Here is a 51518-nt window from a genome sequence, read left to right on the forward strand (position 1 = left end):
CCGGCAGGTTCGTCAGTTGAGATCGAAGAGTTTTTCTTCTGTTCGTGTTCAGTGGAGAGGTCAGCCTGCTGAGGCATCGACCTGGGAGTCCGAGTCCGATATACGGAGCCGTTATCCCCATCTTTTCCCCGACTCAGGTACTTCCTTCTTCGGTTTGTTCGAGGATGAACGGTTATTTTAGAGGTGGAGGATGTGATGACCCAAAAGGTCATCACTTGTTTTTAAATTAAATTTTGCATTTTGAGGCCTGAAAAACCACTTTCAACATCACCTCGAATTGCGTGCGCAGTTCGCGCGCGTAGCCGGAAAGTCTATATTTGAAAATCTGTGAAAAATGATAAATTTTGACAATAAAATGAATTAGTTTGAATTCGGTCAAAGTTTTGGGTAAACTGACCCGGACCCGTGATTTGACGGTCCCGGAGGGTCCATAGAAAAATATGAGACTTGGGCGTATGCCCGGAATCGAATTCCGAGGTCCCAAGCCTGAGAAATTAATTTTTGAAAGAAATTGTTTTCTGAAAAATATAAAGGTTTTTGAAAGTGAAATGTTATGTGAAACCCGTGGTATCAGGCCCGTATTATGGTTTCGGAGCCCGCTACAGGTTCGATATGATTTATATGTGTTGTCGGTAAAGTTTGGTAAGAAACAGAATCCATTTGACGTGATTTGAACCTTAAATGCAAAATTTGATGTTTAAGAAGTTTTGAGAAATTTCATTGATCTTGACGTTTAATTCGATGTTCATGACGTTATTTTGGTGATTTGATTACACGAATAAGTCCGTAGGATATTTTTGAGGTTGTGTGAATGTTTGGTTTGGAGCTCCGAGGGCTCGGGTGAGTTTTGGATAGGCCACGTAGTGTATTTTGGACTTAGAAAATTGCAGATTTTTCAGCTGTGCATAGCCAGGCCTGCAGGCTTCGCATTTGCGAAGCCTGGCTCGCAAATGCGAGCAGCTTATCGCAATTGCGAAGGAAGCCCAGGCCAGCTCCATCTCGCAAATGCGAGGAAACCCATCGCAAATGCGATGCCCCTTTTCCCAGCCTGTAGTCGCAAATGCGACGCCCCTCTCGTAATTCCCAACTCGCAAATGCGAGAGTCCTTTCGCAATTCCCAAGCTAGCAGAGTGCGAACCCCTGTTCGCAATTCCCACATCTGAGACCTGCAACTTTTATACTTAGACGAATGTTAACCCATTTTCACATCTTTTCAAAACACAAACTCCATAGGGCAATTTTTCAAGAACAACTCTTCTTCCAAATCGATCGTAAGTTAATTTTAATTCATTTCCTTAAATCATTAGCATCTTTTAACATAATTTCAACTCAAAATCAATAATTTTCATGGGGGAAATTGGGTGTTTTGGGAAGAACCTAGGTTTTTCAAAATTGGAGATGTGGACCTCGATTTGAGGTCCGATTTCAAAACAAATTATATATTTGAGTTTGTGGGGGAATGGGTAGTCGGGTTTTGGTTCGAACCTCGGTTTTTGACCATGTGGGCCCGGGGGCAATTTTTGACTTTTTGGGTAAAACTTTAGAAAACTCATCTTCATGCATTAGAATTGATTCATTTAGCATTTATTGATGTAATTAAGTAACTTGTGACTAGATACAAGCGAATTTGTGATTGAATCAAGGGGTAATGCTATAATTGAAACGTGAATTGTGTTCGTGGCATCGAGGTTAGTGTTTGGTCTAACCTTAGCTTGAGGGATTAGGAGTCGAGTCCTATTTGTTATGTGGTAATTGTTGAGTACGACGTATAGGCATGGTGACGAGTATCAATGCGTTGGTGTCTAGCATGCCCGTGAGTCTCTTAATGTGATTTTTATGACTTTGTGGCATTATTCATATCTTGGTGATGATTTTTAATTGTTGGGCAAAGTTCGTGGAAGTAATTATGATGTTTGATCATTGAGGAGCGTTGGCTCAAGTTGTATAACAAATTGTGAAAGTATGAGTGGTAATTGAGACCTTTGGAGAATTAGCTCGAGTTGTGAAGTGAATTGTGAAACGAAGGTGAGAAAGAGAAAAGAATTGTTATATTGACTCCCTTGCCGGGATGTTGTTATTGTTGTTTTGAGGTTGTCCCTTGCCGGGACTTGTTGTTGAATTATTGTTCCCTTGTCGGGATTTTTAGTGCAAATTTCATTCATTTCCTTGCCTATTTGTTTGTGATTGTTGTTTGGGTGAGGAAGAGAGTTAAAGCACGAAGGGTGATGCCGTGCATTGTTTTGGTAAGAGAGTGTTAAAGCACGAAGGGTGATGTCGTGCCTTATTTTGTGAGGAAATAGTGTAAAGCACGAAGGGTGATGTCGTGCCGACGATGTACCATTCCGTGCCGATTATATTGATTATATGGCGAGGACGAGAGTAAAACCACGAAGGGTGATGCCGTGCATTTATTATTTTCTAGCTCTTTGTTGATATTCGAGATATATTATTTTCTTCCATCTACCTGCAATCTTTCTATACTGGATTGGTATCTCCCCCGCAGCATGCTTCCGCTCCCATACCTGACTGTTTATTTCTGTATTTCTTTTCCGTTGTATATAGTTGAAGGCACAGGTTTATTTGGTAGTCTGGTCCTAGCCTCGTCACTACCTCGCCGAGGTTAGGCTAGGCACTTACGAGCACATGGGGTCGGTTGTGCTGATACTACACTCTGCACTCTTTTGTGCAGATCCCAGTGCTGTTGACTTTGGACCGTAGATTGAGTGGTTACCTTTAGCCCACGCGGAGATCCAAGGTAGATCTGCAGGCGTCCGCAGGCCCTGGCGTCTCCTCTATCACTTATTTCCTGTTTCATCTCTTTGATTCTGAGACAGTATATCTTTTATTTTCAGACTTTGTATTTAGCACTCTTAGATCGTCTGTGACACTGTGACACCAGTTCTGGGTGGTTAAGGATTAATCGGTTGTAATAGCTACATGTTCAGATATTTTATTGCTTTCTTCCGCTTATTCTAAATTTTCTGTTGTTTACACGTTATTGCTTTATAATTGTTAAAAGAAAATAATTGGATAATGAAGTAATTAGTTCAAAGAATTGGCTTGCCTAGCTCACATTAGTAGGCGCCATCACGACTCCCGAGGGTGAAAAATGCGGATCGTGACACCTCGGCTAAAAACGAAAGCTAAAACTAGTTAAATTGTGCTTATAAAATATAAAAGATCCTTACACAATCTTTTTCTCTGATATATAAGTTAAATTATTTGTGAAGTACTAGTTGATATTAACTAAAGCTCACGAGAATACATAATTTAAATCTAAATATAAGCGGTAGAAGCTTCTAATTTTAATTGCTTACTCGGGAATATATTAGTAAAAAAGGTATAGAAATAGTACACTGTCACAGGAGAGCATTAAGCAAGTTCAGTTGTAGAAACCTCAATAATCGATCGATAGAACCTTGACATTATCTGGTGCAGGAGAAACCTCAGTTTAAGCACATTCCTATCATCAACTCGTACAAGGAGGAGATGTAGACACGAGTATATGAACACTGTATCACTATGTCCCTCGCTTAGCCACTACAAAAAATTTGGCAAATTGTGGCAGTTTATTTATGGGGGTCATAAAAAACTCCCACTATACATTTGTTTTGTGGCGTTTGAACCAACCCCCACAAAATAGTTCTTATTGTGACGGCTTAAATGTGGGGGTTATAGAAGACCCCTACTATATATTTAATTCGCGGCATTTGTTACAACCTCCTCAATTTTTTTTCTTATTATGGCAATTTTTTTGTGAAGGTTTTTGATAACCTCCACAAATATATCAATTTCAACTGTTTGAGAAATTGTTGCAATTCGATACAAATTAATGATTTGGCGCATTCAAATTTTTAGTTATTTTTTTCACCTTATTTCTTTAAAATTTAATAAAATTACGTATTTTAGTTAAAACAACTGCGAATTAATGCAATTTACATCCATATCTATATCTTCTAGTTTGTATTCTTTTTCTCCTCACTTTCTTCAACTGCAAAAAGAAGATATGAGGTCTTCCATGATCTCTCTATGTCTTTCTCGCTAGTTTTTCATTTATTGTCTTTGTACATTGCTATAATTCGTCTCTTTATCTTTAGCAAAAAATAAATAGACATCTATTTAATTTCTTCCTCATAGGTTTTATATTTATAGATTATACGAAATTTCGACCCATAAATACTAAACATAATTTCTAACCACGTGAGTATCGTGAACCTTTAGATGCAAAAAAAGAATGTGACCGGCATTGGACCACGACATTGGTAACAAAAGAATAATGCAAAATGAGCCATCACAAAAGTTGAGGTGTGGCTCAACAAAAGCAAGAAATGAACGGTGATTCAAGCTAGTCTCACCGTCACAAATGATACTTGTCTCCAAAGAAGAAGACAAATATATAGAGAATTGAATAAATCAGGTACTCACCGAGTCTCACTGAACAAAATGTAGGGTCAACAAGGCCAAATATAAACGAAAAAATATGCTTTAGGTTAAGCATAAATAATATTTGCATTCATAGGTAACGGCTACACATGAGATAAACAACAGTTGCAGGAGAGACATCCAGGTATTTTAATTATCTACATAAACATTTAATTTTTTTTTGTTTGAGATAATTTAAATTTTAAAGGGGTATAGATAATTGCAATACTTAGCATGCGAATTTTCTTTATTTTCATCATAGCAGGCGTTCTACGTTCAAATAGTACTTTCAAAGGCGGGTGTGTAAGACAAGCCATTTTACTACGGGACGATGTGTAAGCCCCATATATCTTTAATTTTTTTAATTTAAAAATTACGCATAAATAGAAAGTCTATTAAACTTTAAGAAATTTAAAAAGAAAATAAAGAACTCATAGAAAAAATATCTAGTATGTTTTTACAAATATAAATAATACAATAGTGTTAAAGTTGCTGTGAGATACAACTATAATGTCTTAATTTTTAAACAATTAGAAAATTATAATTTCTTTAAAAATATATAAATATATGTTTTACCTCCCTAAAAGTAATTAATCAAGAAAGTTCATCAATACTATACTTTAAAAGATTACTCCTTCATGTATATACAAAATTACTTTCAAAGAGCAAAACAATATAAGCCTAATAGTTTAAGACATGAAGACCAATAACAATAAGATACAAATTTTGATTATCTAATTTAGAAGAAATAGTCTAATGATATTCACATTCAGAATATTCTCAATTAGTAAATTTGACTCATGCAAACTTTTAGTTATTTTTTCCACCTTATTTCTTTAAAATTTAATCAAATTACGTATTTTAGTTAAAACAACTGCGAATTAATGAATTTACATCAATACCTATACCTTCTAGTTTGTAATCTTTTTCTCCTCACTTTCTTCAACTGCAAAAAAAAAGATATGAGGTCTTCCATGATCTCTCTATGTCTTACTCGCTAGTTTTTTATTTATTGTCTTTGTACATTTCTATAATTCATCTCTTTATCTTTAGCAAAAAATAAATAGACATCTATTTCATTTCTTCCTCATAGGTTTTTTATTTATAGATTATTCGAAATGTCGACCCATAAATACTAAACATAATTTCTAACCACATGAGTATCGTGAACCTTTAGGTGCAAAAAAAGAATGTGACCGGCGTTGGACCACGACATTGGGTAACAAAAGAATAATGCAAAATGAGTCATCACAAAAGTTGAGGTGTGTCTCAACAAAAGCAAGGAATGAACGCTGATTCAAGCTAGTCTCACCGTCACAAGTGACACTACAACATTATGCATTTATAGCTATGGAATCTTAGCTATGAATTTAAATATCATGGCTAATACCTAGCAATAGCCACAGAAATTAAAATTCTATGGCTATTTCCAAAATCGTAAAATTTCCTAGCTATGAATATTAAATTGGCAAAGCTAATTCCTCATATTTGCTATAATTGCTAACATTCATGGCAAAAACTACTTAAATAGCTATAAATTCATTGCTACAATAAAATTTCATAGCTAATTATAAGTTTTTGCCACACGACAAAAGTTACTGTAGTAATAGTAACCTTTTAGCTACAATAAATAATTTGAAACAAAATATTGTATCTAAATGAATATTTTTGCTACAAGTTAAAAGAAATTTGTTGCGGTAGTTAAATGATATAGCCACGAATTTATTGCTATGGTGAAATTTCGTGGCTAATCATTAGTTTTTTGCTACAAATTGAAACTTATTATAACAATAGTAACCTTTTAGCCATAATAAATTATCTAAAACAAAATACCGTAACTAAATGAATATTTTTGCCTCGAGTTAAGAAGGATTGTGGCAATATAAGTTAAATTAGCCACAGATTTATTGTTAAGATGGAATTTCGTGGCTAATCATTAGTTTTTGCCCCGAAATGAAACTTACTGTAGCAAAAGTAATTTTATAGCCACAATAAATTATTTGAAATAAAATGTTACTAAATAATACTTTTGCTTCAAGTTCTAACAAAATATGGTAATTATTAGTTTAATAGCTAATATTATGTCACGATCCAAAACCCGACCTGTCGTGATGGCGCCTATCGCGAAACTAGGCCAGCCTCAACTCAACAATCAACACGATAATAATAAGTTTGAAAATATTTACGGAAGCTTTTAACATTTAAAGAATTATTTGAAACATAAGAAATTTCCAAGAATAAATACAATCCAGCCCGATACCGGGGTATCAGTGAGTGCATGAGCGTCTAAGAAAAATACATAGTCTATTATAATGTCTAAGGGAACAACAGAAATACAACTAGAAGGTAAGGTGGAGAGCCAAGGCCTGCGAGCGTCGTGCAGATACTTCAATAATCTCCTAAGTCAGAAGCCTCGATCAACCACTGTCACTGGATTCAAAGTGCCCGAATCTGCACACGAGGTGCATGGGGTAACGTGAATACACCAACTCAGTAAGTAACAAGTCCAACCTTTGGACTGATAGGTAGTGACGAACTCAAACTCATCAAAGGTAACAGAAATAGTGTACAAAAACGTAGGCATGCTTTCAGTTAAATAACAGTAAAACAGAGCAGGTATATACAGGGTAAGGATGTGTAACTCTACTACGTCTACATGCCAATGCACATGTTGTATGAATGCACCATGCTGAGTGCCTCATGTGCCCACGATCTCAAATGATCGTCCACTCAGTACTATATATGTCTCATACGGCCCAGGCAAGATCCATCCCGGAATATATATATCTCTGACAGCAGTCACTCAGTACTGAGGAAGGCCATTCCAGCCTATGGAGAAGATCCATCTCCATATAATAACAATAACAACCTCACAACCACTCGGTATTGTATATGGCTCACGAGGCCTAGGGAAGATCCATCCCGGAATATATACACATCACTAACAACAGTCATCCAGTACCGAGGAAGGCCATTCCAGCCTATGGAGAAGATCCATCTCCAGATAATAAGTACTTCGGACAATATCCATCCCTCAATAATATCATCTGTGCTCACTGGGGGTGTGCAGACTCCAGAGGGGCTCCTTGCCCAAGCGTTATAACAAGCCAACGGCATTTGCGTCACCTCAATAGTAATCATAGAACACATAGTTTGGGGTTTCGAACCTTCAGAACTAAGTTTGGAAGCGTTACTTACCTCAAACCAAGCCAAAACTCTAGCCCGTGATGCCCTTGCCTCTCGATTTAGCCTCCAAATGCTCCGTCTCTGACCAAAATCAGTATATTATCATCAATATACGCTAAAGGAATGAAACCCATACGAAAATTATCAATTTAGACCAAAAATCCCGAATTTGCTCAAACCCGGCCCCCGCCCCCCGGCCCCATGTCTCGGAATCCGATAATAATTACAAAACTAGAAAGCCCATTCGCTCACGAGTCTACCCATATCAAATTCACTAAAATCCGACATCAAATGGCCATCCAAATCCTCAAAATCAGCTTTTCTAATTATCTTCCATTTTCCCCAATTTTCACCCCAAATTTTCAAATTAAATGATAAAAATCAAGACTTAATCATGGAATTTAACCAAATTTGAGTAAAGAACACTTACCCCAATCAATCCTCTGAAAATTCCCTCCAAAATCGCCTTCTCCCGAGCTCTCTAATGAAATTCGAAGTTATGGACTAAAACCCTCAATTTTGAACTTAATGTTTCTGCCCATGTGTTTTCTTCTTTGCGAACGCGGCAGCTCCCTCACGTTCGCGAAGCACAAGCTTCCTTAGACCAAATTCCCTTCTTTGCGAACGCGTTGGACCACTCGCGAACGCGAAGATCATCCAGCTCGACCCTACGCGACACGGAAAACCCATCGCGAACGCGTAGGCTTAATTGCCTGAACTCCACATGACCGTAGACTCTATGCGAACGCGAGGCCCAGGTCGCGAACGCGTAGCCTTGAACTCCCACACCTTCGCGAACACGGGACCTACATCGCGAACGCGAAGCGCAACTAGGTTGCCCCTCTCATTAACCCTTCGCGAACAGGAGAGTTCTCTCGCGAACGCAAAGAAGGATTCCTCTGCAACAAAATACCAGAAAATCTGCCAACTTCCAAAATCAAGAATTGGTCCGTTAACCACCCGAAACTCACCCGAGGCCCTCGGAACCTCAATCAAACATGCCAACACATCCCATAACATCAGTCAAAAAAAATTATTAACGACTAAAAATTATTTAAAAAAAAACATTAAAAATTGTTTATAACATTAAAAATTATTTTCAAAAAAAAAACTTACATGCTATATTGGCATGTTATTGTATAGAATAACGATTATAGGGAAGTCTGATTGTGTATTATAATTTAAACTATCATATAAATGTTGTTTATACATCCCCTAGTGAAAATTTACTGGGTGTTGTTGTTGTATATTGCATAATTATATCTTATTATGTTTATAAGTTATAGTTTTAATCAAATAATATATAATTAGATGTATTAAATTGAAAAAAAACAATATAACTAATATTAAGACAATTTTTAATTACCTAGTTTTTCTTCACTAATTTTTAGGAGGGTAAACGTGATTTAGAATATGTTTTCCCTCCAAACTTTTTCCTCTAAGTTTTTGCCAAAATAAAATTTTAATTTAGAGAGATTAGAGAAGAACGAAAACCCTTTTCCTACATATCAAAAGAAAGCCAAAAATCAGGGTAAGGCACTCTCTCTAGCTGCTTCAGCCGCATCGTCATATACAATCTTCTGCAGTTTTAGTACCCAATGTGCAATTCACTTCTACCAACAAGGTGTATGAAATCTATACGGATGCGATCTACGCTCCTCGCAGTCCAAAACCTAACTAGTCAAAGGTGAGGAACTCTTCAAAATTTTCATCTTTTGTGTAATAGAAATTTTGCATTTTTGTTCGTCACATGTGTGGTGGATTATTTGATGGTGTATTGGCCTAGGTGTTACTGGGGTTTCTATTACTTTTTATTTTTCCGTAAAAGTTGTAGGTTCCTTCAAATACTCTACAATTTATGCATTTCTGTCTTGATGTACACATTGATTTGATGATATAATACTTGGTAATTTCCGGTATTTATGTTTTCACTTTTGTTTCAGTTTCCTCTTTTTTATTTTTTTTATTTTTTATTTTGTGCTCTTTATGTGATGGGTATTCTGCAACTCTGTCTTATTATTACACTGGTTATTTTTCTGATTTGTTGGTATAATAATTTGAGGATTTTGGATATTTTGTCATTATTTGCTTTCATTTTATTGATGGTGGATTGTATGCAAAATTAAGAAAACTTTGGGTCAAAAATTTGTGAAAACTAGTTCCCAGAATTTTCTTGAGAAGCCAATAAATCAAATGAAAAAGTAAATAATGAATTTCACCGGCTATTTGTGTAAAGATCCCTTTCAAAATCTTGGGCTTAGAATTAGAGGGTTATTATGGATCCAGCTTTCGTGAAATACTCAGGTTATTAATTATTTATGAAAGATAAAATAGAGGTTCCGTTAAACTAAGGGCATGAATGAGCAAGTATTGGACGGAATGGGCATATATGTGCCAAACTATTAACAACGAGTATATCTGTCCTAATTCGCATAGTCCACTAGCATATATAATCCTTTTCCATAGTATAATTTAAATCTAAATATAAGCGGTAGAAGCTTCTAATTTTAATTGCTTACTCGGGAATATATTAGTAAAAATGGTATAGAAATAAATAGCACACTGTCACAGGAGAGCATTAAGCAAGTTCAGTTGTAGAAACCTCTATAATCGATCGATAGAACCTTGACATTATCTGGTGCAGGAGAAACCTCATTTTAAACACATTCCCACCATCAACTCGTACAAGGAGGACATGTAGACACAAGTATATGAACACTGTATCACTATATCCCTCGCTTAGCGCTGATTTGTCATAAAATAGTAATGGGTGAAATTAACATATACCCACTAATTGTTGGGCTGCAAATTGGCATATAGAAGATTGTCACGAAATTTTAATTACAACTTTAATGCACTGATGATGACATTATAGTTTTGAATCCAATTTTGTTACTGTCATTAATTCAAACAAAGGGTAAGAGGGCCAGTTTGAACTTTGAAGTTGATAGATTTTCTTAATTAATTCTAGACACTTTTATTCATATGGCTAATAATTGAGGAAAATGAAATGACGTAGAAATAGTTACCCACAGTGAGTTAATATAATGCATACATGCATGTGACGAGAAAAGAAAAAAAAACATTGGCAACAAACTAATGTAACAGTTATATCGATTAGGGTTAAATAAGTCGCCCAAATCGACGTATAAGAACACTTATTAAAATATTTTAAATTTTTTTTGTCATTTGATTTATTAGATATAGAAAGTTTTATTGGTTTCTTTAGTAATTAAATAAATTTTTAAAAAAATAAAGATTCGTTAGAGTTGAACGATTTGGTTATGACCCATTAATTAGCTCATCTTGACCCAACTTATTTTAACTAATGTAACCTTGTGAAAATAGCACGGGCTATCCAGTTTTCGGATTGATAATTAAAAAATAGCCAGTGTTTGCAAAGTCATTGAAAAATAGCCTCTATTTTGCTGCAACACGGAAAGTTCCAGCATAATATACTGGAGATTGGTGCACCTGTGTATGAACTTCCATCAGATTATCCTGGAACTCCAACACACGAAAAGTTCCAGCATAATATACTGGAGATTGCAGCGTCTGTGTATGAACTTACAGCATATTATGCTGGACCAGTATATTATGCTGGAATATTTTTCGGATTTTGAACAGTGTTTTCATTCAAATTTGTCTTTACATGAAAAATGGCTAAATTTCGATTAACTGTGGCTATTTTTTAATTTCACCCGGTAACTTTCAGACAAGTTAATAACATGCTTATTTATAAATTTAGCCCATTTTAAACTGCCAAAATCCAGCACAACTTGCCCATTTCACATCGTGCACCGGAATAAAATGAAAAAAAGACGATTCTTGACGTTTTCTGGGCAGTTGGGCATAATAGCTTTCAACATTATTGAGGTTTACAAAAGGAAGTCATGAACTGCATTAAATATTGTTGGCCCAAGTAAAGGTGAGTTTTGAAGACTCACAAATGAACTCAGACATAGACCAGGTCCATCCTAGTGAAGCACAGATATGGTTAACTCAAGCATGTGAGATGCACGCGAAGGAGATAAACCTAACTTACCAGAAGTGATATCTCCTGATCCTGATCGAAAAGGTTGCATAAGGAGAAAGACTCCTTACTCAAAGAGAACACGGTTTAAGAGAAGGATAGAGTTAAAGGTTGAGATCAACTAGAACTCTCCCACCAAGGAAGAGTAGCATCAGAATTCTAGTCAATCTCTATTTACTAACTCCATAAATATCAGTGTTGATCTCTTTTACAGGTAACACACATAAACAGAAGTTAAACGTGAATTGAGAGCAAAATAGCAAGGCAATTTTGCAAGCAATTTATGTGTGATTCAAGCGTGCAAACCTGAAGCCACTTGAACCAGATAGAAGAACTAGTTCCAAGTGTCTGTCTTTTATTCTAGTTCAATTGTAGTAGGTGTTTTCATATTGTACCTTTCAGCTTTATCTAGAAGAAATTGTATTAGGTATTCAGAGTTTTCAAGTTAGAGTTAACTTGAAGTTGTCGCAACAGTTGAGGTTTTGTGCTACAACGGGACTAGATCATGGCACAGATCATAAATTTCTCTGCCCCTAGGACTCCACAACAAAATGGAGTAGTTGAAAGAAAGAACAGGACACTTGAAGATATGGCTAGGACTATGCTTCTTTCTAGTAAACTGTCCCATAGCTTCTGGGCAGAACTTGTAAACACTGCATGTTACATTACTAATAGGTGCATGACTAGACCTCATGTAGAGAAGACTCCCTATGAGTTATTTAAAGGGAGAAAACCAAATATATCCCATCTTAGGGCATTTGAATGCAAGTGCTTTGTGCACAACAATGGAAAGGACTCCCTAGGTAAGTTTGATCCTAGAAGTGATGAGGGAGTATTCTTGGGATATTCTTCACATAGAAAAGCTTATAAAGTATACAATAAAAGAATATGTGTGTAGAAGAAAGTGTGTATGTAGTCTTTGATGAAACTAACATTCTTTCTGAGAGACGGGAACATAAAGATGAAGCTATTGGGCTGGTAAAAGGCTTAAGTGAAGTCACAGCCCAAGCTGAAGCTGCACCAGAAGAAGGAACAGGTGATGGAACAGGTTCTTCCATCCAGGGCAACCTGACAGGGGGACTGAACAAAGAATAACTCAATCCAACTCCCAAATAGAACCTGTCCATGAGCCTGTTCCTCAGCAACAAAACATAGGAGAAACATCAAGCAGAAACCAGTTGGTTGTGAAACCTTACAAGTATCAAAGTTCTCATCCCATTGAGAACATAATTACTCACCCAACTTCTGGATTCAAAACTAGATCTCAATTAAAGAATCTGTGTGCTTTTGATGCTTTCCTATCTCTTATTGAACCTAAAAATATTGCTGAGGATTTGCAGGATGCAGACTGGGTAAGTGCAATGCAAGATGAACTCAATCAGTTTGAAAGGATTCAAGTTTGGCATCTGGTTTCAAGACCCAAGGACAGACAGTGATTGGCACTAAATCGGTCTTCAGAAACAAACTTGATGAAGATGGAACTGTTACAAGGAACAAGGCAAGGTTGGTGGTTCAAGGCCATAGTCAAGACCTTTGCTCTAATTGCAAGATTGGAAGCAATAAGACTCCTCATAGCCTTTGCTGCACACATGAAATTTACTCTTCACTAGATGGATGTCAAGAGTGCTTTCCTAAATGGCTACTTAAAGGAAGAAATATTTGTCAAACAACCTCCAGGGTTTGAAAGCAAGGAGTGTCTGGATCATGTATACAAACTTGACAAGGCACTCTATGGACTCAAGCAGGTTCCTAGAGCATCGTATGAACGACTATCCAAAATTCCTGCTTGAACATGGCTACAAGAGAGGTAAAATTGATAGTACTCTATTCTTGAGGGAAAAAAGTAAGGATCTTCTAGTGGTACAAATATATGTTGATGACATAATTTTGGGGCAATCACTGAAAAACTTAGTAAGGAATTTGCTAAATTAATGGGGAGTGAATTTGAAATGAGTATGATGGGTGAGCTTAATTTCTTCTTAGGCTTATAAATTAAATAAAACGCAAATGGAACCATGATCCATCAGCAGAAATATGCAAAAGAGTTAATTAAGAAGTATAAAATGAAAGAATCAAAGGAAATAGACACTCCTATTGCAACAGCCACAAAATTGGACATAGATGAACTTGGTTCATCTGTTGATCAGAAGTTGTATAGGGGTAGGATTGGTTCACTTTTGTATCTTACTGCTAGTAGACTTGACATTGTTTTCAGTGTAGGGCTTTGTGCTCGATTTCAAGCAAATCCAAAGGAATTCCACTTGACTGCTGTCAAGAGAATATTAAGATACTTGAAAGGCACTATTGACCTTTGTCTTTGGTATCCAAAAGGTAGTAACTTTAACCTAGTGGGATATGCTGATGCTGACTATGCAGGTTTCCTTGTGGATAGGAAGAGCACCTCAGGTATGGCACACTTCCTTGGTTCATGTCTTGTGTCATGGGCTACTAAAAAGAAAAATTCAGTGGCCTTATCTACTGCTGAAGCTGAGTATATTGATGCTGCTTCCTATTGTGCTCAATTGCTGTGGATCAAACAACAGTTAATGGATTTTGGTATTGAAGTTGGTTGCATCCCTATTTTCTGTGATAACACTAGTGCTATTAGTATGACTAAGAACCCGGTTCGTCATAAGAGAACTAAGCACATAGATGTTAGACACCATTTTTTGAGGGACAACTATGAGAAAGGACTGCTCACTATGGAATTTTGTGCTACTGATAAACAGATTACTAACATCTTTACAAAAGCACTGAGTAGAGAAAGCTTTGAAAGGAACAAGTTAGAACTAGGGATGATTAAGATCACCTAATGGAACCAGTTCAGAATGCTCAATGGAAAAAAAATGATTTTTTTTGGTTAGAAAATCTAGAACTTGTGTAAATATCTAGATTAATCTTTGCTCAGTCTCATACTGTAAATAGTACACTCCAGTGACATGTATTGATATGACTCACTAATCTCTAACAAAATTTTCTCTATTTTGGTAAATATAGGCATGATCAACAGGATTCTTAGTGAAGGACCTGGTTCATCAGTACTGGTTCATCTGAATAACGAGGTATGTTTTCTACACTCTGCATAATTAGAAATATTAATATTTAATCCATGATCAGAGTCCTACCTATGTTCAAAAACTTCAGAAAAACCTATCCTTTTGAGTTTGGACCAGTTCTGTCCCTATAAAACTCCTCACTGTATTAAAATGCCTAGATTCTAGGGAAGATTAACCGCTTTTTCAACCTGAAAGTTCAAAGTCATTGGACTTCTAATTGACTACAAAAAACCGCCGTTAGACATTAATTAACCCTATCTCTTTAAAAACCATCATTATCATCACTGCCACTCTCATAATTCTCAAAACCGTCAATTTTCTTTCTCTCTCTACTCTTCTCTCTTCCAAAACTCAATTCAAAAATTCTCTTCCAAATTAACGAAGATGACCAACCCCCAATATAACCCAGGCACTCCTCCACAACCTACCCCCTCCGAATCCTCCACCACCCCCTCAACCCAGCACAACCCCCCCAACCTAGGAGAAGGCGAGTGAAGATGCTTGCTCGCAAACCTGTGGCTACAGGTGCTCTTTCAAAGAAACTAAATGCAAAATTAAAGGCTAGTCAAGCCCAAGACTCTGAAAATTCTGATGATTCTTTCAAGTTTGCGAGTGAGGGGGAAGGAACTGGGTCTTTTGATTCTGAGAAGGCGTAAAATCCCCCTTCTGAGGTACGTTCTGTTCTAGTTGAAAATGTGGACAATCATTTTGTTTTGGTTGGGTCTGTTATGAATGTGGAAACGCCTAAGTCAAGAAGGAGAGGAGGTAAAAAAAAGTGAAAAAGAAAAGGAGAGTGAGCGTGTGAGTAGTGATGTGAGAGGAAAAGGGAAAGAATTGGCTAATTCTTCATCCACTTCTGAAATGGTTAGACCAGCTATTTGTGGGGCTAAGCACAAAAAGGTGGTAGAGAGTAGCAAGAAAATAGGGGAAAGTGGCTCAGGGGAGGCTGCTGAAGGGCTGGTCAATCTCAGTTCACATGCAGATGAACCCGGTTCATCTATTAAGGAGACCCTAGCAGACCTTCTGAAGAAAGTGGGTGCAAGTTATAACCCCAAGAAAAGGAGAACCCCAATACCAAAAGCTCCCAGCACTGCAATAACTACCAAGAAAAGAAAGGCTACTTCTCCAACAACTGCTTAGATTCCTCTACCAAAAGGAAGGGCCACAAGGAGTAAGTTGAAGTAGAGTGAGGATGAGTTACAAAAGGCTATGGCAGAAAGCAAGAAGAAAAGAATGGACAAAGGGAAAGCTTAGATTGCAGAGCCTGTTGAGGCTGTTGATATAGATGAGATGGACCTGGTCCATCAGGATGAACATGTGACTATGGAGGTGCAGACCCCTAAGGCCAAGAAGACCAAGACCTCTTCCAAGAAGCCCTCATCTGTTTCCAAGACTGTTGAACCTTCTTTGGCTAAAAGGATGAGGTTTGCTGTGAAAGCCAAGCAAGTTAGAATCACTGAGGAGGAGGATTGGAGTGGTGAAGAAGAGAGTGAATCTGATAATGAACAAGACAAGCTGGCCATATTTGGCAAACGAACCATTTTGAAGGGTAGACTTTTCAAAGATTTGGAGGAACCAAGGATGGTTCGATTAGTTGATGCTTTAGCTGTTCAGGGATGGAACGACATGGTCCTTCAGTTGGATGGCAGGCTGGCAAGGAATGATATTATTGAGTTCATGGCCAATGCAGAGGTCAAGGATGGCAGAGTTACCGGCCAGGTGAAAGGGGTTCAATGTGTCTTTTGATACTAAAAGGCTGGGTGAAATCCTTGACATTCCCTCTGAAGGGTATGATGACTACACAAGGCAGAGATGTCCAAGCCTGGACTCCCTTCCTACTGCCCTTGCCATCACTAGGAAGTTCTGTGATAGCACAGAAGTGAATGAGGCCGAGGTCGTGTTATAAAAGTGAAATGAAGCCATGCCACAAAGTCCTGTTTGAATTTGTCAACAAGTGTTTGCTACCTAGGCAGGAAAGAAGACACATTGCTAATTACATGGATTTGGTGTTGATGGAGTGTCTTGAAAGTGGAAGGCAGATCAACTGGCTTGCATTTATGATCAAGCTGCTTGATAGGGTTATCAATGGCTCCAAAGCCCATGCCACTCCTTAAGGTGCCACTGAAGAAGTGGGAGATGGCCACAAGCAAAGACCATTTTGGAATTAACACTCTGATTACTTGTGATTAGGAGGTCAATGCCATTCCTAATTAACCTGGTTCATCTAAAAAGACACCTATCAATAGCAAGGTCAGAGCTCTATTGCAAGAGAGTGGGGCAAAGGATGCTGAGATAGCTAGGCTAAAGGCTCGTTTAGCAGAGGTTGAATCTGAGAGAGTTGCTCTCAAAACTGAGCTCACAAAGGAAAAGGAGAAAAATGATGGCATTCTTCAAGACATGTTGCACCTTCTCCAAGCCAAGACTCAACCCTCTAGTTCTTCTAAGCCTTAATTTCTTTAGCCTTCATTTCCTGAACCTTGTCTAGACCTTTCAGTGACCCAGATTAGGGATTTTTCTTGTTTTGCTCATGTTTTGACTGTTTTTGTTTCTTTTTGTGGATTGTGGCAGAATCATATCTCTATCAATGAAGTTTGCTGCTTTTGCTCTTGTTGACTGTTTATCTTTCCTTGATAGTTTGAATATGTTTGGCTGGTTACTGATGATTAATCCGTGATCGCACTTGCAGTTGCCCCAGTGGCCATGAGTAATTTTTAAAATTCTGGGGATAACACTTTGTTTATGCAACTTTTCGATGATGCCAAAAGGGGAAAAAGATATTGTGCTTTATATTCTGAATAAGTGATGTTTATAACCTAATGAACATGGTCCTTGATCATAAGTAACAAAATTTTTGACTTTGCATTGATGATTGTGCCAAGTTCTGACACGGCCTAAGTGAGTGAAAGGCACAGAGTTTGTCATCCTCAAAAAGGGGGAATTTGTTGGCCCAAGTAAAGATGAGTTTTGAAGACTGACAAAGGAACTCAGACATGGACCATGTCCATCCTAGTGAAGCACAAATATGATTAACTCAAGTATGTGAGATGCACGTGAAGGAGATAAATCTAACTTACCAGAAGTGATATCTCCTGATCCTGATCGAAAAGGTTGCATATTGGATAAGTAGAAAGACTCCTTACTCAAAGAGAACACGGTTTAAGAGAAGGATAGAGTTAGAGGTTGAGATCAACTAGAACTCTTCCACCAAGGAAGAGTAGCATCAGAATTAGTCAATCTCTATTTACTAAATCCATAAATATCAGTGTTGTTCTTTTTTACAGGTAACGCATATAAACAGAAGTTAAACATGAATTGAGAGCAAAATAGCAAGGTAATTTTGCAAGCAATTTATGTGTGATTCAAGCGTGCAAACCTGAAACTACTTGAACCAGATAGAAGAACCAGTTCCAAGTATCTGTCTTTTATTCTAGTTTAATTGTAGTAGGTGTTTTCATATTGTACCTTTCAGCTTTATCTAGAAGCAATTGTATTAGGTACTCAGATTTTTCAAGTTAGAGTTAACTTGAAGTTGTCGCAACAGTTGAGGCTGTGTGCTACAACGGGATTAGAGTTAATCCTAGGTTTACAAAAGAGTTTTTGTAAATGCAGTTTTTGGCTCAGTGATTTTAGTGGAGAGTTTGGGAAAATTCTACTGGAAAGTAGGTCGTGGTTTTTTTCACCTTTTGAGCCAGGTGTTTTCCACGTAAAATCTTTGTGTTCTTTAATTTCTGTACTTATTATTCCGCAACAGTAGTAGTTGGAACACATAGAAGAACCAGGTCCTTCCATAAATAACTTAAGCGAAAAATTGGACACCACACAAATCACAACCCCCCCCCCCCCCTCTTGTGTGGTGTTGAAGTATAAAACATCAAATATTTTTTTTCACATTTCCAGTAAGGCATTTATTCACTCCTATATTATTGTTATTAAAAAATCTTCAGGTATATATACTTAATACTTGTATATAATTATGAAAATAGAATTGTTTTTTCTTTGTATGTACAAAATTTATCCAAAATGTGTACGTATTCAAAGAACACATGCATTTCACTACTTTTTTTCCATTACCCGAGTAGCTTCTCAAGTTAAAGAAAAGATACGACAAATTAAATATAAAGAGTTCTTTAAACTAATTAACATTTCGTTAGAGTTTTGGTAGTGTTGGGTTTTGGATGTGTTTAATTAATATATTAAATACTTAAAAGAGGGTGAATGGGAAATGGAGGGAAATAAAATTTTTGAGTGAAATTTTAAGTTCCCCCCTCCCCCCCCCCCCCCCTGGCAAATGGGCATTGTCCCATATTGGAAGAGGAAGAGGTTTTTTATGGGTATATAAGCAATTGCTCTTCTTCTAGCTCTTAAAGAGTTGAGAAGAAGGCAAGCCTCGCGCCGTCGTCGTCGTCGCTCGCTCGGCTCGGCTTCGGCTTCGGCTTCGGTCAAATGATCGATTGATTGATTAACTTTTTGGACCAAATTTATTTGTTAATAGTAAAATATTAACAGAAATGTTATTAAATATTTGTTTTAGTAACAAAATATTAATATTAGATATTAATATTAAATCCAATCCATTTTTTTGTTTTGGTAACAGAAAAGTAACTACCCTCTTCAATTTTCCCTCTTTATTTTCCCTCTTTATTATTGAGTAAATGGCCATTTATGTAATGGCATTTATGCTGTGGGCGTTTTGCATAAACAGCGATTCTGAAGAGTTGCACCTCTTCAGATTTCAGCCTAACTTTGGCTATAAATACAACACTATTCTGCTCAGAATTTCACTACGATTTTCTGAGTTTCTTCTCCTTCTTCTGCATACTTTTAGCATCAAACAAAGCAAAAAGTAAGTGTGATTTGCTACCGAACTTTGTGTTCGCTGAAACACTGGGGTTTGAAGTACCACTACACCAGTGTGTAATTCGTTCTATCCTGGGAGGAAATAATCCATAACCTTAGGTACTAGGAGGGGATTAAATTCCTTAAGGAAACACTGTGAATTCAGTGGGCTCGAATTGGTTTTATGTCATTTCTGTTTATGTTCATTTCTGTTTATACTCATTTATATTTCCAGAATTATTTTACAAATACAGTCTACTAACAGGTAGTACCTCATGGTATTTGCCAACAAAGCAATATAGACAGATATTTTAGGAACTACGTTTGAGCGCAAATATTGCATGCGAAGCTCTAATGCTCTAAGTAGCTTGTAAATATTTTTATTTACTTTAAGTATCCAGCTAACCAAAAAAATATTTGTTTAACCTAAAAAGAAAAAAAAAATAACATTTCAAGAATATTGTGCATATCGTAGGAGCAAGGAATTGCATGCCAATATATAATGCACATAAAAGTTGTAATTTATAAGTTGTGTATTAAAACATGCACTTTACCTTCATTTAAATTATCGTTTGTTGTCGCTATAAAGGAGAATTGCCTTTTGAGAAGGGTGAAATGGATCACAAATCACAAAGAAAAAGGAAATTTTGCCATTTGAGAAGTGGAAAATGGATTTTGGCGTTCATATATATATATATATAAAAAGAAACTGTCATTTGGGAAGAGGAAATTCGAACATTGAATGACTATAGAAAAGGAAACTAATATTTGAATAAGACAATGCATTAAATTGTTGAAGAAAATGAAATTGATAAGAGAAAACTCGAACATGGTTATAGACAGAAATTAAACTATGATTTGCGAAGAGGAAATTCGAATATGAACATGACTAGAAAAGGAAACTAACACTTGAATGAGACAATATGAAATTGAAATTGAGAAGAGGAAACTCGAATACATAGGGGGAAAAAAACTACGATTTGCGACGAGGAAATTCGAATATGAATGACTAGAAAATGAAACTAATTAATTTTTGAATGAGACAAGGCATTAAATTGTTGAAGAAATTGAAAATGAGAAGAGGAGACACGAACATGGTTCAATTAGGTTAACTTATTTTCATTCTAGATGATGGAAAAGATTTGTTTTCCCTATGATTGCAAAAGGAAAGAAAGAAAATGATAGCCGGTGCACAAGGTATCCAGCGTTCATAAAGGGTCGGGAGAAGGGTCGCAACCCAAGCGATGTGATGTAGATAGCCTACCCTAATGCAAGCATTAGTGGCTGGTTTCACTGCTTGAACCCGTGACGTATAGATCACATCTAGACACCTTTATTGTTACTGCAAAAAGAAAGAAAAAATAATTACAAAAATGATCCTTATATTTTGAGATAGGTTTAAGGTGGTGTCTTACTTTTTCATTCTGGATTATTTCTTTCCCTATGATTGCGAAAAAGAAAGAAAGACAAGGATAACTGGTGCACAAGGCATCCCGCGTTCAAGAAGGGTCGCACTCAAAATGGTTTGACGTAGAGAGCTTACTCTAATGTAAACATTAATGACTGTTTTCACAACTCGAACCCGTGACATATAGGTTACACTGAGATAACTTTTCCGTTATTTCAAAAAGCAAGAGAAAATAACAAAAAATGGGCCCTTATATTTTGACATAGGTTTAAGGTGGTCTCTTAAATATATTTCTTAGCAGTTTTGATCATCTATGTTTGGTTAAAGTGAGCACTTCTAATCTTCATTAAATGTTTAACAAACTCTAGTTACTATAACCTCTTGATCAAAAGCCTCGAGCTTGATCAACGTCACTTAAGGCGTGGCACAAATTGATTTTTTAAGATAAGATGACATTTAATGAACCTTGGGCTAATAAAGCTGGCTCGTTATTTGCAGTCCAACTAGATGGACTAGCCTAATGAAATTGGTCTTTTATTTAATTAAATTTATTTACACTTAACTAAATTTATTAATTGAATTATATTGGTTATAATATTTATTTCGACTAATATATCTTACAATTTAAGATGTAATTCAATCTCTTAATGAATCTAAATCAAATAAAGTTTAACTATACAATCTTTTTTTATAATTGGTGTATATAATCTATAAAAATAATATAAATGAAATTTGAGAATAGTAGGTTCAACTGTGCTCCTCACTATTACTTTGAGTGCCCGTCTGAATTACTAAAGAACTTGGTTCTTTACCATGTTCCTTAAGCGTAAAGTAAATAAGCAATACAATAAACATAGTGATTTTTTACGTGAAAAATCACCCGGCTCAAAAGGTACAAAAACCACGACCTACCACGTAGGGTTTTCAACTCCAACTCCACTGGAACACTGAGCCAAAAATGTATCAATTACAGGACTGTAACTCAATACTCTCCGGTACTCCTACTACTCTTATTTGATCACATGTTACTCTAACTTGTAAAGCAAAATATTCACTTCAACTCACTAATTGTTTATGACGTTTGATTACAACTCAATTTCCTAAAACACATTCACTAGATTGACTCGGAAGAATACAAAGCAAGTACTCAACACAAGTAAAAATAACTTACGAAACTTTAGTCGATGTGTAAAAGGATAGTTCAGAAGTCCAAAATTAATCCTATTTAAACACGACTTGAGATCTTTTAGGAGTCCTATTCGTAGTCAGCTTCCTCTTTGATAGGACTACTATTGTTCCAAGGATTCCACAAGCTTTGAGGATTTTTTTCTCTGACTGACTTATCCATATCTTCTTGAGCAACAACCCTTATCACTTATTGCAGCAATCTTCCACCAAACTCAGACCTGGTAATTTTAAGATAAGGTTACTGTCTTATACATATGTACAAGTATCAATCATGAAGAGTTGATCCTTTAACCCGAGGAGCTGGTTATTCACAACAATTAAGCAGCTACATTGAGAACCTGGTTCTTTGAACAGTTAGTCACACATTGTTATGTTAATCATCAAAACTTCAATGCTCAACAAACTCACTGAATTAAAATATTAAATCAACATCAAGTCCCAAATTAAATAGCAATAGACATTAATTCTAAAACCTCTAAGGGGTTGCAATTTGTATGACGTGGTGACAGACAAGAATCAAGGGGTTATTATTCAAAGAAACCTACCCCTAAGAGATAGCTTCCCATAATATAGAGTACTATGTCAAAAGAACTGCAAACATTAATGTCTTATAATATATAAATATTATAGAATAATATTGTTGGTGCCTCTTGAGCTTATCAAATGGATAAAGGTCATAAACAATTTTCCGAGTCGCAAGTTCTTGCTACGTAAGGCAACAACTTATTCGATATTTAATATTTTTAGTTCTCCACTCGATGTTTGGTACTTGCTTTAGGGTTCTGACTAAATCTGAATTTGCATTCCTATATTGAGGGGTAAGACTCTCTCTAACAAAAATGATTTTGTACTCTAGAACTTGAACCTGAAACCTCTGGTTAAAATAATCGATACCTAGCTACCACTCTATCACAACCCGTATTGGTTTATTTGCCTTTTCGTTTTTGGTACACATTCATTTTTACCTTTGATTAACTCATTTTTCTCTAGAAAATATTCATGCGTTTTGGTTTTGTAAATTGATATATCCCTTTTTTGCTGACATATTAACGAGATGAAAAGAAATGTGTATGTATTTTTTACAGTATCATATGTAGCAGCATTAAATTAAACAAGATTAACGAGTAACGAACTTAATTTAGATAATGAATGCTCTAATATCGTTAATGACCTAATTTAGAAAGAGGGAAAAAAAAAGATAAAGAAGATCAAGAAAATATGAATTTTTTTATATTAATTTAATTCTTATTTCATAGATCAAGAAATTATGACACTTTTTGTTATATTAATTTAATTCTTACTCCATACTTTTTCTTTTATTTTTCATCCGGTATCGGGAACCTGTATTGGGCCCCGACTATCCTGAATTCACATTGCATGTGACTCATTAGAAGGAATTGTGCTTCCTACCAGGCTCTTTTAATTTATTCCTTGAGCTAAAACTTGAAACTTCCGGTTAAGGGTAAAAACACTAATCCCTTTGTGATTATTTCATACATTTATGTAAAGAGGATTCTTGTCTATTCCTATGCATTAAGCTTTGTGATGTTAAGTATATAAACTTACTCACCCTTATTTATTCTATTATCTAATATAATAAAATTTGACCATTAAGCCATAAGCCATTATAAAGTTCAATATCGGTGACATTTCTTGGTCCAATTTATGACAAGTGGCCAAACATGTCCATTGAGATCCTTAAAAGTCGAAAAGTAAAAATATAAATAATAACTACCCTTTACAAAATAATTAAAAATTAATTTATGACTCCACACTGTTTACTTGATTGATAATGAAACTGAGCTTACGCCATCCTAATTGGAATCTTTATTTATAACCTATCAAGTTAGAGCCAAGTATGTATTAATTATAAAATAAAAGTATAAAACATAAAGGAAAAAATGGGTTATTTTGCTAACCCTTATCCAGCTAGCTAATTAATTTGTTCTACGTGGGCTAGTTCTCATCTCTCTTCAATTATAAATCATTTTCTATTAGTAAGAAAATCAAGGAACCAACATTATTGGAGTGGACTTCAATCAAGAAATGATTTTCAACTAGTATAATAATTTTTATTCATTTGTTAATTACTTCGTGACTGGCTCTTGGAGCTTGTGAAAGAATAGGAAGAAAATTAAATTACTAAATTCTTTTCTAAAATCCTCTAATAGTACTATCTCCTAATGTGTTTATACATGTGTGTTATAAAAATAAAAATAGAAATATGTCGTGCCGGCAAGGGCGCAGCTCCAATATCAGTTACTGGTTGGGACGAACTAAACAACTTTTTCTTAGATCTTATATTTGTGTTAAAAAGGTTTATCATATATATATATATATATATATATATATATATAATTACGAATCCAGTAACTAAAACAACCTATGAATTCAATAACAAATGCAGAAACCCTAAAATTCAAATCAGGAAAGCTTTTCAATAAGCACGTAGTTCTCACTTCCTCTTCAATCTGTGCCACTTGTGTAAAGCAGAAAAGCAAACAGTGATGACAAATGTATAATTATAGAGATATGACTTTGATTAGAACCGACCATTACAATCTTTATCAGATGGTGGTACAATTTTTATTTTTAATTTCTAATTTTTATTTTTTATAGGAGGAAAGGGTGAAGGGCATTTTGATGAAGGGCCCGAAAATCTAAATAGGGGTTACAAAATTCCCTATTTGGTTGGGGCGAAAAACGAACCAAACATTTCGATGTGATAATAAGTGAAATAAGCTACTTATAATAATATTAATTATAAAAATATTTGTCTAAACTATGTTTTATCTCTTCTTACACGTCACTTGCCAAATTCAAAAAAAAAAAAAAGTGAAATAAATTTCAGCTTTTAAAAAAAATACTTTCAAATATTTTGATTACATATAGGTTGCCAAATCAACTAATATTTGGGACTAGAATGTAGAATAATCATGTACATGCCATCGTTCATATACAAAATTAGATCGCAAGAAAATTTGTCACGAAATCCCTACTACAATTTTTTTTCTGTATTATTATTTTCCTCTTAATTTTTTCCGCAGGTCGGTATGTTAAAACTTAAGATTGATTTATTCATTAATTAAGAGACACAAATGATGTGGTCCAAAATTTATCCGCACAACAAACGTGTAAAATATATTTTCATTGTTTCAAATCTAATTTGACATCATTGGCTGCATTAATGGCATTTTTGTCTTTTTTTTTATCCTTTCTTTTTTGGACAAATTATTCTCTCTTCTTATTTAGATTAGAGCCACCCATTATTAAAAAAAAAAAAAATGACCCCTTGAACATTACACAATATTTCTGGTTCTCTTATTGCCAAGTTTTTACAATAAAATAGATATGGTTAGATTCATGGTTAAATGACCTTTCTCAGTACAATAATTCTGCATAAACTCATTCAATTTAATATAATTAAAACAACTCCCAATTGTGTTTATATTTTGAGTCTATAATGTTGTTTATTCCCCATATATGTTTAATTTACTATAGAAGTGTATATAAGATTCGTGTGCTTTCCAAACAGTAGCCGAGCCAAAAAAAACTTACAAAGGGTGTTCAAACGTTTAATATATTTTTATAATAAGTAATTCTTGACCTGTATACATAATATAATTTTTTAAATATTCAGTATAATTTTTCATAAAAGACGTTCAACTGAACACGCTTCACTTTATGTTGCGATGCCACTTTTTCAAGTGTGCTAGTGTGTTTGTTTGTGGGATTTTTCTTAATTAAAAGAATTGATGGATTGAAAGATGCTTTTACTTACTAGCTACATTGTGTTTATGTACATAATGAAAATACGAGTTATTTCAACATGTGCTCTTCTGCAGTAGAGATAATAAGGGAATTAATGATTGTACGAATAGAAAAAAAATAAATTTTGCCGTAACATATTATTTAAAAAGAATTTCATGTGCTTGACTCATAAAAAAAAAATCAAATAGACGCATAAAAGATCGTTAAAGATATAACTTTAGTAAATAAAAGCGTATCCTTATTTTTCAAGCTAGGGTCCGTGATGTTCTTGTAGTGAATAAGAAAAAAAACAATTATAATAGGATAAAATTGAAGGGGGAATATAAAGAAACCATTAGGTGTGCAAATAAAGTCTCATATTGATAGATGAACAGATTGAGAGGTCTTTTAAGAAAGACCGTGCTGGCTTGGCCCAAAACAGTAATATCACACCATGTTAAGAGTCTTTTGACTGGTTGAACCCAACAACCGGTATTAGACTTCAGGTTCAGCGAGATGAGTACGGTAATAGATGAGTGATGGTGCAAGCTCGGCTTGCTTACCCTTATAAGTTTGGATATGTGCACACAAGAAAAGGCTAGTTGTGGACTTCGATTGCATAAATACTCGAACGATGTGATTAGAAACAACAAAATGATACGTAACAGAAATGTAACCTCAGGTTTTTTGGCTGCTGTCAACTGCAGGCAGACATGAAGGAAGAAAAGGAGATAAAGAAGACAAGTATATTACTCTTTCATTTCCCTCCACAAAATGCAAATAATTAGTGGTTAAAAATGATAGTATTTCTTAGTCAAAAGACGCTTAATAATACAATTAAATAATTAAAAGTATGTTCTTTTTAACCGCTTAAACTTTCTAATTACATTGTCGCACATATTAGTATTGTAGTCCTCAGGTAAAGGTCTTAGATTCGAGTCTCGCCATCATCAACGGTAAAAAAATACTTCAATTGCTTAGCTTATGCATGAAAGAAATCATGCTCGCACACGTATTAAAGACATATTTAATTAAGTAATTAAAAGTGGGTTATCTCGAATAATTTAAATTTCTGATAAGATGATCACATACTTTAAAAATTCATGAAATTTGTAAATACCAAAAAGAACGAAGCATGTATAACGTGCTAATTATTCCTGTGGTAGATTAATTTAGCCCTTTATAAATGTCGAAGCGCCATTTGTTGGGGAAAAAAAAAGGAAGAGTTGGATTTGTTGGGAATTTGAAAATTCTACAGAAATTAAGAAAAAACAAGGTTCAGTGTATTATATTTAGTTTGAATGATTACTTTCTAGAAAAAGTAGCTAGAGATATGAATTTCACCAGTTGAAGCTACTCTCATTCTCTAAACATGGTTGTATTATGTAGTTTGAATGATTAATCACCAATGAAATTTTCCACGCAAAAGTAGAGTACTACTCTTAACTGTGTTCTAAGATTCTTATTGCACACCCCTTAGCACTATCAGAAAATCGCTGATTTTTATTTTACTCGGTGTCAGGTATCTGTATTAGAGCCCGATTAAATTTGACTTTGCGCCGGAAAATCTTACATTAGGGGTAAAGCGCTCCATAACAAAGGCAACATCATTCTCAGGGGTCGAACCCGAGACCCATGGTTAAAGATGAAGGCGTACTTACCACTCTGCCACAATCCTTGTTGATACCATTTACTAGATTCTCGACGCCGTTCAAAAGGACATCAGAGAAAACGATCGATAAATTTGGTCGAAAAGTCGAAAAATTAAAATTTAAACTATTATTTATTTCTTTTTAAATGGCTCACTTAATTAATATTTTACTAATTAAACCAATAAGAAACTATGAATGGATTCTAAACAAAAGAATTATAAATAACTTGGTATTTTTCTTAAATGTCATGAAAGAAATTCACTTCGCCAAATGAACTAATGTTTGATCTCCGTCTCACTTGTGTTGAATCCTACCACAGAATGCTTAGAACGTTTAGTGGGCATTTGGACATAAGAATTGTGAAATTCCGGAAAAAAGTGAAAGTTTTTCAAATGACAATGGTAGGGTTTGTCAATGGATATTTAAAAACCAATTAAACCGACAGAACCGTACCGCACCGAATCGATTTTTAGGTTTTTTTTAAATAAAAATCGAAGGTTTTTATATAAATCTACAACCGTACCGATAATCAGTGTAGGTTTTTTATTTTACGAAAATAAATCGAAAAAATACCGAAACGTACCGAATAAATTTACACGTGAAAATATATTTTTATACTAATTTTAAAAATAATAAAGCTTAAATTTTTCCTTGCCCTTTGGAATTATTATAATGATTACAAGCCAACAAGTTATTAAAATCAAAATTTTAATTCCCAAACCTATTATGCTACTCCTACTAAAATTAAATTATTTCCAGCATATTCACTAGCAAGACACAAAGTATTCTAGCGATTATGAGTAGCAAACTACAATGTATTGAATATGTTTCCTTTTGTATTATTTAGATTTATCTTTTTGAATATTCAATCTTGTATAGACATTATTTTTGAGTCCCAACTTGGTTAATATCTTTCTACTCGTGTGATTTTTTTTGTCTTTGATTAGTTTCTTTTACGTTGTTGTAGAATAATTGATGAGTCTATACTATGGTCACCTTTCATGTTTTCTTAATTCATCACCATTTAAACAGTAAAATTGTGTAGAGAGTTTTTCTATGTCCAATAAAAGTGTGTATGTTATTGCATTTTACTTTTACTAATGACTTTTACATGACATTTAAAAATATCGAAATCAACTGAACCGTATCGATATCGAAGAGAAACCGACATGATTGGAACAATTTCGAAAAGTTTAATTTTGGCTATAAATAATAGAATAACCTAAAAATTGTTATGGTACAAATTTTATAAAATAACCGGCCGAACCGAACCATTGACACCCTTAGACAATGGTATATGAAAATTAGAGTTGTGTTTGGACATGATACAATTTGGAGCTATTTTTAAACTTTTGCGAGTGATTTGAAGTGAAAATTTTGAAAAACAACTTTTTGAAAATTTTTAAATTCCGAATTTTTTAAAATTCAACGTCAAGTGAAATTTAAAGTTTTCATGCCAAACACTAATTCCGAAAATAAGTGAAAATTATCGGGAAAAAACTGAATTTTTTTAGGGCCAAACGAGCCCTTATTATTATTATTATTATTATTATTATTATTATTATTATTATTATTATTATTGTCACGAGCCATTTGCACATTAGGTCATGATGGCGCCCAACGCCATTGCCGGGCAAGCCAACGCGGAAATATAAATAAGTCCTCATTTTACCTTTATCAACTCAGTTCAGAAATTTCTTAAATTAAGGTTAAACAAGTAATAACCAGTAAGGTACCCAAAATAAATATACAAATTCCAAAAAGAATAGTATACTAATGTGTGTGTGCCAAGACCTGGTGTCACAAGTTATGGGCAGCTAGTAGAATATACAAAAGAACAATCCTTTCCTACTGTCCGAAATAGAGTAGACATCAAAAAATAAAAATAAAGAGAAACTCCATCAAGCTGCTGAACGGCACAGGAGGGGAGCAGCTCACCGTGGAAGTCTCGGAATAGGCTCAGAGATACGCACCAGACTGATAGCCAGATGTACCTGCCTCAGATCCCGTACAATTAAGTACAGAAGTGTAGTATGAGTACATAAACAATATGTACCTAGTAAGTAACCTGTCTAATCTCGAAGAAGTAGAGAGGAGAAGTCGACTTGACACTTATTAGGGTCAAATAATATGAGATATGAATTTTACTATGCATGGATAAAACTAATAAATAGCAGAGTATAGCAAGAACTAGCGGGTACTCTCCTAGATAGTGTCACAGCTGGCAACCTTCATTTCAGGAAAAAATTAATAAGCTCAAATCATAGAAAAATACTGGGTAAAGCAGGTGCAAGTAGTGCCGAGGTCGTACGACCCGATCCAACATAAAGTAAATTGTGCATGCCGAGGGTCGAACGGCACGAACCATAGATGCATCTATTACCCCGCTCGCAAATCAACCATGCGACGCAGTCAAATGTAATTAAACACATCAACAGGCAGACAAGAACATATAACTGGGGAGCAATTACTCACTGAATTATCATCTTCTCCTTTAAAAGCCAAGAATGGTCATGTTCCTCTTAACTAATCTCATTTATCCTAATCACCATGATTAAACACTCCAAATTAAACATAGAGTTTCAAGAATACCACATAAAGCATGCTTTTGGGTCCTAAACTACCCGGACTTAGCACAATAGTAGCTACGCACGGACTTTCGTCACCTAGTGCGTACGTAGCCCCCGCATTTAATAGCAAATTATTAGATTACATCACCTATGGGGACAATTCCCTCTTACAAGGTTAGATAGGAGACTCACCTCGCTCCAAAGTGCACTTCCAATACCAAGAACGAGCCCGAACTCTCAATTTGGAGCCGAACGATCCAAAACTAGATAAACGAGGTAGGAACTAGTCAATACAAACTTACAAGATCATATTCTAACTATTTAAGCAATTCCGTACCCTTAAACACAAGTTTTCTAAAATTCGACCCCGGGCCCACGTGCCCGGCTTCCGAAATCTTTCAAGGGAAGTTGTTCTTCATAACCCAAGGATCAATAATATATGATTTCTAATTCATTTCATAACAATTTTTGTGGTCAAATCCAACTTTTGTCAAAACCCTAGGTTTTTTCTCTAACCCCATGATTTCACCTTAATACTAGTGTTTAATCTATCTAAGACATGAGTATTAAAATAGAAATAGGTGGAATAAACTTACCTCAAGATGTTAGGTGAAGGTCTTCTCTCAAAAGCTCTAGAATCTCCCAATGGAGGAGTGAAATATGGCAAAACCGACTTAGAACCCGTAATAAATGAAGCTCACTGCCTCGGCGATTTCCGCATCTGCGGTCCCGCATCTGCGAACGCTGGCCAAATGGGCTGGGACCGCTTCCGCGGTCTTGGAGCCGCTTTTGGGTTTTTGGGCTTGGCCAGCCTTGGCCGCATCTGCGAGGGAACGACCGCTTCTGCGGTCCCGCACCTGCGGCCGACCAACCGCAAATGCGGTTATGACAGAAGAAGCAGCTTCAACACTTCCCAACTTTTTCAACTTCACTCGAGCCTCGTCCGTTTGACGCTCGGGGCTCCCGGGCCCCGTCCGAATATACCGACAAGTCTGAAATCATGAAACGGACCCGCTCGATCCTTCGGAACGCTCGAAACTACGCTAAATCTAAGAATCGCCCCCTAAAACCAATAGAATCAAACTTATCAACTTCAAGTTCTTAATTCTCCTCTAACGAGCCGAAACACACTTAAACTAATCGGATTGACACTAACTTTTGCGGGCAAGTCTTAAATATTATATTGGACCTGTACTGGGCTCCAGAACCAATCCACGAGCCCAATACCAATGTGATCAATCATTATTTAGTTTCTTTAAATCCTTGGAATTTCAGTTTAATAATTTCAAATAAAAATTCATTACTCGGCCTAGGGACCTCGGAATTCGATTCCGAGCATATGCCCAGGTACCGTATTTTCCTACGGACCCTCCGGGACCGTCGAAACACGAATCCGGGCCCGTTTACTAAGAAAATTGACCAAATTCAAATTTAGTCTTTTAAGAAAATCTTAAGGAACAAATGAGCATATATCAACCCAAATTCTTCCAAATCTCGAACCAACCATCCCTGCAGGTCGTAAACTAGGTAAAACAAGCGCGGGAAATTTTATTTGGGGGAACGGGGTTCTAAAAGCAAAACGACCGATTGGGTCGTTACAATTATTATTATTATTACTATTATTATTATGTTTTCTTTGGCCATGCAATTAATTCTATACAACAGCTTTAACGTTTAGTTGCAAATTTCCTGGGATCAAAAAAGTTACTCTTCTGTATACAAATGTAATAGTGTTATAAATAGAATTTTATTTATGGTGAATGTCCATATTTAGAGAGATTCTAGGGTGTATTACTTGGTGGCTAAGTAAACCTCTCCCTATAAATAGAGGGTTCTATTCCATTGTAATTCATCCCAATATCAATAAGAATTCTCTCTCTCTACTTTTCTCTGCACTACTCTTCTTCTTCTTTTATTATTTTATAACACGTTATCAGCACGAGACTCTAACCAATTGAGTAGAAGCTTTGGGATTGAGCATAATGATTGTCAATTATTCCATAAACTTCCTTCATGATTAAATTCTGGATTTAAGGTAAGTATTTTACTGTATTTTTCTCTTTTATTCTATACTTTGATTTTATATACAAGCAAAGACAACAAAGTTTGATTATAACTCTAATGGAGTTTGTAAGAAATTATAACCACTTGAAGTGGTAAAATTTCTATGTCTTGCCATGATCAAAGTCATGTATGATTATGGGCACAAAAAGTGGAAACCCGTCCCATTGAATTTGCTCCATTCTCATTCCCCTAAGAGAATGTGATAGCAGTATGTGATAAGTCTGAAAGAAGATAAAATTACTACTATAAATGTATTAATGGATGTGGACGTGGCAATAGACGAAATTATAATCGTCATCATTGTGGTAATGAGAACAATAAGGATTCTCAAAATAATCTTTCACTCTGTGAAAATAATATTTGTCATCGATTTGACATGAAATTTCGTAAAGCACATATAGATGATTATGGTCCATTCATGATGTGAATGTGACAACATCTGATTTATGAATACATATTCATTCTTGGAGGAATATGAACGTGCTAGTGGTAGTGAATATACCACACTCACCTCTAGAAGGAGGTTTGAGATGATATAAGAAATAATGTCATTATTATGGCATGAATGGTCATTGGTCACGTACCTATTGTACGCCAAAATATTTTGGCATTGTGATTATTAAAAGACAACGGTAATGCAAGAAACAGATCTTGCATATAATTTTGACCATAACCATAATGGTATAACTTTCTCTTTAAAAGTGATATTCACCATATGGGTGTTGATGAATATGTGGTACTATAAAATTAATTGAGAACTCTACAAGAGCCAATTATACTTAATAGCTAAACAATTGCTTATGAGAACAATTGCTTTATTTAGCAAAATAATTTATTAAGTGCCTCTACTTAATAGCTAAACAATTGCTTATGAGAACAAAGTTATCTATATCAGTTTGATATACGTTATATACCAAAGTATATTATTTTCTCCCCTTACAAGTGGTTCAGGGTCAGGAACCAAATAATTTCATCTTATTATTATTGATGTGCGGTGTATATTTTGATTAACACCATAACGCACAAAGATGGATTTTCAAAATTGAGGAAGCAAGTTAGTTTTTCTAACATGAGGGGGAGACAAGATAAACAATTGAGCAAAAGTTATGTGGAATGAATTATCATTTGTACATCTAGATCCTCGAATAAGATAATATGAACTTGAAGTTCATAAAAGATAATTCATTTGCAATATATTGCAAAGCATGCCAAACGCATTTGCTGACCCAAAGGAAGTAACTATATTCTCATTGCAAATGCTCTTATTAAGTCCTAAAAGGACAAAGTCTATGGTACGCTTAAAGCGTATAGACAGATCGGTTTCAAATAAACTTCTTAATAAAGAAGATGAGAAAATGATCAAAATGATCATAATAAAGGAGGCAAGTGATCTAGAAGATCACATGGCATAACACTTCATAAAATCTCAGGAGAGATTCAGGTACCTGAAAATATGAATGAAGAGATCTCTATGTCATGTCTTTATGAAAATAAAGCTGGAACCGATATAAAATGTTCGTCGAAGACATCTATCATAGCGCTAAGTATAGATGAGGATCTTAAGTTTGTCGAATACAGAGACAAAAATATTGGCCAAATAGAAGAGATGCAATTCAAGTAGAATTGGTTTCATATGAAAGAAATGTTGTTTTGGACCTGCAGTTCAAATACTTGAAAGTATGAAGCCAATGATATGTGCAATCAGTTTTCGATATCTTATTTGTCTAGCATGACATGAAAACTTGATATGCATCTAATTAAAGCCTATTGTATGACTTATATGACAATCCTTGAAGGATTTAAATCGCTTGAAGCATATACAATTCTTGATCTTGAAGTACTACTTCCTCAGTGCAATTTGTGCACAAATGTATCTTGCTATAAATATATGCATGATAATATGATAGCAAAAGTTTTCACCTCTATGTGAAGATATTGAACTGACGATTCCAACAAGATTATATGAAGACAATCCATCTCTATCAAGAATGATAATTTCAAGGTGCAATATATTCATTCAAGTTAATATAGCTGATTTGTTCATCAAATCTCTACCAAAGATCTTTTGAAGATGGTGCACAAGATTGGAATGCAAATACTCAAGGATATGAATTGATGCTCTCATCAGGGTGAGTTAATACGCGTTGTACTCTTTTTCCCTTACAAGGTTTTGTCCCACTGGGTTTTCCTTGCAAGGTTTTTAACGAGGCAACCAAAAGGCGTACTGTTAGATATGTGTAATCTTTTTCCTTCTCTAGAATTTTTTTCCCACTGGGTTTTATTTTAGTTAAGGTTTTAACGAGACACATTATCTGTTGAATAGACATTCAAGGGGGAGTGTTATAAATAGAATTTTATTTATGGTGAATGTCCATATTTAGAGAGATTCTAGGGTGTATTACTTGGTGGCTAAGTAAACCTCTCCCTATAAATAGAGGGTTCTATTCTATTGTAATTCATCCCAATATCAATAAGAATTCTCTCTCTCTACTTTTTCTCTGCACTACTCTTCTTCTTCTTCTTCTTTTATTATTTTATAACAAATAGAAATTATATTGCATGTTCTGATGTTGATACCCATCACCCATTATTGATGGCTATATTTACACTCAAGATTCCGATAAGTCTACAAAATCTTGTGATATGCATGGTTGCAACAATAATTCTTCTTAATAATTAGAGTCCTAGGCTCGAGCCCCGGTAATAAAAAATGGATTAGTTACCTCCTATAGCAAAGGTTGATACCTTATTTATTTTAAATAAATATCATTTTAAAAAATTATATTTCATAGCTACCTTTTGATTTTTTATAGCCAAATATCTATTTATGGTCACCCCCTACCCTTAAGCCATAAAGTAAGCTTTGTATTATTTTTCTCTCTCCTATCCCCTCAAATTTCTCCTATCCCCTACCCCATATCTATTCTCCCTCTCTCTCTCTCTCTACTTACCCTACCAGCTCTTCTCCGCCTCCGGACGCCTCCACGCTTCTCTATATCGCTCCGTCCCTCTCATAACCAACAGGGTCAAATCGCCTCTGACCCGATTACAAGTAGATAAGGCCATAAAAGTTGTCTCCACGCGCCAGGCCGGCGAGGAGAAAGAGAGCGAAATAGTGCTTTGGAATACTGAATTTAAGGACTTCGCGATGAAGGTATTTGCAGACGCTGTCGTTTCGGGGGCTGGGAAAGAGCTGTTGAAGCGGGTTCCGTTGGGAGCTTTTGGGATTGTTGGTGTTGGTGCGGTGGTAAAGCATGGAAAAGAATTGGTTGCAGCGGCAATTGGTGCTTACGCGCTTGGTGTTGCCACTGCGGTATACGTAAGCTTAGGGTTGTTCTTGAACAAAGACGACGGAGTTAGGGGCTGAGCAACTTGAATTTTCTGTTAATATATTTCAATGTATTTCAATGTATCTCGCTGTATTTTATTGTATTCACTGTCTTTTTTTTCATTGTATTTCAATGTATCTCGTTGTATTTCATTGTATTCATTGTATTTCAATGTATCCCGCTGTATTCTATGTATTTCATTGTATTCACTGTCTCTCTATATTCCATGAATGTATTCATATATTTTTTTAATTAATATAATTTATGTATTCAGGTGTATTATATAATTTCTCTGAAGATTGCTATATTTTTGGGATATTTTTCGGTTGAGAATCTTTTTTATAACTGGAAATACAAATTTTGTGTGTTATAATTGAGTTTGTTGAGTTATATTAGGAGTCTATTATTCACTTTCCGTTTAAAAACAATGTAATCCTCTGTTTCACGCCGTGAATACAATCGAATACAATAATCTGTCCGGCTGTAATCCCATGTTTCACGCCATGAATACAGTCGAATATACTCGAATACAAAAGTCTGTCTAGCTGTAATCCCCTGTTTCACGCCTAGAAATGCTACTGTATTCATGAATACAATAGCTTAAATACATCGAATACACTCTAAAAAATCTGAAAACATAGCTGTAGGAAGTAATATAGTAAATGGTAGCTACAACTAGCTAATAACCACTAAAACATAGTGGTTTCTGAAAGTTTCTCTAAAAAAATTTGGTATGAAACGCGTTCCTCTTTAATAAGTCTTATTGGCGTGAATCCAAATTAGTCGATGCCTAAAACGAATATCATCGTAAATCTTTCAAGAATTTTTCTGCCAAGAAAAGAGGTCTTATCTACTTCCCGGTAACACAAAGTTTTGTCACTAGAAAGTAGGGGAACTATCTGGATGGGGTAAAATTGAGAAATGACAGGTGGATGCTCGACGAGTTGACACGTGAAAGCAAAAGCAAGTAAGACATGTGTCAGCAAATAGTTGACACCGGTTACGAACATGTGATCGGTGCTGAAGTGAAAACAAATATTTACTCTACTAGCTTGGTTGATGTAGTGGATACCCTTGTGACTTTTATTTACGATTGATTTTTATTTGAGTTAATACCCTAAAACCCCCTTAAACTATAATATTTTTATCAGTTTCCTACTTAAATTATTCGGTGTCCCCAACAACCCCCTAAACTATATTGTCCTTCGTATTAAAACCCCCTTGTCGCTGACCTGGCATAACGTGTGCAAATACTCGCTTGGGAGCGCGTGACAGCTGAAAAAAGCCATCAAAATGGCTCATATGACATAAAATAATGCTAATTAGCCTAACCCTCTTTCACATTTAATTCTTTTAATAAATATTCTCCATTTTTCAGTTATATCCACCTTTCTTCCTTATTTTTTAACCATTTTTCCATTTTTTTTATTTCTTCTTTATTTTTCACCTTCTTCTTCATTTTTTAACCTTTTTTCTTCAGTTCACCATATGGGTTTCCTCTGAAAAAATTTCTTCCTCTTGTTTCCTCTGAAATGATTCATTCTCTTTCTTGTTTTAGTCTTCTTTCATTTCTTACACATATTGTTGAAAGAATACCAATTTAAATATTCTTATTAAACTCAACACCTTGTAGAGAATAAAGTTGAATATCTTGAACCTTCTTTAAGTAATATGGAATTAGAGAATGTAATTGTATTTGTTGGCCAATTGATTTTTTATTTGCGAAATTTTATTTTGTGTAATTTTTTTATGTAATATAAGATGACTTTTAAGAAACACTATAAGCCTTTATTTATATTTTTCTGTGCTACTAAATGAGTATAAATGACTTATTTAATTGGAGTTTAGCATAAAGCACAATCACAATTAAACCTAAAATTAACATACTGCTTTAATATTATTTTGGCCAAAATTCATAAAATTAATCAATCATCCTAGAGTAATACATCATGAGTAAACCGTATAAAAAACTCTTTAAAAATCATAAGTTAATATAGTTAGACAGACGCAACATGGGGTTTTAATATATAGGGGAATATAGTTCAGGGGGGTTTTGGGGACACCAGATAGTTTAAGTAGGTAACTGATAAAATGGTGATAGTTTAGGCGGGTTTTAGGCTGAGTTAAATAGCCACGTGTAGTGCTACATGGCACGTGTTTTAAATAATTAGGAGCGTGTACTACACGCACCTCTAAGAATGCAATGAAGGGTTTTTAATATGAAGGGCAATATAGTTTATGGGGGTTCCTGGGACACTGAATAGTTTAAGTAGAAAAGTGACAAAAACATGATAATTAAGGAGAATTTTAGGGTATTAACTCTTTTTATTTAGGTACAACTTTTATTATCAGCCAGAATATCGCATCAATAATAACAATCAGCACCTCAATTCCAAGTAAAATTGAATCAACCGTATGAATTCACACTCATCATGTTACTCTCACGGACCAATATTATACAAAAAAACAAAAAAGGTACTTTCCAACGATTATTAAAAGTGATTAAAATGCTAAAACTATACTTAAGGTATGCCAAATTCACTTTTACAAGGTAATTAGAGTAAGAATTCATGTGCATAATCAAGAATGGAAGTTAGTCAAATTACAATCAATCATTTTCTGTAGCATTTGATGCTGTGGACAACTTCTCATCCAACAAAAAAAAGTAAAAAAAGGAAAGACAATCCTGGGGAGTTGCTACTGCCATTGAAAGTGGACCATGTGGAATAAAATATTTTTGTGTATTAGAAAATGGCTAAAAATGCAATTGAGTTGCCCCTATGCCATGGCTATAAAAGGGTTATGGAATCAATTGAATCTGCAATGGTCTGTGTACCACCAATCTTCTTCTAGTTTTTCCGTATTAACCTTTTTTTCTCATTGCTCATTGGGTCCAATTTTGTGGGCAAAAGTGCAAGAAAAGTTGCAAAAATGGCACTTCCTGAGACACAACAAGATTCAAAAGCTTTACCAGATGCTTGGGATTACAAAGGCAGACCAGCCCTTAGATCCTCCTCTGGTGGTTGGGCTAGTGGTGCAATGATTTTAGGTGCGACTTTAATTTTCCTTCTCTACTCTCTTTTATTTCCGGTCAAATTTATAAATGGCAGGATAAGGTAGGGGTCCATGTCAAACCCCGACATCTCAAAGTGGCTTTAATAAGAAAAAATGGCGAGATTAGACGGGAAGGGATAGTCTTATTGTGAGTAAGTATATCGTTTCTGGTCGAATCAGAGAACAACCCAATATTGCGATATTGATTGAGGATGAAGTACTAGTCTAACTGCCCGTATGCGGGTATGCTAATAGATGGAGGATTTTCAAGTCATGAAAATAAGAAAGTAGTTTATCTGCCATACTAGATGCTTCGTTGAATATGTTGATGCACATTCTATATAAGGAGTTGATTTGCATCCTAATTACCTGGCGATTAGATGTATACCTTTGTTAGACCTCGACCCGCTCACTCTAGTCTTAGTATGGATATATTGAAAGAAGTGCTCTAAGTGTGTATAGGGTTTTGTTTGTTCACAAAACTTTGCCTTCTCTTCTTTTTTTAGACTTTCTATTCTTTGATATTTTTTTCTTTGTTTTTCCAATAATGATATTATAGGTGTTGAAGCTGTGGAGAGGCTAACAACACTAGGGATTGCTGTAAATTTGGTGACATATTTGACTGGAACTATGCATTTAGGGAATGCTTCTTCAGCCAACAATGTTACGAATTTTCTTGGAACTTCTTTCATGCTCACTTTACTTGGTGGTTTTGTCGCCGATACTTTTCTCGGAAGGTTCGTGTATTATACTTTCTCCGTCTCAATTTATATGATACAGTTCAAATTTCGAGAGTCAAACGTCTTAAGTTGGACTGACAATTCGGACATGCATACTTTAAATGCTGGAACTTCATTTGGATTTTTTGTTTTTTTTGTTAACATCTTTTCTATTTATCTTAATTTTTGCAGGTATCTAACAATTGGTATCTTTGCCACTGTTCAAGCAATGGTAAGTGTCAATTCTTGTTAATTCTTTTCCTTATTCATGAAAGACTATATATGTGAGATTGAAATTGATGCATGTACTTTTTTAAAGAATCTGTGATGAGGAGACTCGAAATATTCATGAAAGACTATATAGCATAAATTAAATGTATGAGTCAAGAGGGAGATGAAGTCTAATCACATTCAAAAATCAGTCATATCAAAATTGATGTGAAGAGGAAATTCGAGAAAGGGAAAATGAGAAAAATTAAAAATAATGACACTTGGTCTAGTTAATTTGTTGCGAAGAGGAAAATTGAACAAGGAAGAAGAAGACTAATAATGATTCTCCAAAGAGGAAAGAGGAGGAAGAAACATTTATTCATTACACTAGTTATAGTTCTCACACATAAAAAAAATATTAATCTTTACATTGTTAGTATATATAATTCAGTTTCAAGAAATAATAATATTAATTTAAAGAATTTAACTTTTACATACTGACAATATAAAAATTTGATGGAATTTATTTTAACTTCTTGCCGTAGGTTATTATCTTATTACCTAAGTTACTGATTTCACTTATTATGGACAGTTATTAAATAATAATTATCACCAGATAGTATAGAAGATTTTTGGCAAATCTAACCAAAATTGTCATTTGTTATGATGAATAGGGTGTTACAATCTTGACCATTTCCACCATAATCCCAAGCCTACGACCACCAAAATGTGAACAAGTTGGTAGCCCATCATGCATCCCCGCAAATAGCAAACAACTTATGGTCCTATACATTGCCCTATACATGACGGCCCTTGGCACCGGCGGGCTAAAATCGAGCGTCTCCGGCTTTGGTACCGACCAATTCGACGATTCAGACAAAAAAGAAAAGGGACAAATGATAAAATTCTTCGATTGGTTCTTTTTCTTTATTAATGTAGGCTCGCTCGGTGCAGTTACTGTGTTGGTGTATATTCAAGATAATTTGGGGCGAGAGTGGGGTTATGGAATATGTGCATGTGCTATTGTTATTGCACTTGTTGTGTTCTTATTTGGGACAAGGAAATATAGGTTCAAGAAACTTATGGGCAGTCCATTGACACAAATTGCTTCAGTTATTGTGGCTGCTTGGAAAAAAAGGCATTTGGAATTGCCTTCAGATTCTTCACTTCTCTTTGAAATTGATGATATTTTTGGTGAAGGAAATAAAAAAAGCAAGCAAAAGTTGCCTCATAGCAAGGAATACCGGTGAGTTTTCATCTACTAATTTTTCTAGTTTATCTTTATATATGTTGACATTTCATGTAAATAATTTTTACACTATCAGATCACTAAATATATAAGAATTTTAATTATAAATACTGATAGTACATAACAACAACAATAAACCAGTATAACTTAATAAGTAGGATCTAGAGAAGGTAGTGTGTGTGCATGGCGAAGCCAGAAAATTTAATAAGTATGTTCAAATTTTGAACACCCTTTCCCAGTGGGTTATACAAGGGTGTTCAAAGTCTATTTTTTAATTAGTAATAAGTAATATTTTACCTTGTACATAGTATAATTTTTCGCTGAAGGGTGTTGAGTTGACCACCCTTGGGCCAACATAGCTTCGCCCTTGTCCTTACCCCTACCTTGAGAAGGTCGAAAGGTTGTTTAAACTCTCGGCTCAAGTAAGGAAAATAAAAACCAGCAACAACCGCAAGATAATAAGAAAACGGAAGCGAAGGAAATAACATGCAGTAATAGAAACATAAGAATAAGAAAATACAAAGCTAACATTAATCCTACTCATACTATAAAGATTTTTTTACAGTATCAACATAATTTAACGTATGATAGAAGGTTAGTTAATTACTAGTGTTTATTTTTACGAGTCAAGATGATTGAGTCCTAATTCTAAAAGTTAGATAGATAGACATTACCCTAGTTGAATCTTGTATAGTAAAGATTCTCTCTTTTTATCTTTATTTCTTCTTTTTTGTAAAAAGAAGATTCATTTTTAAATCATGAAAAATTTGGACCAAGGAAAATCATTGATAGGTTTCTAGGAGACTAATATAAGCCACTAATGAGAAAAAGCGTTTTCTACGTGCGACTAATATTATTTGAAGTATTGACTTGATCACTTATATTGTTTACAATTTTTTTCATAATAATTCAAAGTTGGTGTCTATAATAAGTAGGTGATAGTTATTTAAAAACAAAAATAAAATAAAAAGCAAAAGAGAAGTTGTTGCCAAACTATGAACTTATCCCCATATATAGTTGGCCAGTTTTTGATGACAAACCATCAACCAATTTGTAAATATCTAAATTATTTCCATTTTGAAATGGACAGCCTATAAAGCATTATATGAGATACTTTGCTATATGACTAACTATTGAATGTATCTTTGTATACTAGCTTTGGAGTGTGGGGGTGGGGGTGGTGTCTGCCCCTAAAATCGGAGTAGACAAACGAATAACCTAAAAGATAATTATATGTAATTGTGAATACCAAGTGAAACTATTCACTTCGAAAATAAAACAAACGACATGATTCAACGTGGTTAAACATTCTTTACATTGTCAGTGACTTGGCATGAATACAAGTTAAATTTTTTTTAAGTCATAATTCGTTCGATATTGTGATAAAGAATATAATGAAGTTTGCACATTCCCCACATAAAACTTTAGAATTTTTTTTAAAACCAAAATAGCAATGATTTAAAGGACATTGCATGTAGGTTCGATAGTAATTTAAGAACCCTTAGGGGTTGTTTGGTTGAGAAATAAGTTATCCAGGATTAATTATTTCGGAATTAGTTATCCCGAAATTATTATTCCACCCCATAGGGATAAAATAACACTATCTCGTAATTGATTATCCCTTATTTCTCGTACGAAACGAGCCCTTAAACTTCAAATCCTAGTTCCGCCAATATACGTAGGTCATAGTTTTGACCATGCTTTTGTCTTATCTTTTGCAGATTCTTGGACAAGGCAGCAATTAAGGAAGATCATGACCTTGAATCTAATGGCAATAACGTGGTAATCAACAAGTGGAAATTAGCAACATTAACCGATGTTGAAGAAGTAAAATTATTAATCAGAATGTTACCAACTTGGGCCACAACTATTATGTTCTGGACTGTCTATGCACAAATGACAACATTTTCAGTGTCACAAGCTACAACAATGGATCGTCACATTGGAACCTTTGAAATTCCACCTGCTTCACTCACAGTATTTTTCGTCGGAAGTATACTCTTGACCGTAATTTTCTACGACAGGATTATCGTCCCAATTTGTCGTCGTTTCATGAATAGACCTCATGGACTTACCCCATTACAAAGAATTTTCACAGGGTTAGTCCTTTCAATTTTGGCCATGATTGCTGCTGCCCTAACGGAGGTTAAGAGGCTAAAAGTTGCACATTTGCATGGATTGACCAATGATGCAAATGCTACAATTCCATTGACTGTATTTTGGCTAGTTCCGCAATTCTTGCTAGTTGGGGCAGGTGAAGCATTTACATATATTGGCCAACTTGATTTTTTCTTAAGAGAATGTCCTAAAGGGATGAAGACAATGAGTACAGGGCTATTTTTGAGTACACTTGCATTGGGATTTTTCTTTAGTTCAATATTGGTTACAATTGTGCATATTGTGACTGGGACAACAAATCCATGGCTAGCTGATAATTTGAACCAAGGGAGGTTATATGATTTCTATTGGCTTTTGGCTATATTGAGTGTGTTGAATTTGATGTTTTTCTTGTACTTTTCAAGAAAATATGTGTACAAGGAGAAGAGACTTGCTGAAATGGGAATTGAATTGGAAGATGATGGACCGGTTTGTCATTGAAAAGTCATAAACCACTACAACATCAACAACATAGGGTCTATTGAAAACAGTGCGTCTATCTTCGATTGCACTGGATATGCTCCACCATCAACAAAAAATAAAAAAAATGAATTTTTTTTGGCTTTAACTTTTGCCTTCTTTGATTGAGCTTGTAAAAACTCTTTATTGAAAGAGTTATGTAACATAACCTTGTTTTTAATTATATGTGCATAAGAATGGGACAGAACTAAGGTAATAGAGCTCTTTTCATTTTTCCTTTTCTTCTTAATAACATTCCTGTAAAGTCTTGCTTTAGATTTTGTACCTGTATACCACAATAATGTAAAGTAATGCAACACAAGGGTTTCATGATATTTGAAACCTTTTGTTTTGCTTTCTATCTGACTCTTTTCTCTTTTCCCCTCAAATCTAATTAGTTCCATGTCAAACAAATTTTCTTTATCGTTCTTTCTTTTATCTTTTTTTTATTCAATCCATCACTCAGACTATATTAACATGTGGTGGTGGAAGTTTGACGAAAATCCTACCTATGAAATAATCCAAAAGAATATTATACGGAGGAGGATATATACCTTAGCCTTCAGAATTACATGTAGTATGAGTCTCATTCTAATACAAGTTTGAGCAAAAGAAGAGCTTACAATAAGAGGGATTCCTCTCCTGTTTAACAATTTCGTTTTTTCTCTTCTTTTTTTTTCGGTCAGCGAATTTTGCTCATCAAGTTCTTGCATTGTTTGATATCTGCTGCTGTTAGAACACCACAATATTCGTCTTTTTGGGATTAATGATTCTGAAGTGGACATACCCCATTTGATCATTTTTCAGTGAAGATTTAGGGTTCCATGATAGAGTTATAGCTTGTATGAAGAAGCTATCCATTTTTTTCACTACACCAATATTAGCAAAGTTGATCTGCTTATAACAGTACTAAATCTGGCCTTGGGTCATAAGATGCCTTATGTGGTGAAGCATAGTCCGTTTCCAGCAACACATTGATTGTTGTGCCCATTGCTAATACGCCACTGCAGCCCTTTGAGCAAAGCCAAGGTTTCAGCTTTGTTATTACTGTGTGTGACAATAAAAGAGAAAAAAGTCAAGTATTAAATGGTAAATAACTCAGCATTTGTGAACACCTAATTTTTGCACTATTTTAACATCTCCTACATTCATTAGTATTTTACTATTTTAGTTATTTTTATCAATTTTGTGTCTTTAATTGCATATTTTCTATCATAAAAAATACCAAAAGAAAAATAGTTCTTCCTTCATTTGCGCATTTTAGGAATTAACTAACGATTTAATTGGTGAATTAATCTAGTTAATTGATCATTTGAATAAGTTATTTAATTAATTTATTTGTTTGTGTAAGTTTAGTTTAATAATTAAGATTAAGGAAGAAATTGAGCCAAATTTGAAAGAGGATGGCCAAAAGTGCAATTGAAGGGCTGCAAGGGAAGGAGTAAGAAACGACGTAGTTTTGGCTTGAAACTACGTCGTTTCCTTAAGTGAATCAAGAATCAACTTTAGCCATCAGATTCTTTAATCCAACGATCTACAATTGACTCTCCCATCCATATAAAATGTTAAAAATCAGATTTTTCTCCTCATTTTAATCCAAACCAAAACCCTAGCCCCCTATCTTCTCTCCCCACTCCCTGTCGCTGCCGCCCTTCACCATGGCGGCGCCGCCGTCCTCCGGTGACAGTCACCCTCCAACAAACGCCAATCTCTTCCTCTCCTCCTCCTCTACCCTAATCCAAGCCCCAAATCCCTCGAATCCTTCTCAAACACCACTCCAAAAAACCGAAACACTAGCCACCCCTTTCTCTTCAAATTCGTCAGGTTTGAGACCTCACCATCATTTGATACCCTACATGGGTGTGTTGTTCTTTCCTTGATCTATCACATAGTATTATCTTGAGCACTAAATTCTGGCGACCACCACCGATCGCCGCTTCTGCCGGCACTGCTTATCCGTCTTATATTTTTTCTTTCCATTCGATCCAAACGCACTTGTTTCCTTTTGGCAAGACGCCGGAATCTATTTGTTTAGCATCTGCCAAAAAGAAACATGCGCCTCGGGGTCGGAAAGCCACCACTTGGCATCCTCGGCATCGTCTCATTGCTCGATTTGATGTTGAATGTCCCGGAGTTTGGTATAAGCTCGCACCCTAATCTTTTCCCTTTTTTTTCGTAATTTCTGTTTTTTCCCCATTTAAGTTTAGCTTTTAGTTTAATTTTCTGTTTTCAATCGATTGTTAATCCGTGATAGTTAGTTCGTATTTACATTCATTAACATTCTTTAATGTTGGTCGTTGCTTAATATTTTCGAATCAGGGACTTAGTCGTTTGTTTAGGATTGCTATTAATCGTTGTTCAATAGCTTATCAATGTTCATTTAAGTTGTTTTTAGGTAGTGTTTCCTGATTAGAATCGTCTGATGTTTAGTTCCCATAAATCGATTGGCTTTAGTTTAGTTTGCTTGAATATTTAGTTCGATTACATTTTAAGTCTTGTTTCTGTTTTGCTAGTTCGTAGTTAGTTTGAGTTTGAGTATATGAGCTGAATTTCAGTCATGTGTTGATAAGAAAGCTGAATACTTGAGTATAGGGTACATAGTTGTTTACTTTTTACTGTTCAATGACTATTGGAGTGTAACGACCCGACCGGTCGTTTTGAGCTTTTGCACATTGCTCGCCAGTTCTCGGGCATGAATTGCTCCATGTAGTATATTATGACTTATGTAAACCGTTGGTTTTGGTTTTCAGGGTAATCATAATGAATTTGGAAGAACAGTTCTCAGTTTGAAGCTTGAAATTTGAAATGTTTGACCAATATTTGACTTGCTTGTATATGATCTCGGATCGGCATTTTTATGATTTGGTTAGCTCCGTTAGGTGATTTGGGACTTAGGAGAATGATCGGAATGCATTTTGGAAGTCCGTGGAAGGTTTAGACTTGAATTGGCGAGTTAAGATTTTGACGATTTCCGGTTGGTAGGTGAGATTTTGATATAGGGGTCGGAATGAAATTACGGAAGTTGCAGTAGTTCCGTTGTATCATTTGGGATGTGTGTGCAAAATTTCAGCTTATTCGGACGTGGTTTGGTTGTGTTTTTGATCAAAAGCGGAATTCGGAAGTTTTTAGAAGCTTAGGCTTGAATCCGAGGTGTTTTGGTTGATTTGATGTTGTTTGAAGTGTTTTGATGATTGGAACAAGTTCGAATAAGGTATTAGGTTATGTTTGTGCTTTCGGTTGAGGTCCCGGGGGCCTTGGGGTGATTTCAGATGGTTGTCGGAAGAGTTTGAGGTTTTGAGAAGTTGTAAATTTTTGCTGCTTCTGGTGTTTCCGCAACTGCGGATTTGGGGACCGCAGGTGCGATGCCGCTGGTGCGTAAAGGAGACCGCAAAAGTGGTTCTGGCCGCAGAAGCGAAGACTTTGACCGCATCTGCGGGACCGCAGGTGCGGTACCTGGGTTGCAGATGCGGAATCTGAAGGAGTTAGTAAAACCCGTAGAAGCGGGTGTTTTTCCGCAGAAGCGGAAGCGCAGGTGCGATGATTTAACCGCAGATGCGGAGATTTTTCATTTTAATGAAAACCGCAGATGCGGTGGAATAGTCGCAAAAGCGGAACCGCAGAAGGGGTTATGTGACCGCATGTGCGAAAATACCTGGGTCAGAAAGTATATAATGTTCCTTCGTGAAATTTTGCTAAGTTCTCCATTTTTTAAGACGAGAAGCGAGCTTGGGTAGTGAATTCAAGGGAGAATCGAAGGGAATTAGTTGGGTAAGTTCCCTAAGACTCATTACTCATGTTTATGGTCATTTTTCCATTGTTTAATCATGGTATTAGTGGAAATTAAGGAAGAAAATTGAAGAACTAGGGCTTAAAAATTGGAGAGTGAATTTTTAGAATTTGAGTGACCATATGAGGTTGGATTTTGGTAAATTTGATATGTATGAACTCGTGAGAGGATGAGGATTCCATTGATGATAATTTTTCCGGATTCCGAGACGTGGGCCCAGGGGTCGGGTTTGAGCAATTCCGGGATTTTTGATGTGAATTGGGTATTTTCGAGTGGGCTTCGTTCCCTAAGCATATTCTAATGATTATGTACTGATTGTGACTAGATTTGGAGCATCCGGAGGTCGATTCGTGCGGGCAAAGGCATAGCGGGCTAGAGTTTGGACCGGATCGAGGTGAGTAATGATTGTAAATGATGTTCTGAGGGTTTGAAACCCCGGATTGCACATCGTAGTGCTATATTGAGGTGAGGCACACGCTTGATGACGAGCCTGGGGTCGTGCACTTTTTGGGACTGTGACTTGGTCCGTCCCGATTGATGATGTTACCGCGTATTTGACTAAAATCTATTTGTTATCATCATTATTTGGGCTGCATGACATATTTGGGCTTCGTGCCAACTATTTGGATCCTTCGGGGATCTTTGTTGATATTTCCTCACTGTTTTGACTTTATACTTGAACTAAGTCATGTTATTTTCCATTGTTTTCAAAACTCAGCCATGTTTACTCACTTTTAATACTCAAATGATATTTAAATGATGTTTTGGGCTGAGAAACACTGTTTTACTGTTTCCCGAGAGGCTTATGTGATTTTCGACTGAGTAAGGCCGAGGGCCTGTGTTGCGAAGATATCTTTTGGGTCGGACTGTACGCTGCAGCGGTGATACACTGATACTGATTTGAGGCCGAGGGCCTGTGATATGTACGCCACGAGGTGGCTTGATTGATATGAGGCCGAGGGCCTAGATTTGATGCCACGAGATGGCTTGTTATTGCGCTTGGGCTGTAAGGGGCCCCTCCAGGAGTCTGCACACCTCCAGTGAGCGCGGGTACCAGTGTGATGTCAGATATAGCCCGGGGGGCTGGTATGGTTCGATGTGATTGCCCGAGGGGCTGATATTGTTCTATGTGATTGCCCGAGGGGCTGGTACTGTTCTGAGATATTGCCCGAGGGGCAGATTTGTACATTGTGCCCGAGGGGCGAACCTTATGTGCTTATATTTCTTATTTGCATGTCATTTACCTGCTTAATTGTGTATTTGTGCCCGAGGGGCGGATTTCTGTGCTTATCTGCACTAGTTGTTCTGCATTCATTTGCGTAACTGTTCAAAAAGTCATTTTCAAAGAAGTTTAAATAGAGCTAAGATGTTTAAGGGACTTTTCAGCTTCATTGCTTTCTTACTGGTTTTTGAACTGCTTCTATATAGCATGTTGATGCACTTTTCGTGATTTCTTACCATTCAGACTTTAGTTGTGATTATTACTCACTGAGTTGGAGTACTCACTTTACTCCCTGCACCTTGTGTGCAGATTCAGATATTTTCTTGACCCGGTAGTGGGTATTGATTGATCGGAGGCAGAGTCATCGGAGTTTAGTAAGGTAGCTGCCGGCGTTCGCAGCACTGCTTTCTCTCCCTTCATTCTATTAGACTGTACTGAGTATATTTCAGACTTTGTCAGTGGTATTTAGACTTAGCAGATGCTCATGACTAGTGAAACCCCGGTATCGGGCTGAGTTGGGTTGTAATCCGCGAATTATTTTGTATTGTCATTGTTACTTCTGAGTTTAAATCATGTTTTAGGCATAATTCTTAATGTTTAATGGCATAAAGACTGGAATGCAAATGTGTTGGCTGGTCTTGCCTTCACGAGAGGCGCCATCACGTCCGGGTCTGGGTTTAGCGTCGTGACAAGTTGGTATCAGAGCCTAGATGACATAGGTCTCACGAGTCATGAGCAAGTTTAGTAGAGTCTCGCGGATCGGTACGGAGACGTCTGTATTTATCCTCGAGAGGCTGCAGAACCTTTAGGAAAATATCACATTCTTGAATTCTTGTCGTGCGTCTTTGATTCAGCTTGAAATATAACTTTTTGAACTCCTTCCACGCATTAGTATGCGCGAACAGGCGCTCAGTATCAGATGTGCATCAATGGCTTGTGAATCCCTGATTGAGGGGCGAGATGTGATCTTTATGTGCTGATGTTGGGCCAGTTTGGAGGACTCGAGGCCGGATTTTGCCTATAGCTCTAGCACCGAGGTGTTGATTGTGTGAGCACGTGTTTCTGGATCTACATGTTCTGTTGTGTCCATATTAAGAGGAGTAATGGCTGGATAGTTACGTGATGAGGGTGATATGATTGCGAGATGTATTTGTATGATTTGGGAGCGACGAGAAGGGTCTGCTGGAGGATAGAAGAACTATTAGGTGCTTGATTTCCGTCTTGCTTCAAGTTTTAGCCCCGAGTTATGGGCGTGTGGTGAATCCTTTCATGTTTTCTAGTTGGGAGTGAAGTAAATTTCATGTGGCGGTATGAGTTCAGGCTCAGATAAATTAAGTGACTGCGTAATGTTTATGACGGTGGAAGGTATATAGAAAGTTCAGTTTGAGGCAAAGCAGGTGGGTATCTCCTACGGAACGTTCTGGGTTTGTGCGATCCTTATGTTGTCTGATAGAAGATCTCAACTTCAAGTGAAAGATATATGTTGTAATTTGAATCTGGGTCGCTCAAGAGAATGGGTTTAATTGTTACGAGAGTAAATGCGAGATTTGCAGAAGATATGAAGTACCAGACGGTCGGTGTTCCACGAGCTTATGACGGGTTGAGTTAATCTCACTGTGGTATTATGACAGCAATTAAGCATATGCATTATGGGTTATTGTATGTGTTTTGATCTATGGTTTCGAGCCAAGTGGGGGAGTTTGCTATGGATTAGCTGATTGCACGGTTATGTGCTATATTGGTTCCAGTTCGAGGCGTATTTGTGAATCAGTTATGGCTCGAGTAAAGGAAATTTCAATAAAGGTTATGTTATGCTTTATGGGTGTATGAGAATCGGGGAATGACTTGGGTTGTTTTTGGTAAGGAATGCTCGGTGCATAGGGCAGGAAGTTGCTTGGTTATATTGGAATGAGGTTACATTCTGCGGGTCGGAGTGCTAATGAAGCACAGGTTGTTCGGTTCGTTTAATCAATCTAACTGTGGTTTGAGTACAGTAGATGACTCTAGAGACTGGTTCCATTGTGTTCAAAATTTTGCATGCAATAATTGGAGGCTTTCAAGTTATACTTGTGGCTAGAAACTGAGTTTTCAGTGGAAGATGGCTAGACTTGTGGTATTTACTATATTAATTATGGGATTCTATATATCCATATTGGGAAGGTGAAGGTAATGGCTTTGGATTCGCAGTAAGTCCTTCAAGGGTAGGTATCTTGAAAGTGGTGCTTTTGGGAACATTTAAAAGAGTATTCAGCGGGTTGTGAGCCATAGACTGTGTGGTATTATGCTTGGGTCTCGTGTGGTAAGTTTGGGTTAGAAAATGTGACGTTATAGCAAGAAGGAGTATCAAGTGAAGGTAAACCAGAAGGGTGCTCGGATAGATGGGATAGCTTGAAAGTAGGCCAGATCGGTATGGTAAGGATATGATTAGTTCTTTGGGTGTTTACGAGGTAATGAGTTCTACAGTGTTTCATGGCAATGCTCTTGGGTGATAGTGGCCTGCGTAGTTTGGTTGAATTCGAAGGATTCAGACCCGGCGGTTCAGTTTTGTGCAAAAGGAATCAGGAGAGTTCTTGACGGTTTCTACCACGGTAAGAGAGGTATATGTTTTGCTGGCGTGAAGATCATGGGATGTGTAATGATTTTATTCTAGGTGGGATCAATGGGAAGCTCTTGACTAGTTGAGTACGCAGATGTTTGTGGCTCGGAAGGAAGATGAAGTTCTCATGTTATCCTAGGATGGTATGGTATATGCGGTATGTTGTGGAGGATTGAGACTTGCGTGTGCAAGGTTACGGTTCAGTTATGAAAGGACGGTCATAAAACTCTTAGGCAGCGGGCAACTTCAAATGATTAGGGAAATGATCTTCAGATGATTAAGAAAATGGTATTGCTAATTGGGGTGATTTGATGAGAGTATATGTTTCAGGAAAAAGGCAATGTGATTAAGTTGATGGTACTTCGGTAGTATGGTGGCACTTTCTTGTTGGATCGACTGCTGATATTCGAGTTTGCTTGGTGGCATAGAAGAATTTTAGAGTATCTCTCGTAGAATGATTGGGATCAGGTATGGTGATTCGTGTGCTGTATGGAGTTGGAGACTGGGAGTCCTCGTGTTTAGGTTATGTTGTGGCTGTGGGTCGCGTGCATCGGCGCTGTGTAGTGACTAT

General features: G+C 36.0%; 1 protein-coding gene across 1 annotated transcript; it reads left to right on the forward strand.

The window, feature by feature from the left end:
* Positions 1–38315: 38315 nt before the first annotated feature.
* LOC109215601 (protein NRT1/ PTR FAMILY 6.3-like) lies at positions 38316–43708 on the forward strand. Its single transcript, XM_019379704.1, has 5 exons — positions 38316–38543; positions 39108–39285; positions 39460–39499; positions 40152–40723; positions 42448–43708. The coding sequence occupies exons 1-5, from the start codon at positions 38426–38428 to the stop codon at positions 43322–43324; spliced, it is 1785 nt and encodes a 594-aa protein (XP_019235249.1). The 5' UTR covers positions 38316–38425; the 3' UTR covers positions 43325–43708.
* The last annotated feature ends 7810 nt before the right edge of the window (positions 43709–51518 follow it).

This window comes from Nicotiana attenuata, unplaced genomic scaffold (genome assembly GCF_001879085.1).
Source record: "Nicotiana attenuata strain UT unplaced genomic scaffold, NIATTr2, whole genome shotgun sequence".
NCBI classification, from domain to species: domain Eukaryota; kingdom Viridiplantae; phylum Streptophyta; class Magnoliopsida; order Solanales; family Solanaceae; genus Nicotiana; species Nicotiana attenuata.

Bases quoted from the DNA above. Each gene is read 5' to 3' on its own strand.
- LOC109215601 (XM_019379704.1), top strand. From the start codon at position 38,426: ATGGCACTTCCTGAGACACAACAAGATTCAAAAGCTTTACCAGATGCT. The intron at 38,544-39,107 runs GTGCGACTTTAA...ATGATATTATAG, and splicing joins TAGTGGTGCAATGATTTTAG to GTGTTGAAGCTGTGGAGAGG. The intron at 39,286-39,459 runs GTTCGTGTATTA...TAATTTTTGCAG, and splicing joins GCCGATACTTTTCTCGGAAG to GTATCTAACAATTGGTATCT.